Here is a 72,089-nt window from a genome sequence, read left to right as displayed (position 1 = left end):
TGATTATCAGTTTATTCCAAGTTATTTTTGCATGTACAGATCATCAAGAGTTTTGGTTTTATCTTAACCAGTAATTTGTCGGCTATTAGTTTAAATTTTCATAATATATAAGTGCAATTTTTATACTAAACAAAGTTCTTAACAATGCAATTTTGAAGTACAAAAAGAAAAAAAAATGTCTTATGTATGTTTATATGTAGTGAAACAAATGTATTTTAGAGTTTTAATAACTCTTAGTTGTTATGATTTTAAACTTTTATTAAATTAACTGGAAATATTTAAACTAAGTTCATTAGTAATGTAATGTTATGTATAAATATGTATGTCAAAAAAATGCATTGATCAATAAAATAGTAATTTTCTAAATTTTAATTTTTAATTCTATTATTGAGAATGTTATAGAAAATGTATAGCGTTGTTGAACCTCTAGACTGATTGACGCTATATAAAATACCATATTATTATTATTATTATTATTATTATTATTATTATTATATTATATTATTTTGTTGTTGTTGTTTGTTTGTTTGTTTGTTTTTCCTTTTCTTTATAATAATTTGTTGTGCTTTTTAATGTTCGTTTGAATGTATTATTCAAACTTTTCTTCTAATCGATTCAAGTAGAAAATTGTAAACTGCCTAGGTTATAGCGAGGTTTGCTGTTGTGTGTAAGAAAAAATAAAATAAAGTTTACATTATTATTACTATTATTATTACTATTATTATTATTATTTTACAGAAAATCGGATGTGAAAGTAGAGAATAGCAACCATTATATGTGTTCTGATGCAACAACTTTTTATCAAGCACATGTAATCAGAAGTTATGAACTTCTCACATGTAATATAATTTTTTTTATGAATAAGCGAATTTTTGATTTTCAAAGTCGGTTCTGTCCTGGTCCTGACATCGTCGGTAAAATACTCGTCTATCCCTGCATGGCTGGAACAGTTATACTGAAGCGACATTTCGATCGAATCTTACCTCATCTATTGAGTGGCCGCAAGGGAAAAGCAGTGTAAAAAGCAAGCAGAATTAGCTGAAACACAGCCAGAACCCGTCTTACCAAAATAATGAAATATCAGTTAACTGTTAACTACTAATTTAAGGTTATTTTCCCCCGTTAACTTATGTTTTTTAGACCAATTGCAGTTGACTGTCATATAAACCCCATCAATACCCTTTTTTAGGGTGTTTCGCAATTTTAGAACAATTTAGGTGTACAGTTAGGACGAACTGAAGAAGCGCGATGCCATTTCACGGTGCTTTTTGTTGTACTCGAGTTTTAGTTTTTGAATCTAGTCACATTTTCTTAAATTGGTTTTTGGTCTGAATTTTAAGAAAGATTGCCATTGTTTTCCCGCGTCCGCCATATTGAAAAACAGCGCCCAAATACCGTGATTTAGTGCGCGTTACATTATTCGCAAAGCTTTGCTAACTGATAGACACTAGGCATGATTTTTTTGAAATCCATTTTTATCAAGATCAAGATCAAGACTTTCTGTTAGCGTGGATGCTAAATATCAATCTTTATTATTCATTGATTCTAGACGTTATAGTACATGCTTTACATTTAATAACAGTAATTTTCTTCTTATCCTGTGCTGCATTACAGTATATTATTTGGGTTTCTTTCTCGATCTGCTCGAGCTCTAAGTTGCCTCAGTTTGTCAAGAATCGGGCCTTCTAGATCGTCTATGTCGTTTCCGTCCTGTTGCTCTTCTGCATGTGTTTGTTGTTGTTCTAATTCCTGGAATGCGCTGTCATTTTCGCCATTGATTTCGTCTCTCTTTCCATTCCTTCGTCGTCTTCGTCTTCGTCGCCATCCTTCGCTGTTGTGATAGATATATATATACTCTATTAATGTATACTACTAGATTGATTCCACACTGTGGTAGAGTATTAATTTGATTTAACCCGTGAAAGAATAAATGACTATTTAGTTAGTACTAGTTAATACAAAACAAAAGAAACGTACCTTTCACTTAATATGTCTTTTTTGAAACATAGCGGTTTTCATTGCTTAAGAGCCAGTTCTACTCCTTAAAACAAGTTAAATTTCGGCTACAAGTTAAATATAAACAGTTACAACCAACCTGTCATCAATGAACAGAGCAACTACAAGTAGGACAGCCATTCCAATGATGAGGATCTTCTTCATGATTGGTTCAGTTCTAAGATTGGAAAACATTCAAAAACATTTAAACAACTATTTGAAAAACATTTTGGTTCAAAATTAACTTAACGTGGATACGAAAAGATTGGAATCAAAACTAGAAAGTGTACTTGGTTCCTTGATCATTTCGGCCTTATACTAAAATGAGTTTTACTAAACAGAAAACTGACACTGACTGGTCTTACCTTGACAAGTGTATCTGTAGAGCTAGTGCTTGTGATAAGTGAACCTCACTGATGGATGATGATGATTGCGTGTGTTCCAGTAACCTCTATATATCTGGAAAACCAACAAAAAAGGTTACAAATAAAGCATTGAATGTAGCAATAGGCTGATAATGAGAGATATGATTTGGGCTGTTTGGTTCTCATAGTCACACGAAGCGAGGTGAGTAACTCGATCATTTACACTCTGATCAAATAATGATTGTAAAAACAACATATTATCAAGATGGAGAATGATTCAAGTACTAAAATGATCAATATTAATATAATTGGCAGCTTTATATTTCGTAATCTATAGAATGCTGATGAAACTAAATGACATTCCTATCTCAAATGTAATTCTCTTCGGTTTTTTGTTTGTTTGTTTGTTTGTTTGTGTGTGTGTCCCCCCCCCCCCCCCCCCCCCACGCATAATGATATATAAATTCCAATTGTCCTAATGAATAAATACGATATTTATTTCCCATATTTATATCACTATTAATTATCATTGTTTTCCTAGTGAAATCACTATATCAAAATCTTTATTTCTGTTGTCAGCCAGCTGGTCTCGTCACCCTAGAAGGTAGTCAGCAAGATATTCCCGTGTTCAGCAGGTGTTTAACATGGTCATTCTCTCAGTCAGTGAAAGAACTACTTAATCAACCTTTAGAAAACACATCTTATCTCTCTACATATGTCAAAATCAATTTATATCAAAATTCATTTAACAACCTTTTTTTAGTTACTCACATGGCCTCGGCATGTAAATTCTGTTTATTACTAATAAGTCTTTTCGTGTTTAGCTGATTTGAGGAATATAAAACGTGCGCGCGCGTGTCTCTGTACAGTAATATAAACACACATGGTGCTGTAGAGCGAGAGAGAAGCAAGCTTAGCGTAGTCTCGTAGTTCTCTTCATCTCCCAGAGTGTTTATATCACAATACAGAGAAAGCAGCCGTTTCATATTGCTCTTATAAAATATTTTTATGAAAATCGCCATGTCACGTTCAAAATTTATAAAAGCGGCCAAACGATATTTCACGAAAGAATCCTTTACCATCCTGTATGTATGATATATTGGTGTGACGTGGTGTATGCTAAGTTAGTGACGTCATATATAATCGATATTTAGGCCTATTTCGGGACTCCGACAGATGTAGTGGTAATGACATCAGTCAAGCAGAAAAGAAACCCAGCTGTTGAGACCAGGCAAGAGAATTCACATCCATGAGAACAATCAATAACAATGATTCGTACGAAAAAGTTCAGCCTTTTACTAATGAAGTATTGTAGTATAAGCGGACTGTTCGTTAATTATCGTCAGGAGGGGGGCGGTGTTTAACTTATGAAAAGTATCAATGAAAAATGTGCCCCCCTTAAATTTCAAAATTCAAAAAACGTACCCCCTAATGTGGCTTCCTTTGCAAAATATGTACTCCCCCCTCCGCCAACAAACTTGTCAACTGGGAACCAGGCAACTCTCCCGAGTAGCAAGGACGCCTGTTACTTTTTCATGATGAAAAACGAGCTCTTAAAATAGTTTCTTGTAACTTATCATAGTCAACATCGAATCTTGACTGCAACAGGACTGATCAAACTATTAAGTGATGGGATCCCTGTGATGCAAATACACAGGAAGCCCACATAACAGTATTAAAGACGAATACTGTACGATACATGTATTGTAAATTTATATGTGTATGATTGTAATGTATTAATAATTATTAGCATTAAGTCTTAAATATTTGTAACAGATATATAGACGCTAATAATGTAAATAAACTAAACTAAACATGAGCCATTTATTATATTATTTAAAAAACGAAACGTTTTCTATTTGATATTATTAAAATCTTCACGCAAAATATGGATTGAAAGCGAACTCCAAGAATTGTACCCCCCAATCGTTCTAACGAAAATAAAAATGTACTCTCCATTTCCAGTCTGTTTTGAAAAACGTATCCCCCCTATCTAAACACTACCCCCCCCCCCCCCTTCTAAGCACCGCCCCCCCCCCCCCCCTTACTCACCTCGCTTCGTGTGACTATGAGAACCAAGCATCCCGAATCATAATCTCTCATTATCAGCCTATTGCTACATTCAAACCTTCATTCGTAACCTTTTGTTTGGTTTTCCAGATATATAGAGGTTACTGGAACACACGCAATCATCATCATCCATCAGTGAGGTTCACTTATCACAAGCACTAGCTCTACAGATACACTTGTCAAGGTAAGACCAGTCAGTGTCAGTTTTCTGTTTAGTAAAACTCATTTTAATATAAGGCCGAAATGATCAAGGAACCAAGTACACTTTCTAGTTTTGACTCCAATCTTTTCGTATCCACGTTAAGTTAATGTTGAACCAAAATGTTTTTCAATTAGTTGTTTAAATGTTTTTGAATGTTTTCCAATCTTAGAACTGAACCAATCATGAAGAAGATCCTCATCATTGGACGAATGGCTGTCCTAGTTGTAGCTGCTCTGTTCATTGATGACAGGTTGGTTGTAACTGTTTATATTTAACTTGTAGCCGAAATTTAACTTGTTTTAAGGAGTAGAACTGGCTCTTAAGCAATGAAAACCGCTATGTTTCAAAAAAGACATATTAAGTGAAACGTACGTTTCTTTTGTTTTTGTTTTTGTTTTTTTTCTCTTTTTTTTGTTTTTTCTTTTTTTTTTTTTATCAACTAGTACGCATACTAACTAAATAGTCATTTATCAAATTAATACTCTACCACAGTGTGGAGTCAATCTAGTAGTATACATTAATAGAGTATATATATATATCTATCACAACAGCGAAGGATGGCGACGAAGACGAAGACGACGAAGGAATGGAAAGAGAGACGAAATCAATGGCGAAAACGACAGCGCATTCCAGGAATTAGAACAACAACAAACACATGCAGAAGAGCAACAGGACGGAAACGACATAGACGATCTAGAAGACCCGCTCCTTGACAAACTGAGGCAGCTTAGAGCTCGAGCAGATCGAGAAAGAAACCCTTAAATAATATACTGTAATCCAGCACAGGATAAGAAGAAACTGCTGTTAATAACTTATATGAATCAACGAATAATAAAGACTGATATTATATACATAAGTACCAAGCCTCTAAAGCCTCGCAATTAAGTTTAGATTTTAAGATATCGAACGTGGCCTCTAATCAGATTAAGACAATTTTTGCTGAACTTTTCAATTCCATTAAACTTAGAAAATTAGGGTAGGGAATTGTGTAAGGCCAATCTCAGCTTTTAAAAAAACGTATGGGAATAATGAGCCATTTTCGATTCGAACACTCGACACTTGATACCCGACCACAGTTTACTACTTGTTTAGTCTCCCTCGCAGCCGTTTTAGTCTCGTTCAATTCCCCTACGGTCCACCTCTCACCCCACAAACGACTGCTCAATGGAGATGAACATTCCTTTCCCATTGTTCTTTGATCCAATGAACTTATATTCCGTCATTATAAGTTTAGCCAATCACAACGTTCGTTAGGTTGGGGAGGGTTTGGCGCGAAAATACCAACGTTCCGACGTGCCTGAGTTCGCGCCAACAAGCTACGAGATGTCATACTCACGGTAGTCGATTGGTGTTTATATAAATGCAGCATTACAATACATAGCATGGACAATAAATATCAGTTCTATGGTGAATGGTTGTGACACCGAAAAAAATATATCTTCCCTACTGTCTGTTTAAATTACGATAAAAGGTTCATACATACACCTTTAGGGGTATGTCCCATATAAGACTCTCTCTACGCAATACATTCAACAAAACCCTATAAAACTATATATCTTCCTTAGGCCCCGTCCACACGTATCCGGAAATTTTTGAATCCGCAAAATTTTTTTGCGGATACCGGTTGCGTCCACACGTGTCCGGAAATTTTTGTATCCGTATCCGGAAATTTTCGAAAACGGTCTCCAAAATGGAAAATTTCGAATACGCTCCGAGTACGGATACGTGTGGACGGTCGTATCCGCAAATTTTTGAATACGCTGACGTAAACACGATTTTGCGCATGCTCAATAAGAAAAACTATCCGTCGAATGCACTAGGCTCTAGCGTGCATCAGGGCGGATCAAGAAGTTTCCGGATACGTGTGGACAGTAAAAACGATTCGAAAACGATTGGAATACGCTGCGTTTGGACGCGAACATTTTCGTATCCGCAAATTTTTGTATCCGCAAATTATTTTTTGCGGATACAAAAATGTTTGCGTCCACACGCAATCGTTTTCACCGTCCACACGTATCCGTTTTCGTAGAATTCGCACTCTATGATTGGCTGGCATGGCTACCGTGTTTATATCAAAGGAAAGAGACACGCTCGCGCAAAAATGTTGAAAGATATTCAAAGCAATACATAACGGCTGTTTCTGTCTCTGTATTGTGATATAAACACTCTGGGAGCAGTAGAGAACTACGAAACTACGCTAAACTTGCTTCTCTCTCGCTGTACAGCTCCCTGTGTGTTTATCTGTACAGAGACACGCGGGCGATTTATTCTTAAATAAATGTACATGTACAGCTAAACACGAAAAAACTCAGTAATAGAAAGATTTTACACATTGCAATCGATGCCAAAAATGTGACTAACTAATATAAGAATCTTAGCAATAGTAAAGACTTAGTAAAGACTTAGTAATAAACAGACGTCACATGCCGAAGAATGTGACTAACTAAAAATAGGTTGTTAAATTTTTTCTATAAATTGATTTTGACATATGTAGAGAGATAAGATGTGTTTTCTAAAGGTTGATTAAGTAGTTCTTTCACTGATTGAGAGAATGACCATGTTAAACACCTGCTGAACACGGGAATATCTTGCTGACTACCTTCTAGGGTGACGAGACCAGCTGGCTGACAACAGAAAATGAATATTTTGATATAGTGATTTCATTAGGAAAACAATGATAATTAATAGTGATATAAATATGTGAAATAAATATCGTATTTATTCATTAGGACAATTGGAGTTTATATATAAATATGCGGGGGACAAACAAACAAACAAACAAAAAAAGAAAAAAAACCAAGAGAATTACATATGAGATAGGAATGTCATTTTCATCAGTGTTCTATAGATTACGAAATATATAATAGCTGCCAATTATTTGAATATTGATCATTTTAGTACTTGAATCATTCTCCATCTTGATAATATGTTGTCTTTATAATCATTATTTGATCAGAGTGTAAATGATCGAGTTACTCACCTCGCTTCGTGTGACTATGAGAACCAACCAGCCCGAATCATATCTCTCATTATCAGCCTATTGCTACATTCAATGCTTTATTCGTAACCTTCTTTTGTTTGGTTTTCCAGATATATAGAGGTTACTGGAACACACGCAATCATCATCATCCATCAGTGAGGTTCACTTATCACAAGCACTAGCTCTACAGATACACTTGTCAAGGTAAGACCAGTCAGTGTCAGTTTTCTGTTTAGTAAAACTCATTTTAGTATAAGGCCGAAATGATCAAGGAACCAAGTACACTTTCTAGTTTTGATTCCAATCTTTTTGTATCCAAGGACCTTTTTCTTAGAATAAGGTTTTTCTTCAGTTAATGTTGAACCAAAATGTTTTTCAATTAGTTGTTTAAATGTTTTGGAATGTTTTCCAATCTTAGACTGAACCAATCATGAAGAAGATCCTCATCATTGGAATGGCTGTCCTACTTGTAGCTGCTCTGTTCATTGATGACAGGTTGGGTCTAACTGTTTATATTTAGCTTCTAGCAGATATTTTCCTTTTTTAAGGAGTAGAGCTGTCTCTTAGGCAATGAAAACCGCTATTCCTCAAAAAATGTTTTGAAAAGATTCATATCACAAAGTGTACACGGATCGAGTGTCCTTATAGTACAAAAAATGCAACTCGAATACTTTTCTAGGCTGATGTCAAACGGTGAAAAAATTGTCACACATAATATAATAGTTATTAGTCAGGCCTGGTTATTAGTAGTAGACTCTAAACCCACTGTTTTCTTTTATTTTTGTCCACTAGTACTAACTAAATAGTCATTAATTTTTTCACGGGTTAAATCAAATTAATACTCTACCACAGTATGGAATCAATCTAATAGTATACATTAATAGAGTATATATCTATCTATCACAACAGCGAAGGATGGCGACGAAGACGAAGACGACGAAGGAATGGAAAGAGAGACGAAATCAATGGCGAAAATGACAGCGCATTCCAGGAATTAGAACAACAACAAGCACATGCAGAAGAGCAACAGGACGGAAACGACATAGACGATCTAGAAGGCCCGATTCTTGACAAACTGAGGCAACTTAGAGCTCGAGCAGATCGAGAAAGAAACCCAAATAATATACTGTAATCCAGCACATGATCTATAAGAAGAAAACTACTGTTAACTGGGAATAAGCGTGCAATGACTTATAGAATAAATGAATAATAAAGATTGATATTTGCAGCCAGACAAGCAGTCTGTCTTGATCTTGATCGATCTATTGATGAAAAAAAAAAAAAAAGAAAAGAAAAAAAATCATGTGTTTCACTTAACGAACGTCTTTGCAAATGACGTAACGGGGACGCCGAGCTGAATCAACATAAATAGGGCGCCATGTTTTTCAATATCAAATAGAAATAATAAATAGTAAAAAAAATGTGATTTAGCAGTGGCTTCCACAGAGTGGCTCTTCATCCACTGTAAATCCAATTGGAATCGAGAAGTTGATTTTTGCGGAGGGAAGAAAGCCGGGGAACCCTGAAACCCACGAAGCACAGGAGAGAACCAACAAACAACTCTACTCACATACGACACCGAGCTCAGCGGGATTCGATCCCGGGTTGCAGTGGTGCGAGGCGAGCGCTCTCACTGCTACCCTACCCGTGCTTCCCGTGCATTCAATATACATCTATTTCGAAAATCGTTGTCGCACCAAAAGCCTCAAGCAACAAGCCAAGACCGCAGAGAACGACGGTACTTCCAGGCTCTTGGTGCGACAACGATTTTCGAAATAGGTGTATGCATGGCGGGCACGGGACTGAAAACTGGGCAAATTCTCTTTTAAAATACAGAACGAAAACCTAGTATATGTGGCTCGACTAGCCATTTACCAAAATTTCCTAGTTCAAGTTTATTGGGCAGGACTAGGTTATTTTAAAGTTAAAATAGGTTCAAATCCTATTCAAATCCCTAGGCTCAAATCCCGTGTTCAAGACTGAGTCTTTCAATTTGCAGCATAAGTTGACATATTTTAAGTTAGGAACGTGGTATCTTTTACTTAATTTCTACCAATAGACCCGTTACAGTGTTCCTAGTGGAAAGGTTATGGGGACAAATAAAATGGAATAAGAAAGGACTGCCTTTTGTTTTGTCCCACAGAACAATTCCTCTAGAAAAATAATACAAGGGGTCTATAGACGCCTAGTCTGTCAGAATGCAGTTTAATTTGGAGGAAATATAACAACAGGTTTCCAATAGTAGATATTATGGATGCATGCAAATGAGATGTAATATGAGACAACAAGCATTGTATCGACCCGATAACCTCACTTGTATGATTCTTTATAAAACAAAAGAATACATCTCATTGCGAGCAGGCGAGCTCAATTGTAATGACGTATACGTATATTCTTTTTTGTCCTCCAAATTTATTGATATCATGCCTTGACGTCACATGTACATGTTAAGGATCTATAAAGGCATTTAATGTTCCCCTTACGTGTTTGTACAATACATAAGTACTATGCTTGTAAAGCCTCGCAATCAAGTTAAGATTTTATAAAGATATCGAACATGTCCTCTAATCGGACTAAGACAATTTTTGCTGAACCTTTCAACTCTATTAAACAGGCGTCCTTGCTACTCGGGAAAGTAGCCTGGTACCCAGTTGACAAGTTTGTTCGCGGAGGGGGGGGGGGGGGGGGTACATGTTTTGCAAAGGAAGCCACACTAGGGGGTACGTTTTTTGAATTTTGAAATTTAAGGGGGGCACATTTTTCATTGATACTTTTCATAAGTTAAACACCGCCTCCCTCCTGACGATAACTAACGAACAGTCCCTTATACTACAATACTTCATTAGTAAAAGGCTGAACTTTTTCGTACGAATCATTGTTATTGATTGTTCTCATGGATGTGAATTCTCTTGCCTGGTCTCAACAGCTGGGTTTCTTTTCTGCTTGACTGATGTCATTACCACTACATCTGTCGGAGTCCCGAAATGGGCCTAAATATCGATTATATATGACGTCACTAACTTAGCATACACCACGTCACACCAATATATCATACATACAGAGTGGTAAAGGATTCTTTCGTGAAATATCGTTTGGCCGCTTTTATATATTTTGAACGTGACATGGCGATTTTCAAAAAATATTTTATAAGAGCAATATAACTGAAACGACTGCTTTCTCTGAATTGTGATATAAACACTCTGGGAGCTGTAAAAAACTACGAGGCTATACTAAGCTTGCTTCTCTCTCGCTTCTCTCTCGCGAGTTTCATATTCCTCAAATAAATACACCGCTAAGCACGAAAAAAACTGAGTAATAAACAGAATATACATGCCGAAGAATGTGACTAACTAAAAATAGGTTGTTAATTTTTTTATATAAATTGATCTTGACATATGTAGAGAGATAAGATGTGTTTTCTAAAGGTTGATTAAGTAGTTCTTTCACTGATTGACTGAGAATGACCATGTTAAACACCTGCTGAACACGGGAATATCTTGCTGACTACCTTCTAGGGTGACGAGAACAGCTGGCTGACAACAGAAAATAAAGATTTTGATATAGTGATTTCATTTGCAAAACAATGATAATTAATAGTGACATGATTATATGAAAAATATATATAGTATGTTATCATTAGGACAATTGGAATTATATATAAATATGCAAAAAACATTCAAAGAGAATTATATAATTACATAGGATAATATAGGAATGTCATTTTCATCAGTGTTCTATAGATAATAAAATATATAGCTGCCAATTATATGAATATTGATCATTTTAGTACTCGAATCATTCTCCATCTTGATAATATGTTGTTTTTGTAATCATTATTTGAGCACAGTGTAAATGATCGAGTTGCTCACCTCGCTTGGTGTGACTATGAGAACCAACCAGCCCGAATCATATCTCTCATTATCAGCCTATTGCTACATTCAATGCTTCATTCGTAACCTTCTTTTGTTTGGTTTTCCAGATATATAGAGGTCACTGGAACACACGCAATCATCATCATCCATCAGTGAGGTTCACTTATCACAAGCACTAGCTCTACAGATACACTTGTCAAGGTAAGACCAGTCAGTGTCAGTTTTCTGTTTAGTAAAACTCATTTTAGTGTAAGGCCAAAATGATAAAGGAACCAAGTACGCTTTCTAGTTTTGACTCCAATCTTTTCGTATCCACGTTAAGTTAATGTTGAACCAAAATGTTTTTCAATTAGTTGTTTAAATGTTTTTGAATGTTTTCCAATCTTAGAACTGAACCAATCATGAAGAAGATCCTCATTATTGGAATGGCTGTCCTACTTGTAGCTGCTCTGTTCATTGATAACAGGTTGGTTGTAACTGTTTATATTTAACTTGTAGCCGAAATTTAACTTGTTTTAAGGAGTAGAACTGGCTCTTAAGCAATGATAACCGCTATGTTTCAAAAAAGACATATTAAGTGAAACGTACGTTTCTTTTGTTTTCTATTAACTAGTACTAACTAATTAGTCATTTATTCTTTCACGGGTTATATCAAATTAATACTCTACCACAGTGTGGAATCAATCTAGTAGTATACATTAATAGAGTATATATCTATCACAACAGCGAAGGATGGCGACGAAGACGACGAAGGAATGGAAAGAGAGACGAAATCAATGGCGAAAATGACAGCGCATTCCAGGAATTAGAACAACAACAAGCACATGCAGAAGAGCAACAGGACGGAAACGACATAGACGATCTAGAAGGCCCGATTCTTGACAAACTGAGGCAACTTAGAGCTCTAGCAGATCGAGAAAGAAACCCAAATAATATACTGTAATCCAGCACAGGATAAGAAAAAAATGCTGTTAACTTGAAATAAGCGTGCAATGACTTATAGAATAAACAAATAATAAAGATTGATATTTGCAGCCAGACGAGCAGTTTGTCTTGATCTTGATTGATTATGAGCGAAAAAATATATATTTCAAAAAATCATGTCTTTCACTTATCAGCAAAGCTTTGCGAATGATGTACTGACGCGCGCGGAATCACAGTATTAGGGCATTATGTTTTTCAATATGGCGGACACGGGAAAACATTGGCAATCTCTTAAAATTCAGACTAAAACCAATTTAAATATATGTTACTCGATTCAAAAACTAAAACTCGAATACAACAAAAAACACCATGAAATGGCATCGCGCTTCTTCACCTGGTTCGACTTTGTGCCCCTACTTCGAAGACACCAATACAAAATAATGTTTTTTCCCTTTGATTCTAAGGGGTGCACCCCTCCCTGGGTGAACTTTGTGCGCAGCACCCCTCCTTGAACAAAATTCTGGATCTGCCCCAGCGTAATTGTTCAAAAATTGCGGTACACCCTAAAAAAGGGTATTGATGGGGTTTATATAACAGTCAACTGCAATTGGTCTAAAAATAAAAGTTAACGGGGGAAAATAACCTTAAAAATAACCTTATTTCATTATTTTGGTTGAAGTATTATGGTAAACGGATGTAAAAATATTGAGAGAGAACCCTTTTCGTATTCAAGCAGTGAGCGCCAAAAACTATTTTCTTGAAGAAAGGCTATTGTACAAGGCTAAAATCTTGTTATTCAGAAAGTACAACTTGTTTGGAAGTGGAGATGACCGATAAAAGTGGAATAAAAGTGTTAACCCAAAGCAAAAATTTATTATTTTGAAAATGAGGTTTAGGCCTTCATTTGCTTACTTAAGACCTTTAAACAGTTAGAAACTGATGTACTATGATAAGATGCCTGTTTGAAGCGGTATTTTCAATTGTACAAAGATGTTTTGTTGCATTTGTGTTAGAATGCTGCTTTGTCAGGCTTTTTTTATAGAAAATATATAGGAAATAAGAAAATGAAGGCCTAAACCTCATTTTCGAATAAAATTTTGTTTCAAACCAATATTGTAATATTTCTTGTTTTTTGTTTGTTTGTTTGTTTGTTTGTTTGTTGTTGTTGTTGTTTTTTTTTTTACAGCTTTATTGGGAAACTAATAATACAATGTGTTGAACAGAAAAAAACTAATAGTTACCCAGAAAGGAAAGTCACGAACGGGACACGAGACCTCATGAAATGATTAGTGAAATATATGCAAAAAATATAACATTGTACGTAAAAATAAAACATGAATAACAATGTATATATCATTTAATAATTTATATTGTACATCTATTTATGTATTATTTGGAGGGCCGTAAGTTAGTAATTGAGTTTCCCTCTTGAAATAAAATTATCGTATTCCGTTATCGTATTCCGTTATCGTATTGTATTACGGGACCCGTCGTGATCTACTTACACTGGGGTTCCTGTGTCAGAATCCGACACTTGGAAACGAGGTTCAAAATGGCTGCCAGAAAATTGTTTTGCTTCAAAAGAACGCTATTATTATTTTAAGATTTTCATTTTCGATTATTTTTTCTTGAATATACAACATGTTCCGACCTCTTTAGCTTTATTTTATCTGTATATCGTCTTCAATTCTTAAGGTAAGTTTTCGATGGATCGAAAATCAAAAGTATATTTGACAGAGATAAGAGCCTGAAGCTTGAATATTTTTCTGTGATTTCTGTTACTCAATATTAAAATATGGAATTTTATAGCATGTTTTCCATGTATTTATGATCTTTTTTACTTCTACTGTTGCTTAACCATCGATTATACACTTTATTATGCTAAGAAAACGTTAGTAAATCTTACTGAATCCAAGAGTTTGGACTTTAACTTTGACTTAATCAAGCTCCCATATCACAATGCAAATCTCGTAAAAAATACAGACTTGATTTTAGATTTTTTAACTTAAGATAAAATAAATAATAAGCTTTAGTTTATATCTCCCGAATCGATTTTCTGCCTCCATCGTTTTATAATTTTTGTACTTGTTTCAAAGACTGGGAAAATTTCAAAAAATCGAAGTTTGCCATATCATAGAATGTACTTGTTCAAATTGACATTTGTTTCTTTTTTAATATATAAGCTAATATGTATATTTTTGTGTGTGTGCTCTTGGTGATAGGCAAAAATGGAACAAGAGAAAATTTATGGTATTCTACAGGTAAAGATATACATATAAAACAATATAATATACTGTATATATATTTATAATTATATATTTCTGTACCGGAATTTCATGCTTTCTCTGAGTTAAAGGACGGTATAAATTATCAAAATGTATTTTGGCATGATTCCTTAAATTTGATTTTGTTGTTGTTGTTGATTTATATTTCTATCTTTGTGTTATGTGCCAAGTGATAGGTTAATCAGAATGTGTTTTTATCTTCAATGAAGATTATTATTTATAATCATTTATTGATTAATCAGCAGTGAGAGACATTGGTTACATGCAGTGCTACAGTAGTCTTACTGCTGTTTAGTTCATACCTTCTCTGGTTCAAATTCCAGTTGACCCATAAGTTTTTTCTGTAGAGACCACTACCAATCAAATAATTTATTTGATTGGGACTGGTAGGGGGAGGGGGGGGGTACTCCCATATATGGACTATACGGGGATGATCCGCTGAACAGGGTATGGTTTTTCGAGCTTCTTGTCATAAACAGGGTATGCAATTTCACTCAAGTTCCAAGTTCTCCCTGAGTTTCCTGTCATATTCAGGGATTCTATTTCGTATTAAACGAAACTGGTTATTATTGTCATAAAAAACGATACGCGAGATGACATGATAATTGAAACAGGAACTCAGTGCAATAAATTATATCTTTTGTTATAAACAGGGTCCACAAATTTGAGTTTTTTATCATAAACAGGGTACCCCTTTCAGAATCCCAGCAGAACACCCCTATCCAAATTCTGGCGGAGTACCCCCCCTGGGGGATTGGTCCACACAAAACAACAACAACATATAATTGCAACATACCTTTATGTAATCTAAGAACCTATTTGATTGACAGGAGCATACTCCTGGTCTGGATGAACATGTAGAAATGAAAATAGTGGCAGGCAAAATCAATTAATAGACCCATTATGAATTCCAAATTACCGCTGTGTTTCGTGATTACAGACTCATTTGCACAGGGTTAGCCTCAAGTTTGTGCAGAATATTCACGTGTTCCAGTCAAGGTCCGTCAAGTTTCAAAATGTTTGTTTTGTTGAAGTTGTGCATTCTTTACTTCTCTGTTGGTATTTGTAAATATTTAAACACTGATACGAGGCTAACCCTGTGCAAATGAGTCTGTAATCAAGGAACACAGCGGTAATTTGGAATTCGAAACTGGTCTATTAATGGAATTAAAATTCATTTTAGTTCCATTATAATTATTGATTTATTGAGCAAGCTATGTATTGATTTGTTTTTCTTAAATACTTTTGCCATTTGTAATTTAATTGCAGGACTGCAATAACCAGAACCCACAAGACATTGTCAAAAAAATGAAGAATGAAGAGGGTTTGATAAAAAGTATTATTGAAAATTTGTCATGTCATTATAAAAAACAGGTAAAACCTTTACTAAGCCCTGATTTTCACTTGGAAAAGCCGTGTTATTATAAAATTATTATTAATTAGTAAATATAAATTGAGTAGATAACGACTAGTTTTGGAACTAGCTCAGACTGTGTTGGTGTTTTTTAGTTGAAACAAATGTGTCGTAGTAGATAATTTTATCACCATAGGTATGAAAGATAGTAGACTGACGTTTCGGACGTTAGTCCTTCGTCGGGGTCAATCAATCAATCTGATGAAGGACTAACGTCCGAAACTGAATGGAACTGTAAAATGGACTATTGAAATTTACAGTGATGTGCATTAGGTTTTATGGAGGTAGAAAATAAATCAGAGAATGTGGAAAATAACCCTTCAGTCAAGGGAGAGACCTAACAAACTCTGCTCACATAGTGAGGTCAGCCATGTTTAAATGAGGAAATAAAATCTAGATGTAATACAGTCACATTTTGTTCAGGTCAGTCATCCTCTGTACAGTACACTCTTCCAATTGTATCGCAGTAATGAGAGGGAAGCGAGATGCTTTGTGTTGCAGTTTGTCCCTCCCCTTATATGGATATATTTGTCAGCCATGACTCGACGAGATAAACAGGTATTTATTCATACACTTTTGTCATATGCAATAGTTTCATTGAGTGTCAAAGACAATGTTAATATAAAGACTAATATTTCTTTTAGGGTTATGGTAAACTGGAAGCTATTTTCCTGGCTATTTTCAATACTGTAAGTATAAAGAACTTATACCTCTTTGTCATCGCCATCATTGCCATTATTATCATTGTTGTTGTTATCGTTTGTCATCATCATCATTTTTATTATTATTATATAATCATTTACAATATCCCGATATATCTCACCAATAGCATTATCATCATCATCACCATCACCATCAACTTCATCATCATCGTCATTAACTTCATCATCATCATCATCACCACCATCACTATCATTATCATCTTCTCAAACTCATTAATAATTCATGAGGTCAATGACCAATAGCTCTTTGCATTTTAGTCATGTGCACGCACCTTGATACTTGATCAAAAGTGGATCACAACACTGATCAAAACACTGATCACTTTATTAGTCTCAGGAGATTCAAGAACAAATGAATTATAATAAGACTTTTTAAAAAGTCAGTTAAAAAATGAGTGCTTTGTGTTTGATCAGGGCATCCAAACACCTATGGCCTAACAGCCTCATGTTTCATCATGTTTCTCAGTGTTTGGATGCCCTGATCAAACACGAAGCACTCGTTTTTGATCTATTACATCAAACACTAGCAGCATCATCACTATACTTTTTTGCTAATTATTTTGTATACAATTATCATCAATTATTGATTCAAGGAACAATAGAATGACGTAATTATATTTTACTAAAACGAAGGACTAGCGTCCGAAATGTCACAAGTTTTTAGCTAGTTATCTCTTCTGACGTAATTATATATATTTTGATATTAAGAATAAAAAGACATCTTAACTTTACTAATAGAATTAATACTAACATAATAGGAAGCTGAAAAAAATGCCGGACAACCCAACTCCAAGACATTCCGCTTGCCTTCGTTATCAAGGTCATCTATCTATCATGAGGTACTTGAGGTCTTTAAGTTAATGTAATGTGCTTAAGGATAAAAGTATTAATAATTATTATTACTCATTAGATTATTAACAATTTTCTTGGCCCAAAATCACCCCGGGGAGGGGGGAACTCTCATATATATTATATAAAGGGCACGATGCCACAGTACAAATATATATTTCATATATATTCTCATACACAGACTATGATTTCGTACCTCTTAGGGTGCCACAAGTCTAAAAGGACTAACAGAGTAAGCCGGTACCTCTTAGGGTGTTTGACAGGAAATAGATTAGATAATGACAGCCGGTATGACAGTTGAAATTCAGGATATTTATTCATTATCTGATTTCTGTCATTTAGAATTTGGACCATGGTTAAATGCGCTTATCTTATTGTTTTAGAGTGTATACTTTTTAGAGCAAACTCACAGGTCGAACCCTGAAATAATCTCTGGGCTGACAGAGTAAGGGCGTGGCTAACTCACAGATCGAATTGCAATTTGCATGTAATGTTTTGCAGAGAGAGGAAAACCGGAGAACCCGGAGAAACCCTCTAAGCACAGGAGAGAATCAACTAAAAACTCTGCCCACATACAATGCCGAGTCCATTAATCCAACCTGGTTCTCAGTAAGAAGCTGGAGCGCTCTCGCCGCTATGCCAACAGTGCTTATTACCAAGGGCAGATGAAACCAACCAATGTCTGCAACGTAGGATGCCGAGAGAAAATGAACTAAGAAAAGGAATCCTCGCAACCCGTCATGATGCTATTTTTAGAATATTTGATGCTATTTTTAGAATCATTCATTTTATCGTTTGTTTTTCTGCATGCACTTGACGTACTGCGTGCGCTTAACTTTTTTTGCTCGTTTTTTTTGGCGTTTTTTCAAAAAATGTGAGCAAACAGCTCGCGCATTATGCACACGTGTGCAGAAAAACAAACGAAGGAAAATTGATTCTAAAAATAGCATCAAACAGTGCCTATGATAGTTACAAGCATGATTTCCAGGCCGGGTTGTACGAAGCCGGGATAGCGTTATACGACGGATAAATCTTATCCAGTGGATAAGTTTATTTGAAAACAGCATCGACTTATCCACTGGATAAGGATTTATCCGCCGGATCTGAGTGCTATCCAGTCTTCGTACAACCGGGCCCAGAGATTCCTTCTCTTAGTTTATTTTCTCTTGAGGATGCCTTGTGTAATAGTATTGTTATATTATATTTATAGTCATCACTAGATGTTACATCCCAGTCAGCTTTGACTGAGAGTGCACTAAGCCGTCATGAGTTGAACGAGACCAACATACCAGGGCCAAAGAAACAGCTAAATAGAATAACAGCCTCAAACAGGTATGAACGGTAGATATCTATGGTATTGTAATGTTCATACATACACTGTCACTCTTAAACACGTACAAGGACTAAAGAAACAGTTGAATAGACGAAACAAAGTGTACGGTGGAGTTTGGAATTCACTTGGATCTCTTGGTTCCGTTTGATTTGTTTTAGCTGAATTGTCTGAAATTAGCGACTATTCTCAAATATGACAATAAGAACTGTGGCTTCTGAGGCAGGATAGAATAGGAGATAAATATAAGCAAAGCCCCCCGGGAACAGGGTTAGGGTTCAGAGGGCTCAGCGGCACATCCCTACCCTAAACGGGCAAGAGTACCCCCACGGGAGCAAAGCACAAAGTTGTCTGGTATCAGAAGTGTCATGTTCCCCTTCCATTCTGACTCACATAGATTGGTCTTTGATCTTAGGATGTCAGTTCTGCAAGTAGCTGTCAATCAGTACAACAAAAGTATCGCATTCATGGACAAGGCATCTCATAAAAGCTTCTGGTTAATGGCTTACAGGTAGGTAATATAAGCTGACTGAGTTTGTTTTCCCAAATATAAAGCGCGCGCGCATATGTCTCTGTTCTGAGATATAAACACGCTGGGAGATGAGAGCACGTTAGCAAGCAAACTTAGGAACACGAGGCATAAGTGTTCTCTTGCTTTTCGACTGCTCTATATATAACTCCCAGAGTGTTTACATCACAGTACACAGGCATAAGTAGCTGTTTTATATTGTTTTTGGAGGATTTCGCGCGAGCGCGTCTCTGTCCTCTGATATAAACACGGTAGCCAACCAATGAGCGCGCGCATTTTAAATATGTATAATCAAATTAAATTTGTTTGCTAGATACTAGTATTGCTTTCTAAGAACATATTGAACTTCAAAAATATTTTATTTAATTAAAATAATTCCGGTAGAACTTGATGAATGAACTTTATAAATGTATGCAAACCCCGAAACGAACGAACGAACGAACGAACGAACGAACGAACGAACGAACGAACGAACGAACGAACGAACGAACGAACGAACGAACGAACGAACGAACGAACGAACGAACGAACGAACGAACGAACGAACGAACGAACGAACGAACGAACGAACGAACGAACGAACGAACGAACGAACGAACGAACGAACGAACGAACGAACGAACAACGAACAACGAACAACGAACAACGAACGAAAGAAGAACGAACGAAAGAAAGAAAGAGATTTTAAGCTTTAATAGACCTAATCCACTGCTTTCCCATTTCAGACCACGTGTCATTCCCTAGAGTATTATTTCTTTGCTTGACGATTGCGCGTTTCAAAATACATGATTATGCATTCAACTCAAACAAAGAATCTTATTCTCAAGAGAGTGACGCGTGTTCTGAAATGGTCAAAACATTATGTCCAAGTGGATTTTGCCCATAATTTCTCGTTGCAACTTTTCACTGCAACCCACATTCAAATTGGAAGACATTTTCTGTAAATTCTGCATTCTGATTTGCCTGTCAATGCATTCATCATTCTAGTTTAAAAGTCGTAACCTGATATTTCACTTTGTTCGATTCGACTTTTTTCTCCTAGAATTGCGATATCCGGATTTCCAAATCAGTGTTCTCCAGAACCGGGTATGATGAATGTGTCTGCAGAATTTATTAGTAACGAAGAACAAGCTAAACTAACAAATCATCCAAGGATCCCTCTCAGTGCTGACTTAATCCAGGAGCTGATTCATGGCTTGTATTACCTGATGTAAGTATGTATGATGCTTTCAAAGCACTAAAGATGTATGGTATGCCCTGCCTCGTAAAGCCCCGTTTACACTGGCGATTTTTGCGGCGATTTTTGCTGCGATTTTTGCTGCGATATTTGCTGCGATTTTTGCTGCGATTTTTGCTGCGATTTTTGTGGTAATTTTCGGAAATATCAAATCTTTTGTCTCATCCTTCAAAAGAGACATTCGTCTAGGAAAATCTTTGTATCCTGAAAAAAACTTTACAAGTAAATTCTTTACCATTATTTATTATGGACAAAATCGCAAAAAAAAAAAAAATGGCAGCAAATTTCGCTAGTGTAAATGGGGCTTAAAGACCTCTTTTCCTTTTTCGTAATGTTTTGTCCAATCCAGACCACGTGCCATTCTCTTGAGAATAAGATTCTTTGTTTGAGTCATATATCATATCCATATTTGTGTGTCTTCTCATGTGCAACCGTTATCTGTTATAGGAGTCTGTGACTAAACATCGCTCCATACATTTTTTTGCAAATAACTTCTTGATTTTTAGTTTTATTTGTATGAAGTCAAAAGGTCGATTGAGGGAGTTAACGTGCTTGGAATCAGCATTGATTTTTTCCTTTTTTTTTTTTTCAATCCTGAGTATTAAACTGGCGGATATTTTGATCACAAAATTCAGAGAAAGTATAAGACGATGTCTATTGTTGAGTAGATGACGTCACTGACTCTTTTAAAGATTCGCAAAAAAATATAAATATTTCCCATTGGAATATCAAGAAAAACTTAAACCAGTCATTATTAGAACTATAAAGATTATTTTAATTAAGTTTCAATGTCTGAGTAGAATTAAGGTGCCGCCTTTACTCTAAAAATCTCTGCAAATGGTTAGACATTCTCCGTGGTTTGGATGACCACGTAAAATGGCATTCCCGTCTCATTCAGAGACGTTATAAATAGAGATTTAATCTATTTGTTTCGTCATATATTTACAGCAGTTGTAACGAAAATTTTGAGTAATTATGTGGAGGGAGGAACACCAGACGGATGTAAGACAAAATGAGAGAAAATCCCTTGAACATCCAAGAAAATCAGCAGTAAAATCTCCGCCTACTCGCACATTATACTTTTCCGTTTGTGTCTTGGAATACATATATGTGATTAATGATTCTTCCGGCTTTTTCAATTCTAGGTATAATGGATATGGTGTCGAAGCTACAGCAGCTGTGGAGAAGCTACACTACAGAGCAGCTCATAGTCTGCTGGCTCAAGCTCACGTTGTAAGTCCGTTTTTAATTTTTTTGTACAAAAATATGTAAAAAGGTTGACGGAAATCAAATGGACATTCAGTGGATATATTTGTTGGTTGCTTAATAAACCATACCGTTTGATCCCGACCCGGTTAATTCTGTTAGTTCGCTAGTTAGGCTTCTGCAATAGCAAGGCCGTAACCAGAGGTTTTGCCGGGTGGGTGCAGATGAAATTAAAATGGAATTTCATGTAGTGAACTAACATCCTTAAGAATTGTCATAAAATTCCAAAGATTTGCGGATGCAAAAAGGGGGGGGGGGGATGCACGTGCACCCAATGCACCACCCTTGGTTACCCCCCTGAAGAGGTCATGGGTCCAAATCCTATTAACCTTATCTGCTTCCTTACCAGTTAACTAATGCAGTCCACCATTCTTTGACTACTACTGGTGGTCTTCCTCACAATGGACCCCTTGGTTTACAAGTGAAAGTGTCAGATTCACACGCTGTCCCAGCCTCACCAGGTAATAAAACACTCGGCTTACCGGGGATATCCGATGCAGATTCCTATAACACATGTGAAGAAAATGGGAGCGTTCTAAGTGAGAACGATGAGTTTTGTGATACAGTAGAGATGCCATCACACGATGCTGATAGAAAGAAAGTAATGGATACTTGGCTGTGATCTTTATTATTAATATTATTGAATTATCAAGGTAGCTAATTGTCTCCCGGGTTATCCGGGAGTCTCAATGTCAATCTCCCGGATATTCGTCATCGTCGACGTTGAAGTTTGCTGTTGTTGTTGTGTTGTTCTTCTTCTTGTTCTTGTTCTTGTTGTTGTTTGTGCGTGTGTGTGTGTGTGTGTGTGGTGGGGGTTCGACAATCTTCGGATCTGAAAATTAAGAATTTTTATCACTAGACCTAAATAAAAAATATTTAATACCTCATATTGTATAATGAATAGCGCATTACCTTTAAGGTTATTAAGGCAAAAGTAAAAAGTAATATAAGATCAAATGTACTAGGAGGGTAAACAGAAAGAAACGTGTTTGGTGCGTAAACAAATATACGTCTAAACGTATATTCTTTCTTGTTAGTTACCGAGATGTAGTTTTCCTTTTTTCACATTTTGTTGAGCTACCTGTGGATTTGGCAAAAAATTTTGCGCCAAAACGCGTGTGGTCAGCCTCGCCCATCCAGCTCTGGTATTCTGGTACTCCCGCTACGCCACTGCTTAGGCTCAGGTCAAACGTCCAAATTAACATGAGCCGAACCTAATTGAAACAATGGATAACAAGGCGGTCTTTATTTATGGAATTAGGTTCGGCTCATGTGAAGTTCGACGTTTGACCTTGGCCTTACATTGCAAACCATATCCGTGAAATAGCACACAAACTAAATAGCACTAAACACATCTATATATTTTGTTTTCAATTGTTTCATTAGTGCTATTTTATATTAATTAGTTAGTTCTATTTCACGGACAAAGTAGTTTTCATAAACCCATGAAACTAAAGGTACTAATTACAGTGTAGTTGTCGGATAAACACAATAAAAAAACAAAAGAATTAGAGTGTAATAGTACTAAATATGGTAAATTGCATTTCATGGGTTTATGAAACCACTCTATTGATGGGTTGCAAGCATTCCCAAGAGAGTTAAAAGAAAAAAAACATGGCGGTCATTGTGGTGCCGTTAACAATGGATACTAATGAGAAATCTTTTGTTAAATGGTACCAACATGGCCGCGATGACATAACGTGCAAACGAAGAATATGGTCTACTTTTATTTTTTCTTCCTTTATTATTTATTATTTTTCTCTTTGTTTTCATTTTCTTTCTAATGCTCTTGCTGGATATATCTTAATAAATTTTGATTAAAGGATATAAAACTTTTTGCAATGTTTCAATATAATCTTAAACATGTTATAAAATGATAAATAAACTATACTGGGATTAACAAATATGTGCCTAAACGTTCTTTTTACCTTAAATCTACTATAACCATATGCATACAATCGCTTGCTTCATTATAAACCCATAAAAAAAATTTATTTAAAAAATTAAAATATATATATAAACAATTAAAAGCTAACTTAAACAAAACAAAACAAAACAAAACAAAAAAAAGATTGAGTTTTGACTAATTTAGAAAAATAAATAAATAGATCATATTTACTAGTTCTTTAAGGTGGCTGCCTACTTTTGAACGTTCGAATTGAGCCCACGATGAGCGCGCGCTCAAAAACCGCTGAAAAATCTACAAGATTTTATTGAAGAACCATACGCGTTTTGAGCTTCAACAGGGCAAAACCCTCACATTTTGCACGGGACTCTATATTTTTTGATAGCTCATTCGAAGAAACTCCTAAAAATCTAGGTTATATCAACATTTTAGGAAAAGTTTAAATCAGGAACACGTGAAAAAATAGATTTTTGTAGGGATTTTTGTTCTACTTTATGAGATTTTCTAAGAGCACCGAAACTACAAAATATGACAAATCAATGTATCTCTCTGTCTTTTTGTCGAAAATATCCATGTATTATTGTAGAATGATTGACTAGCCTTCATTTATGCAATCATATAGTCTGCAAATAACTATTATCTTATTCATCTTAATTTTTTTCTAATCACTTCTAGTGGCGCAATTTTTACTCCAAAAGCTCGTGCGTAGGCTTCCATTAAATGCTGATTATCTCGAAAACGAGCTCGGGACACCCTATTTTTCTTTCCAGATTTGGAATCAGCATTAAATTTCAATTCGGAAAATCGAAGTTTTAAAAAAAGCTTAAATCAATTTCCAAAAGTAGGCAGTCACCTTAAGTGTGCTCAAGTCTGCATGGTTGACATAAATGAACTATAGCGTTGGAATCTGAATCGCAATCGTAAAAGATGCTTATAAATGACTAGTGTGAACTAAAAATGGGAGTTCAAACCGAAATCGGAAGTAGAAGGGCAACGGGGTCGTGATCGGCAAGGTCAGGTTTTCTTTTTATTACGATTCCGATTCGATTATGACAGTCATTATCCTGTTTGAACCAAAGAATCAAAACCGGAATCGCATACGGATAATTTGACCAATCACAGAGCTCGTACCCATGCCAATTAGAGCAAACACTCGCGGGAAAACAACAAAGAAGCGAACGCCGAAGCGCTTACTGGAGTGAGTATAGACCTAATCTACGGTTTTCTCACTGTTTTCAGACTATTTGTCATTCCCTAGAGTATTATTTCTTTGTTTAATGGTTGCGCATCAGAAGATATATGAATATGGATACCACTCAAACAAAGGATCTTGTTCTCCAAAGAATGACACGTGATCTGAAATGGGAAATTTTGGAAAATGGGGACACGTAGGAAAATATTGGCACATGGGAAAATATTATGTCAATTATTCAAGAGTGACGGTTTATTAACAAAAAATGATTATCATCCGAATAATAAACGTTAAAAAGATAAAGTTAAGCCAGAACGTGTTCTTTAAAAAACCTTTATAATTCTCAAGAATAACACCCTAATTAATGCATAAACCTCTCGGTGAGGTTTTAGAGAAAGAAACTTAAAAATTAAACATGTTTATTTTCTTATCTTAATATAACAATAGTATTTTTGGTTTGAGTACAACCTCACGGCCGCCATATTAGATGGATACTTGATAAACGTTTCCCTAACATGGCGGCCATGCATGAGGTCATGTCTTTCGTCATTTTCTCCATTTTGCGATTATTTTTCTAACAAATGATTGTCATCTATTCAGATTTGAAATTTTTTTGTAAACATAGTTGTCGTTTATCTTTTTCCATGAGAATAAGAGGACAAAAGACGTAGCCGCTATGCTAATACAATAAATAGAATGACAATAGAACAAATGTAGGATATCTGTTTGGCACGACAGTAGAAACCAAGATGTCGGCTTTATATGATGTCACGCGAACCCTATGTTATTCTTGAAAAAACAAGAAGCCATTATAATTTTTTTATGATTCTCTTGAAAATAATTCTAAAACCATGAACATGTTGTCTTTTTTTCCAGATTTCAAAGAACCTCTCGTAGCATTAGCCACCAAAGGCATGAGTGTTGCTCCTCACGATTTAAAGAATCACTCGGACCGTAACGACGAAATCCCCCAGATCGACGGTGCTCCACACCCAGAGAAAATACTCAAAGATAAGGTGTTACGAACACATGTCAAGTCTAGCAGCACAGGCCACTGGAAGATGTCATTACACCCGTATAAAATAGAGTACGAGTTAGAAACCCTCCCTTCCAAGGACACGTTGAAAGAGGAAATTACTTCAGTCCAAAATATTGATCGAAAAACGACAGCAGTCGATGAGGGTAGTGATGATAAAGCTTGTTCCACAAAATTTTAGAAAATATTGGGAGAAGGGTATAACTGTTTTCACTCCGGTTTTTACTTGCCTATTTTTATGTTCCGACTTCAATAGCATTGGCTTTATTCCAATGTACATATGCCCCAAAATCAATGAGCGATTTAACACAATAGAGGATTTGCACCATCACGTGGTGCCGGCGCCCGTAATAAAGCTTGGACTGCCTGTGGTTAGATGGCAGAACAATAAAATCCCTTTGCTCTCGGGAATTGAATTCTTTCTCATGTAAAACAATTTTATTGTTCCTGCCGTCACTTGGTGGTGCAAAACCTGTATAAAAGGTAGACCTTTCTGAATGAAGTTTTTGAAAATCTAAAGTAAACAACACTTGGCACATTCGATAATGCCTGTATCTAGGTTGCTCTAAAATATAAAAACAGATAAAATTTATCACAAATTACATGGCTTGCGAACTTGCCAGGACAGAGGACCGTTAAGGTATGTCTCATTAAGGACAAAGAAAACAAAACTAAACACTTCGTAGGTCTTCATATCGTATCGCAAAAAATACCATATTTTTTCTCTTCTTGGCGAGTTAATAGCATAATTATGCAGCTTCTCATTAATCCCATATTGATGGTTTTCAACCATTCCCAAGAGAATTAAATAACAAAAGACATGGCGGCCATGTTGGAGGATATAACAAAAGAATTCATTGACAATTCTTTTGTTAAGTTCCTCCAACATGGCCGCCATGAAAACCATCAATAGGTAACTGTCCAATTATTTTCTTAATTGGACAGGTCTTGTTAATATGGGATTAATTAAGCAGCTATATAATTAATAGGTAATGGGATTTCATGCTGTCCAATCAAGAAATAATTAGACTTGAAAAATTCCTCTGACTGCCAACGGCCTACGGCCTCATACAATTTTGGAAGTCGGAATTTTCCTTGTCCAATTATTTCTTAATTGGACAGTCACCATGGAGTCCTATTACATATACAAAATCTACTTTATGTATCTACTAAATATATTTCTTGCCAAGAAAAAGGGATTTTTTTCGTTATTTAGTGCGGTATCTTTCCTTTTATTTACATTCTCGCCTGGCTAAAATCCTGTAGAATGCCAACCACAATGGCCGATTTGATCACGTGACCTCTTAGTGCAAGTCGCCTATTTCACAAGATTCAAGGGAATGTATAAAGTACTAGAACCCAGCTCCGTGCGGACAAGCATGGTGATTTTGGATGAAAATTTTAGATTTAGTGGTTTATAGCTCGTCTATTAGTACGATGACCCCCTATTTTTTTCTTTAAATATTAATCTTTCAGCGTGAGAAATAAAAATACTATGTCCACGCTGTGGATCACACCGAATTCTCGACATATTTATAACAAGGAACGTATTTTGAGGTGACGAATTGCGTACGATTTTGCTTCTAGAATTCAGTTTAAAGCTTATTTGCATCTCATTGAATAAATTTTATAACTTGAAATGCTAGATAAACTAAAGATCCGTCGTTTAGATCACTCTAGGCTTTTTGATCGCCCCCCCCCCCCCCCCCCCCCCCATTCTGCATTCATGCATGACTTCTTTCTGTCCGGTACTAATTATTTCTCAATTGACACGGTTTTCTTTGTTATTCACAAGGCTTTATTTTTGTTATAACCCTCATTATAAATGCGAGGTCAATATAGTAATGAACTTCGCATTTATAGCAACATCAGATAGAAAAACCTCAATTAATAAATAAAATACTTAATTACCTCAAACGTCGGCAACAAACCTCGGAATGTATATGGCTTATTCCCTCCGTTCTCGGTAATTAACTCTTACTTAATATGTTTAATGTTTAATGTTTAACTGATCTTGAAGCGAAGAACATATATCAAATCGTATTTCGCCTCCTACGTCACATGCCTTATTTGGACCACTAAATTAAAATAAAGATCACAGCATAGTTCACTAGTTCAGCATCAGACGGATCTTCGATTTGTGCCGCTCTCGTGTCTGCTGTAAGCCCGGAGTAAGGGAGCTTGCCCTTCAAGAATCCATCCAGCATAACAAAGGATCTGAAGACCAGATAAAATATGTCACTTCAGCTGCCTCAAAACACATTTCCAACCATTCCACTATGCGAGGTCACCGGCAACACTGCAACTAAAGGATCCCATGAAATCAAGCAACTAACTAGCCCCTGTGGTGAGATTCCTAAATATAACCTTCTACGGCCCGAAAAGATCGTAAAATAACTTCGACGTGGTGAGTACGTTGACCTTGGAGGACTATATTCTCTTCTAACATGTCATGAATTCGGCCGGGTCACACCATGATTCCATGGAATCTGATAGAGCAAACATTGACCTTACTACGTGACTCAGTCACGGCGACGCCATTTGCTCGACAATTTCGATGACTGGTTGTTAGTATGGAACAAATACGAATTTCAAACAATCCCAAACTGTATGACGAGTTAGTGCAATATCACAAAGCGATGCAGATTGCTAAACGGACGTTTTTGTGCGCCTCAGTTTACGTAAAGGGTTCGTTTTTCCATACAACTTGCATTTTAAAATATTTTAAAAAAATAACCAAGTCTACTCGGTTTTCAGTCAACGATTCAACTCAACTATCTTGGAAAATGGATGCCACTGCTTTCAAGAAAGATTCACGCTGTAAGTATTTCTCCCACGTTGTAAAAGACGGCTACAAATAACATTCAAAGTTCGAAATAAAGGTTGAAACGCTAGGGCGAGGGTTTATTGAAATTCAATAAATTTCATGAATGAATTGAATTTCAATGCAAATCTGAGCACGTGCGTTTTGACTGGTTTAAAAAACGACCGCAAGTTCGTTAATGTTTGATGGGGGGTTTGAATTTCGGTGGAAAACCTCTCTCGGATTTTGAATTCAGACCCGCGATCCCCTGTTAGTATCAATGAATAAATGTAGAGAGAATTAGATGATACACAACTTAAAAACATTATTTTATCAAATTTCAACTCGTGAAAATAGAATTTACAAAACTAAAAAATACTACTTTCAAGTTTACTTACGGCAATAATAAGAAGGAAAAAAGTCAATGTATTTCTCACAGTGTTCATAAAAAAATAATTAACAAGTGATTAGAATTTCGCTGTACTGTATGAGAGGTATAGAAATGTCAAAGTGTTGAATGGTGGATATGTATTAACACCAAACACGAACCACGGCTACTGAATGGCCTTATAAATTGACTTAATTTCTTGTGTTAATGGTCGAACACGGTGATTATGACCATAACAGACAAGAATCATGTCTGAATCATAAACAGCCAGTCCACATACAACATTCAACTGACAGTCTCTCTCTCCATTTTCTTGTACAAGAAAACTCCATTCGCATCAACAACACGAACATAATTTTGGTTAAAAGTTATGAAGTATTTCCCCAGCAAACATGATTTACCAAGGCTGTTCGTTATCAGGCATATCAAAGTTTATTGCTTATTGAACACCTTGATACTTGGTTTGATACCCAGTTTTTTTCCCTTACAGCATACTGCGATGTTCAAATCATCGCTAACGTACATTCTACGTGGTACAAACCATTGGTTAGCTAGGTCTGTAGATGGTTCTTACATAAGTACCGTTCAAGTCCAACTCTTGTGTCCTGTCTTTACCATCTGGACAATAAGTGACAATTATTATATCTTCATTAAACACCAATCCAAATGGACAATATAGTTGACCGTCGTCTCCTGTTCATTGGCTGCAAAAACTCTCTCAAATAGTTTCCATCAAGAATAATATCTGAATGATTACTCTACTCAGCAATGGCTTCATTATCACTTACTGCTATTGACCATGGATTATGCAACTGTCCTCCACCACTTCGTCCAAAGGTTTTTCACAGGTTTGAACATTCTGAGGCGAGTTCTTGATCATTTCTCCTCCAATATTTACCTTAATTTCTTGCCGTCTATTTTTGTGTGGCTTAAAACTCACGACGGTATTTTCCAGTTTGCTCTTGAGGCACTTTCTTTCCCACGTCGTTGCCCTCTAAATCTTTTATTCTAACATCGATAGACTCGATTCTTGTGGTACACACTTCTCATTCTGTATTCCTGGTGATTATCTTGCACTCGTTTATAAAACGAGGAAATTATTTTTTCAGTGACTCAATTGTGGATTGAGCAGGGCCCGTCGGGTTCTTCACGATCCTACCAGTGTTGTTATGCATTACTTGCGTGACGATTTCCTCTGTCACGGAGTATCGTATTGTCCAGTCACGTTGGATTGGCTGACGGTACAAGATTGAAGGAGCTTCTGATTGTTGTTGTTTCTCTCCTTCCTTCGGCTTCTCTTCCAATTCCTTGTGAATGGTTGGAAATGCGTCTTTCTTTAGAACTCTCTTGTTTCCAAACGGAGTTCCGATTATATGGACAAAATGATGCTCGAATTCGTCCTCTCTGAAGTGTTCAGAACACAACCGAGAGTTTTTGGTAGGTGACCATTTGGCACGTTTTGTTCGCACGAAGCTTACCCACTGCCTTCTTCGTTTTCTATCATTTTCTTCAGGAAATTGATGTAAACCTATATTTCTTTCAGAATCTGGAAAGTTGGAACAGCCTCCTGCTACGCATCTATAAGGTATTTCGCCTTCTAATCTCTAAGAAAAAGAACTATTGCACTAACTTTTTGCAGGATTGAAGCTTTCTATAGCAAAGTTTACATGTGTTTATAAAAATTCTGCGTCGCTCGACTTACTCCTGATACGTCATCAGTCCAGGACATCGTTCGATCTCTCTGCTTGGCCTAAATAAGACAGGAATCCCAAAACGGCTGTTTTCGGGCACTTTGAATGGCTCGAAAAAATTGAAAAAATAGGAATATCATAAAAAATTTTTGAAATTCGTATTTCTAGATGGTTGAACTTTTGCTCAAAAACATAAAAAAAATTGGTTTACTTGCACTTTAAGCTCTTGCTAAAACCATTTCCTTACTTTCCATTTCCTCATATGTTACGTGGCTCTCCAACGATGCTCGGCAATGTTGCACAAATTATTCTGAATCTTTTAATCCTGTTTTGATAGCCGTGTGCTCTTCATTTATGTTTGCTGTTGTTAGTTCTTAGAGCGTCTGGTTCAGTTCTTCCTTCATCGCCCTTCCGTGTGCTCTTTGGCCACATCACAAATAATTTTAACTACATCATCAACATTCCTCTTTGTCACGTAAATCTCTCTTCGAATTATTTACTTTAGAGAACTCCCATGAGGATTTACAGAACTTTATATATTCAAATTATTACTTTGCTTTACTTTCGCTCTTGAAAATGACGCCGGAGGGCGTCGAAACGTCGAGTATACTAGTCGTCAATTTTATTTTAAAAACTTGAAGAAACAAATACCTTATTCGTACTTTAGATTGTTCTAATTATTGTCTGTCCTTTTCTTTCCGTTGCTCTTCGATCAATTTTCTTGAATCCGGTCCAGCGTTTTCTAAGCTCTGCAGTTGGTGGTATTGAATGATGATCCAAAAAAAGTAAATTTTTGGCAAACGCTGTGTCTTCGCGTTTCCTCTGGACAATATTATTCAAGATTCTTTTTCTCGTGGACCTCAGTTGGAAACAGCATCTGGTTCTAAATGAAACTGTTTACGTTTTTCTCTTTAAATTTATTGAGCACTGTGGCTGGTGCTCATCTTCTATTTCTTTATATATGTTTCAAGTTTATTTTACAAAAGAATATCTATATTTACACAATTTATCACCCTCCCGCAAAAAGCACTAGACTAATCTAGGCGGGAGGCGATATATTACATTAATTAAATGTTTGAAGATTTACAAATAAATAAGAAGATAAATAACTGAAAAACTAACAGTTTAATTACAATATATCTTGTGGGTTTTATGGGCGTTGAAGCAAGCCTCACATATCAAGCCAATACACTGTGCACAAAATGCATTCAAGACTTGCGGTTGTTCACAGCTGACGCAATGTTGGTTGATTAGCGTCCTCCTCTTCGTCGCATGAAGCAAATGTAGAAGGGAATCAAAGTAAAATGAAGAAGGTAGCTTTGAAGGATCGCCGTCTGCCACAACTATGGTCGTCTTGCACATGGGACAGTCCATTCGATTGTTGCCTTGATCCCCGGCCCTTGGTCTGATACCATTGAGCGATACCACCTGTACGATAACTATGAAGACAGGCGAGAGTTTTGGGGTTGGTGAATACATCTAGACAAAGGAAGTACGTCAGTTGTCCTTCGAAGGTGTCTGTGATGTCTTTGAGCGATTTGAGTGCAGCCATTTTCGCAGTGACACCAAAAAGGATTGCTTTTTGTCAATTTTTTTCGAACTGGAATGTGATATTCAAAAAGTCACATGAAGACCCTGTGGAGAAACTTCTTGGCATTCTGCCTATGATGACATTAATCTTTATGACGCTTTTAGCGTGAATCTTCTTGCTATTTTGATTTATGATGATATTTCCATTGAATTATTCGGCATAAATATTTTCATATCTTTACTATAACAAAGCATTTGCCCGTTAAAATATGTAAATAATGCTACTGAGAATGACAATGTAATCTATTGAGTTTCGTGACAATTAGTGGATTTTCAATGTTATAGGCAATTTTATGTTGCAGCCTCTTTGTCATGCCCAGCAGGTCACGTGACTATATTCCTATGCATAAAGACAATTAACAATTTTATTCATTAAAAATGATAATCTACTCGAGTTTCGTGAGAATCAGTACATTATCAGGTCACGTGACTTAAACAGCGTGAGAAACACTGCATTTTCAATAAAGTTACAAGCAATTTTACATTACTGCCTCGTTTCCATGTTTGGTCCTACGTCACATTTTTGATCCCCTATAAATCCCGTCTGAGCATATTGCTAACTTGCCACCAAAACTTTTCTGATACAGAATACTAATAGTAGCACTATTATTTCCCTCCTCTTCTCAAAGACAGACTAAAAGGTTCCCGGAGTCAAAGAATTTAAAATGTTTTGTCAACTTCAAACAACACTAGATATCTCGTCACAAACCTCTGTGCTCTTGACAAAGTTTTTTAGACCCACCAAAAAAAAAAATTCGGAAAATTCGATTCCACTGTGCCATACCCCCGAGACATCCGTAGAAATGAGGCGGCGTATGGACTTCGGACCACCCTGCGAGCAGAGTCTCCTTTACCTACCCCGGAAGAGAGAAGGGACCTGACGGCGATTAAATCCTTCTGCCCTTGGGAGTATGAATTACGATCCTATTCCTGTCAACCTAAATCCGTCACGTGATTATGTCATGTGAAAACCACGAATTGCACAATTTTGGCGTTTTCTGACAGGAAAATAGGAAGACACAACGCATTTTTAGAACCCAGTAACAAGTTAGTCTCCTTTGCAGCAATTGTCCTGCAGTGACCAATCACTATTTAGGTTTATTTGTAGTTTTTATTCCGGTCAAGAAAAGGTATTTTCCTCGAAAATATTTTATGTGACAATAATAGCGATAAATAGTATAAAGCTTCTTTTTGTAAGTCGTCCGTCGTTTGCTGAAATCATTTGAAATCGGCGTATCAACAATCTGTCAATATTTCAACGCTGCGAGTTTTATATTTATCAGCATATTTTTTTCTACAAGCAATTACTGAAGCTCAATAACATACAAAAGGAGCTGAACAGTGTGAAGCGAACGTTGATAGAGACATTCAAAGTTCGAATCCTGAGCTTAATTACAATACGAGTCAAAAGTGCCACTGATCACCTGTCGTGAAATCGCTTCGCTTATCAAGCAAACTTTTCAAGAAGTTCTAAGAAGAACAGAAAGCTACATTTATTCTTCATACAAAGCGCTCACTCACGGCCCACCAAAGAGGATTGCAAATTCGAGTGCCTTTGACCTCAAGAATAGCCAATGTGCACCAGCACGAATCTCTAGCACAAAGCATGATGGGAAACCGAGTACTTACGGGATTTCAGCTCCTCTAAAAATTCCTCTGACGACTTTTTCCTTCGACATTTTCTATAAAACAGTATTTCGACACACGAAAATAAGAGTTTTTTCTTTTTTTGGTGATAATTCTATTGATTTCTTTTTCTAATTTTTATAGTACTCGGTTTTCTATCATGCTCTGTAGTAGAGATTCGTGCTCGTGCACATTCCCTATTCAAGGGCGGATCCAGGGTTTTTTGAAGGGGGGGGTCTCAGGGGTAAATTTTGTGGGCAAAGGAATCCCAGTCGCATTTTTACCACAGGAAGCCCATTTGACCTCAGGAATGACAGGGGGGTCGCGACCCCCCCCCCCCCCCCCCCGACCCTCCCCCTGGATCCGCCCTTGCTATTAAGAAGGTTCTTGGCCCTGTTTGTAGTGAAGCTTCCAAAGTGTTCAAGGAAATAACCCTCATTAATAAGACAAGAGAATCAGGCATTGTTACATTTCAGTTTCTAATTGCTTTTCGACGGAAATGCAAGACTTAAGGCGACGATTTCTTATGTGTTTTTAATGGCTGGCAGTTGGCTTTAAGAATACAACATGGATGGCTACTATTTTAGCCAATCAGGATTCATGTCTCAGATTATAGTAGGTTAACTGTGATTGGCCAGAGAATGGGAAAGGAATGTAGTGCTCCACTGACCAGACATTAGCGGGGAGGTTGGGAGGGAAGCATTCGGGCCGACACTAATCACGGCTGCAACGGAGACTAGTAATAAGGTAAAACAAAGCAAGCACAATAAACACTCCAAAAATACTTCGATAAATTCTTTCTTTCTCGATTTATTATTTTTATAAACCAATTCAAAAACACTCTATATTACTATCTTTTCTTTATTTAAAAATAAATTACAAATATAATCCATTAAAAAAATCTATTAATCACAACAAACTTTACAAGTTTGATTAATTCACTAAAAAATTACCAATACTCCATTTTACAGTTCCATTCAGTGACCACGAATAATAGTTCCAAGCCGAGGTTGGAGTTACCGCGCATGATAAAAAGCATAGTTTTGCTATGCGCGAAAACTCCAGCCTCGACTTGGAACTATTATTCGCGATCACTGAACTGAACTGTAAAAAGGAGTATTAACAATTGGTTTTCATAGTTGCTATATTGGTTAAATTAAACCGCACTTTTCAGCTATTTCACGGGTTTCATGGCTCTATCGCTCCAGTGCTTTTCGTCCTCCTACAACAAAGAAGCACTGGAACCCAGACAATTGCTATATCATCCGACATGACCTCTATTTGACATTAGAATTCTAATTTTTTTTAAATATAAATAAACTAGCCAGGAATTCCTTTGAAAAACCATTTTCAAAGACCAAAGGTCGAGGAAAAAACTGGGTCGAGTTGGTACTGCAGTGCATTTTGGGACTGTTTTAGGTGACATTTTCGAGACTAGATTCTGTCCAGTCAAACAGCCCACAATGCACTGCAATGCTAATTTGACCTTTTTTCTCTTAGCCTCAGAATGACTAATAAAAATGGCTTTAGACCAAGGTTAAACTGCAAAATAGATCATTCTCTAACTCATATAAATCGTCTTGGTTATTCAAGGCTCTTTGCCGCTCACGGACACGTGTCTGTACTGGAGAGCAAAATTTTTGTTTTAATTTTAAATTGGTGATTCTTTTTAGCTACTTGTAAAGAACTGAATGAAACGATGTTCAACCAGTGTGTTACGAAATGCAGTCTTATTACGATCTCTCAAAACAGGTTGTAGAAAGTGTTTGCTCTCCAGTAAATTTTACCCATGAGAATCAAAATGTTCATTCATTTGCTCTCGGTGAATTAATCAGCACGTGATTACTGAGCTGCAAAGGGCCAATCTAATGAAGCCAGACCTATCAAATAATTATATAAATGGCAAAATAAAAAAAGACAGATGCATTTGTTCTCATTTTCCCCACTCGCAAGTGATCTATTGCTAATTTGTTTACTGTAGTGTAGCCAATCAGATAACTTATAGACAACTAGTTTGTTTATATCAATTTTATACCTTTTTTTAGGCCATTGTCTGATCTATTGCTAGTAGAGTGCAAACAATTAATCCGTGAAACACTAATTACTAAATAGTACAAAATAGTGCTAATTAAGCAATAGAAAACAATAGAATTTGCATGAAATTGTGCTATTTAGTATTACTAAAGTTTCACGGTTATATTGTTTGCACTTTATAATATTCTTGTAAACTATATATAACTCTAAGTCTTCCGTCGGCCAAATATATTTACATTTCGAGAACGAAACAGAAGTGTGGGATTACGAGGCTTTTTGATTTCAAATATTCATTTATCTTGTAGCTGATCGGGCAAGTTTAATAGGGTGATCATCGTTATCAAAGTTCCCCATCCACGGTTACAGCAGGTTGGGTGCCCGGGAGCGGGAATCGGTACGGGACAAACCAGTTGCCAATAAGCCGTCGCAAGAAATCATTTATCTCTTCTGCTCATGATGCTTTTCTCCAAGTCCCTGAGTCCAAGTGTCACCTCTTCTCTTCATGCTTTTTTTTCCTGGTTAGGATCTCTTAGAAAAACCTAGTCCTAAGCACTACTCTCGTAAATTTTCTGCCCCTCTTTATTTTCTGTTTCTTCGTCAGGAATAAGAGGCGACTCTTCTGCCGCGTCCATGGCACACATGAACGACATAGGTCTCATTGATCCCATTCTTGGTTTCGCCGCAAACTCAGGCGGTGGCTTAATCACATTATCTTTTTTAATGTCAGTGGGGAACGCGTCCCGTTCTTCATCCTCGACAATATCCGGACTACGATTACATGGTGGGTTTGGACCTTCGAATATTCTACGTAATGAAGCAATATTATTGGAGCATGGGCGATCTTTGCTCGATGAACCAGACATCAAAGAGTAAGGCTTACTCATTCTGGGGACTTTAGGCGATTTTTGTAATAATGTGGGAGAATGTGAATCTGACAGTTTAATTCTGTTTGAATCTTCTTTCTTTGCGTTTACATTTGGACAACATTTTTCGGTGTTTGAAGTATTGTTTATCAAATTTTCATCACCTGGTTTGTTCGCATTTTCACTATCTCTAGTCAATGATGATGAATTTTCTCCAGATTTCACGTTGACGTCTTTTTTATCGGATTTTTTATTTTGGTTATTTTCAAGTCCTCCGCGGTCATCATTGGTCCGTGAGGACTGGACATTGTTAACCGCCATAATGTCTCGGTTTTTTGAAACACCTGTGCTTGGTGTATCTATTCCAGCATCATTGCTGACAGAGTTGTTGTCGTTGATGCTTGTATCCTTTGTTAAGGTTCTTTTTGTCTCTGCTGCAGTATCAGTTGCTGTCAATTTACTAGACTCTTTCACTGGGGCTGTTTCCGATTCCTTTACCACTAGGGAACTTTTCCCAGGGTTTGGTCCGTTTGCTGTCAAACTACCCAAGCCTTTTACCTTCAAGGACAATGGCTTCGTTTCCTGATCGTCTCGTACTTCGCTGGGTACATGCCCCGGTGAGGTACATAAATCCCTCGCAGTGTTTGAGGTTTTGGATTTTCCTTTGCCGTCCTTTACTTGGCTGTTTCCATTTACTGGTGAACTTGACAACCCTCCGGTGTTGTTAGGCAAGGATCTGGTTTTATCTTCTTGCTCTGCTGAAGGAGCTAGCATTCCAGGTGTAGATGTCGGCCATGATAAACGTAACTGTTCTGTATCTTTGGTAATTTTAGTACCAAGAGGAGAAGAGGTTCTAAGCGGACCTTCATCTTGGAAGTCCCCATCGTCCAGATCGATGTAGGATTTAAAAGTCTTGGACGTTGGCTTGGCTTTCATGACTTTTCTCTTGAGTTTTACACTGGCAGATTTCTTCAACATCGATTCTGCAGATGATGCAAAGCTCTTGAGTAATTCGTTGCCCGTGGTTGAGACTAGGTGACGCTTCTTTAGCTCGCTCCGGTCAGGTAAGGATTGTCTTCGGGGTTGTTTTTCGTCTAGTTCCTGTTTGTATTTGATCAAGCTGTCCTTGACTTTGGGGGAGTCCTTAGAGAAGGAACTCGTTAGCTCTGTAGTGTAGAGATAGGAATTGTCGCGACTTCGAGGCGGCCCGAGTATATCAAGATTTGTTACAGTGTCTGAAAACAAACGTTAAAAATAGTCAATAGACCCGTTGTATGTGACGTCAAAACAGCTCAATTTGTAGGGGGGAAAACAAAAGAATTTTAAATGTTCTGAGAATTGGAATTGTATTGTTTTGCCCTCGAAATTCAGTTGCATTCCGAAGTGCTGCAAGGGGTCTATATACTACTGAATCTAAAGGAAACTATAACTATTCTATATATGTAATATAAGAGCACTTCTAGTTCACCCCCAAACTCTAAGCCAGATACCTATAAATGATTTAGCAAAAAGAAAGGCAAAACAAAAGCAAAATTGTGAAACCTACCGGCAGGGAAGCAGGGAGGGGGTACTCACCACGGCTTTCTTCTCCTCATAGCCCCTGCACGTTTACCCCTTTAAACAGAACAAATGACAAAATACCTGAAATATTAGGAGGGTTGAGTCCCTCCGCAATTTATGATAGATGACTGGTGACTTACTCTTGTGCGTTACGAGTTCGTGCTCCTTTTGACTTAGTCTGTTGAACTCGTCCTCTTTATCCTCTAGTTCGCTCTGAAAAATGTCACATTTTAGAACATTAAATAATTAATTTTAAATAATTAATTTTGTAACATTAAATAAAGCTATGAATCCCTGAAAGTAGCTTTTGAATTTATATGGCACCGAGCCATGTCTAGTTTTGAATGAAATAGCAAAAGGGGTCCAAATAATATATTTTAGCGTTACCTTTAAGACTTTGATCTTCGTATTGAGATGCATTCTCCTGATTGCGTCCACGAAGACAACGACCATTCTGAGAAACAAATAAAGAAAGTCAACGCACAGTTATTCAAATTTGTGTCGATTGATCGAGCAATTGCAAGTTATTGGTGTTTAGTTGTGGTGCAGATGGAGCTGGAAAGGGTTGTAATTGAGGAAGTGGTAGTGGTGGTGGTGTTGGAAGAGGTGGAGAAGGGTTTGAACCAGCGTCATGGAGGAAGTAGTAGCGAGGGCGGTGCTGGTTATGGTTGTGGATAGGGCTGTAATGGTGTAAGTGGTGTTGGTGATGGAAGTGACAAAGGGGAAAGATGACATGGTGGTCTGGGAGATGGTGTCGGAGAAGAGTGGAGGCAGTGGAGTGAGAGCGGTTAGGTTTTAGTTTTTCTTAATGCTAATGGTAAAAGAAAGGTCACACTCTTTATATATCGATACAAGACAAAATTAAACAGGAAAATAAAAACAATATCTAGCATTTCTGGGAAGGATACATATTTTTACATTCTTCTCTTACCTTACTGTTGCTGGTGCTTTTTGGAGCAGCTCTATTATGGTTTTGTGATCCGCCTCCTCGGTATCTTGGCTTTCAATGACAATAATAATATCTCCTAATAATCAAATAGTCAAAATAAATCAAAAGAATAAAATGTCAAGCCAATACCGCACATCATGAAGGTCAGTAACAATCGAGAATAGCTTTTAGCCATTATAAGGTGGGTAAAAACTGGGTCGAATAAGCCTGACGCGAGATGACGTCTTACCCTCAATTCTTTCATATTAAAATTTTTGATTCCTTAGAGAACACAGGAACAATAGTCATAATTTAAGAACAAAAGCAGTGTGAAAAGGATTATGGTCTAGAAACGTCATCTCGCTTCAGGCTTATTAGCATTTCATTGCGGGGCTATTTTTGGGTACTAAAATACACGCCATCTTGGAAATGTCAGCTAAAACAGCCCCTAGATGCACGGTAATACCAACTCGTTCGAGATTTTCCCCTCAACCTCAGAATGGCTAATAAACAGCTAAGAACAACAAACCTAAATTAATGTTAACGCCAACTAATTATCGAACAATAAAATCGACTACTTCAGCATCCTGGGCAAAATCCAATATTATTATTTTTTATCCAATATTCATTTTTAGTATTTTAGAAAAAATAAGTGAAGAAAAAGGTTGATGGAATTGCGAGAGCCGTCCATATCGTTTTGAGCTTTAAAATGATTGAATTCACATCGCCCATGCTGTGCAAAATACTTTCACCAATCTTATTTTTTGTCTGGAATAGCTGTATATATTTGGAAATATTTCGTTGTCTAACTCACCAGGTCTCATCCCTGCCATGTAGGCTGGCCCATCTTCCTCCACCGCAAGAACAAATGTCATATATTCCACCTCCCCGTCCAGTTGCACGATGCCGTACGTCTGAGAGAACAAAGACGAATACCGAGTTTACACAAAGAGCCTTGATTTTTCAGTAGTAAACTGTTTCCCGATTAGGTATTATTACCTGCAACGTGAATCCAAAGCCTCCATTTTCGCTTCGTTGCATTTGGATCGTTCTTCGCTGGTTGAGAGGAGGAGCATTTTCCGGAGTTCTGTAATGAAAAAAGCAGCACGTTTTTATCAATAAGTTCTCAAGGGTCGTAGCAATAGTTGGTTTAGCATTAATCTGCTTTTCAAGGGGCTTTGGATTCAACCCTCTGAAGCATTTAAAACTTTTAAGTAACTGAGGGCAATGTGAAAGTCTAAGAAAATCACGACCCCAGAGAGAAGGCACCACACTAATGCTTAGATGAGTATGGTAATAGTCCTCCATCTCCTTCAATTGCGATTTAGGAGACACAACGGGACACAAGGCTTGGCCTAAGGCTTGGCCTTTAAACATATATACCCCTTGCAAGGATTCCAAGAGAAGTTCAGTTTAGGGGACACTACAATGAATTTTGATTGTCGAGAGAATAAAAAAGCCATATGCTTTTGCCCTCTCTATCCATCTGTACTGGAATTGAACTGCAAGGAGTGTATACCCACTCTTATGTGTTAAAGCTATGGTATACTTTTCTTCACTTTCAATCCTTTTCATAATTCCGACTCCCCTTTGTTATTCGTGGCTATGTCTAGCATAATTTACAATTCTCATCCCGGAAAAATGATTACATTGTTTCAATGGTTTACAGTCCGTGAAAAGACAGAAAATTGCCTCCTCGTAATCCTTGTAGTAGTCTTTAAATCAAATACCGTGTCAGTGGTTTGTGGGAAAAGATGTTAATTCCACTGGAAAAATGCTGCAATTCTCTACTTTCACATCCCCATAATACTTTGCGTATTTGGGGGTAGTAACCAGAGGGTAAAAACCCACTTATTTTGCTGATCAGACAAAGTTGACAATACCTTGTTTGGTATCCAAAAATAAAATGAAGAAGTAAAAAACAGGTAAATCTTAAACGTTTATACATTTTCTGTAAGACCAAAACTCTTCATGATCTGTACACGCGAAAACAACTTGGAATAAACTGATAATCAGTATTGTACCGATAAAAGCAGGTATAGTATAAATTCAATTAAAAAAACTTTTCGATTTGGGACAGTTTTTTGATTGGTTACCCCCCAAAGACGCAAGGCATTATGGGGATGTGAAAGTAGAGAATAGAGGTTTTGCACCATCACGTGACGACAGCCATGTTGGATGGCAGGAACAATACAATTGTTTTACATGAAAAAGAATTCAATTCCCGAGAGCACAGGGATTTATTGTTCTACCATATAACCACAGGAAGTCCAAGCTGGATTATGGCGCCGGCACGTGATGGTGAAAAATCTCTATGGTGATTGGTTCGCTATTGTCTAAGTCAGAACTTTAAATTCCCATTTCTATCATTCCTAATAGAATCATTTTTTTACAGGTTATCAACGTTATACCTGAATCTTCCCTTATTTTTCAAAGTCATACAGGTTTTACTTCGTGTTACGTTTGAAGAGGAATAGTCCCGGAGGAGTTCATCATTTGTAGTCGTACGAAGATTGGCAGTCTTTGAGCTGAGACGTTAAAGATTAATACAGTATCAGATGTTAGAAGGATGTCGTGATTGAAAATGAAATATATTAATATGATTAATATAAGAAGAATGTAAGATGAGAGCAGTTTAATGTGTAGCAATGCAAATATCCTTATTCTTCCGACTGAGGCCCTGTTTACATGAAGGTAGGGTGGCTCTGTTGCTAAGGACGCATAAAGTTCGACGATTTTTAAGGAGGGAGGAAAACCGCATAACTCGGTGAAAAACCTTCGCGGCATAGGAGAGAACAACCCATCAAACAATCGATTCCATTGCGCATGCGATTTATTCCGAATTCCTCACCTTCTTTTGTTTAATTCTGAACAAAAGAAGGCTTAGCCAAAAGAAGGTTAGAAATTCAGGGTAAAATCGCATGAGCACTGAAAAAGATTTTTAAAACTGCATTATTCACATGTGATGTCCGCATTCGCACCAACGGTCTGACCCGTTGGACGACGCATTAGCAGCGCGTACGCCACCCCGTTGTGATACAAAAGTGAGGTTGACGATCCGTTTGAGATGCAGGTGATTCCGAATCTAGGAGCGCAATGTAATTTTGGCTTTTTTCTTTTTTCTTTTCTTTTTTCTTCTTACTTTTGCGTTCAAAATTATCAAAAATCAAACATTTATCAATATTTGACGTTTAGTATTTTCGCCATCACCTTCAATCTTACCCAATGAGGCATTTAGAAAGGAGTGCGAAAAAAAAGCAGTTGCTGCATTCATAACTGCCTTGCTCCCCAATTATACAATAACAAATTCCTGAATTTAACGACCACAGAAGAAAATCAATAAACGTACGGTAAAGCAGTTATTACGTTCGCGAAGATTTTGACACTTTGTGACATTTTTTCATCGTAAGACAAACTAATATTCGTTATAACATGTAATTGTTTACACAAGAAAAAGTAATTTGAGGACATAGCGTTGTCTATTTTTTTGATTCATCCGTTTGATAAAACTATACCTCAGAGATAAGCGAACTGAAGTTCAGCTGAGCGGGAAATATTTGTATCGTGTAAAGAGATTACTTCGCGATAGAAGTATGGACGTTGGCGAATAAACTGGGTTTATAAGATTTTATCCAAAGGTGAAATTAAAATAAAATATTAAAAATACAACAATGATTTTAGGAATTAAATATAAGAGGATCTTTAAGGGGGAAAAAGATTTCAAGGATAGGAAAATAGTGAAAGAACTTCATGGTGTGATAAATAAATTATGTGGCGTTTTAGAACACGCGTTCAGTGGAAAACGTTTGATTAAATATTAGACAAAAGATCAGCTTAAAATGAAAGATTTCAGGAATGATTACCTTATTCCAAAGCCGATACTGGTGCTCTTCCTCGGGACGAAAGCTGAATAAGGACGAACAGTAGCTGTTGATAAACAATGAAAGCAAGAAAGCTGCATTAGGCGTCTGTTTGAGTGACCTATTAGCCTCGCTTGATCATCTACTACCAACACTTCGCTCATGGTGTATAGATATAAGTGTTTTGTTTTCACGGGAAAACGTAAACACGGTTCAGTTTTAAAATAGGTTTTCTGTATGAGCATTCAATGGAAAACACTAAAGAATTGTTTACTATCGATGTGACATTTGAATGACAAATTACTTCCAAGTGTTCAACGCTCAAATATTATTGAAATCTAAATTTTTCATAAGCCCCAAAATGAAATAATTCTTCTATTCACACGAAAGAGAAGAGCTCTTCGAATCGTAAACAAAAAAGCGGCAATTAAATATCTAGTTTATAGCAAAGGAAGCACAGAGAGAATTCATATAAATAAATTACGAGGTACAAATTAAATCTTGTTAGGAAAAACCAGCGATTACGAACCATAATGTTTTATCTACTAATGAAAATGTTCATATTGTCGCCATATTTCTAATTGAATAAAATTTTCATCAAATCCAGAGTATAGAATTGTGAATAATGGATATCATGTGTCAAATCTGTGTCAAACAAAATTAAAGGGATTTTTTGACGAAGTAGCCATAAAAAACATCGTAAGGTCAAAGACTTCCGATTGGCTATCTTTAAATTTGCTGCGTTGTCATAGGTTCTACAGGGCGAAAGCCATTTAAAAGTCGCAAATTCAGTTCTTCTTGTGCCTAAGAATTTTGAAAATCTTTGATTTTCGTAATTTCCTTGTTTTTGAAAAAGACGTTGAAAATAAAACACAAAAGCTTACAATATTGGTGAGTGCATACGCCTATTTACTATGGAAATGTTACTGTTTATGATTTTAAAAGCCACTTCGACCGATATTTCCGGTTTTTCAGAGTACCAACTCAAGTGGATGTATAATCATGGAAGTTTGCTTTCGAGACGCAGAAAGCAATGCAAACGGGGAACAATTGTAATTTATTAAAGAAATAAAACGAGGGGAAAAAAGGAAATGTTATTTAAGAGGAACTTTTTTTCAATAATGAGCAATAATGGCAAAAAGCGCCAAAAACTAGACTGTCGTATGAGTTTTGATCCCAATTTTCGTTTTGGGTTAACACTCAAAACCTTTTTTAAACAGTTAGAAATTGATGTACTATGATAAAATGTCTGTTAAATGCGGTATTTTCAATTGTACAAAGATGTTTTGTTGCATTTGTGTTAGAATGTTGCTTTGTCAGGCTTTTTTTTATAGAAAATATATGGGAAATAAGCAAATGAAGGCCTAAACCTCATTTTCGAATAAAATTTTTGCTTTGGGTTAACACTTTGATTCCACTTTCATCGGTCATCTCCACTTCCAAACAAGTTAAACTTTCTGAATAACAAGATTTTAGCCTTGTGCAACCGCCTTTCTTCAAGAAAATAGTTTTTGGCGCTCACTGCTTGAATACGAAAAGAATTCTCTCTTAATATAAAACCAACAAATTACTTTCTTATGATAATAAAAAACTATTCAGTTAGACTTTGAATTGTTTTGCATTTCATAAAAGAAAATAAGATATATAGTCCGAGATTTTTAAAAGAATCTTAGAATTGGACCGCGCTATTCTTGAATACAGCAATTGAACTCAAGACCTGCAGAAATGACGAATAAAGCCGGTTTTCGTGGAAACGTAATCTCCAAGAGACAGAAATCATGCAGTATAAAAGCCAAAGAAAACAAACACTCATAGCGTTGTATTTCTTTTCTATAAATAAAACAAATGAATGAAATGATGTGACGTTTTGATAACACTGCTACATTTGAAAGTCGCTAATTACTGTAAATAACTCTAATTATTACATACGTTGGGCGTCATTCGACAGTAAGTCAAACCAGTAAAATACACCGGTGAAGAAAATGGAAGCGTTATGCTTAAAAAGAAGTAGGTACAGAGAAAGGGAAGGAGAGAGAAAAGAAAACTGAGAGCGAGAGAACGGAAGAGAAAGAGCCAGAATTATAAAATATTTGAGATTTAACGCGCGCGCTGATTGACTGGCTACCGTGTTTATATCAGAGGACAGAGACACGGTCGTGCAAAATCATTCGAAAGTATTTTATAAAAGGGATATAAAACGGCTGCTTATGTCTTTGTACCGTATAAATATAAACACTCTGAGAGCAGGAAGAGCACTCGCAAAGCAAGAGAAATACTCGGCTGCGTCTCGTCGTTCCTAAGCTTGCTTCTCTCGTGCTCTACAGCTACCAGCATGTTTATACACCCTTCTCATAATGGCTGATGAACGCACGGAAACGAGGTCACCTAGTCATCTTGCGAGGTTGAGCCAAGTTGCTCATTCAAAATAAAGGCTGTTAGCGCTAATTCAGATCAAAACAAAGGTCATTTTTTTATGCTTTTCTTCTTTAAGGTCATTTCATGTAATTTTATATCTTTTATCGTGAAATAATTACTGGGTGATCTCGTTTTCGTGCACTTGTCAGCCATTATGAGAAGGGTGTATATTACAGTACAGAGACATGCGCACGCGCTTTCTATTTCTTAAAAAGAGAAATACTATACTGCTAAACAATTTTATAATAATTGTGAACTCAACTGAGGCAAATTTCTTATAATTTATAGCATACACGTAACATATAAATTTTATAATAGACTACCAAATTTACTAGAGTGTGTTTTTGTAAACTATTTCTTTACAACGTGTAATACTGCATATTTTATGGTTTTACATACCTTGGGCTGTATCATCTGCTGCAAATCTTTCGAATTCTTCATCTAGTTTCCTGATGCATTAAAGATAAGAAAAACATGACATATTGCACACGTCTAGTCAAGCAGCAAATGAGTTGTGAATAAAATGGAATAAACCTATTTCCGAGCTTACGGTTATTTTGGTTTCCGCAAAGAATTAAGACGAAAAATACGTTTGATGTTCGAAGAGACAGAGTTTCAGTTGATTTAGTTTGAACGTTTTGATTTGTTTGTAATTTTGTGCCATAGTTAATCCATAAATGAATTACTTTGAATCATTTCACTTGGCAGTGGCAAGGGCGGATCCAGCTAAAATTTTAGGGGGGGGGGGGGGGGGGGCTAATTGAGTTTCTTCCGTCAACACGATGGAAAACAATAAAAAAAGCATCTAATTCTTCAGTTTTTTTTGTTTTTTTTAAGCCCCCCTTTGCCAACCCCCCCACCCCCCCCTGGATCCGCCCTTGAGTGAGGTAGTCATTTATTATCGCTCAACGACCCAATTAACTTACCTTCTGGTCAGCTTTTTGCCTGTTGTAAGGAAAATATTATTATCAGTATACCTATAACGTCTACCTTTAGTAGACCCATTTCAGCAGGGTATCAAAAATAAAATAATAAAAATCTCCGCCGTGTGGCTCGCGTTAAGCTTATTGAATCTCGGGTTCCTCATACTCGTAATCAGATGTGAGCAGAGTTTGTTAGGTCTCTCCATTGGATTCCAAGGGTTTCTTTCCTCTCCAAAACCCAAGATTAATCCCAACTCGATCTGCGACTTGGTCCAGTGCGCTTCCAGAATTGTTTTCAGTTTTTAAAAGGCAAAAGTGCTATTGCTTTGTCATGTCAGTGGCAAATCTAAGGGGGGAATCTCAGTGAACCCCCCCCAAATCCCTTTTCAAAGTCCTAGATTCCTAACTATATTTGTTTTACGGCCACGGGTAAGTACTGCGGCTTTGTAATTCCATCGTCGGGATATCATCCTTATTCCTTTCGTATCTTTTGGGATACTCATGAATTTTTCGAATCGTAAAAACAAAAGAAAATGAATCCCCTGGAGGTTTGTCAGGCTTAATTGGGAAAACATTGTAACACCACAAATAAGGTATATTCACTCATGGTTGTAAGCTGCCAGCTGCTAAGAGCGCCTTAGCCCGTACAAGTCCTCGAGTCATAAATGTAAAGCGCATTGAGACAATGTGAAATGCACTATAAAAGCACCTTCCATTATTATCATTATCATCATCATCATCATCATCATTATCATTATCATTACTATTCATAATATTCTGCCGCTGCACTTACCTTTCTCCTCGTCTTCATCCTCGTCTGAAAAGTAAATAAGACATCATTAAACACCTTACATTCGAGCAGAGGAGTTCCAAGGAGACTCTGCTAGCAGGGTATAAACACCTTGGCCCGGTCGTACGAAGCCTGGATAGCGCTATCCAAGGAATAAATCTTATCCAGTGGATAAATTTATTGGAAAACAGCATCGACTTATCCACTGGATAAGAATTTATCCGCGGGATAGCGCTATCCAAGTTTCGTACAACCGTGCCCATACATTTTAAAAGAAGCATAGGTCTTCTGAATGCAATTAAATTCTTAAACATTGAAGGAAAACATGGTACACGGTAAAACGGGTGGTTTTGGCATTACGGTTTTGAATTAACGGATATACGGGATTACGGGTTTTGAATTACCGAATACGGGATTACGGGTTTTGAATTACCGGAGATATGCAACTCTACTCAATTAATTAGGGATCCATTCGAAACCAGGATAAGGATAAGGCAGCAAAAGGGAAGTATTAGTAGTATACACTAATCGTGCTCCCCTATCCCCCACCCAAGGTGAAAGTACTTACCTTCAGAGCTCGACGAACCAACTATCAGGCTGATTCCTCTTTGGCGAAGTTTCTTTGTCACGAGAAATGAGTAGTTTTTTTGAGATGCAAACGCTTCTTCGTCTAAGGACGATAACATCATGAAAATACTTTATTCATTATCCAAATTCAAAACTCGCACCGATGTGAGGCTTCGTGACTTTTGAATCACGCCAGAATGCTTTGAATCACGCAAGATCCCTTTGTTCACAACTTAAGCCTCACATCGGTGCGAGTTTTGAATTTGGTCTATTATCCACCAAGAATAATCGAAAAATTGATTAATTAGAATTTTTCTTAATAGACGGTTTTCTCAAGGTTGCGCGCGCATCCGAATTTAAGGGACTTGACGGGCCACGATATATATAACAGGAGCTTATAATGAGAATTATCATACATGTCTATGAATTTTTTTAAGGATTCATTAAATTAATTATTCTCCTCTTTAAATATAAAACTGGCTTCTCGGTTTTACTAAATTTGCGTTTTTCATTTTTGTGGCCCGTGAAGTAGGATGCGCACGCCGAAAACGGTCTATAGCCACTAAAAGATCTCTTTAACTCGGGCGTAATGTTTTTTTATTTGAGACCACTGTTATTCCCTAGAGTATCATTTCTTTGTTTAACGGTTGCACATGAGAACACACATGGATATGGGATATGACTCAAACGAAGAATCTTATTCTCGAGGGAATGGTGAACACGTGGTCTGAAATGGGAAAACATTACGCCCGAGTCGAGGAAGTCTATTCATGTGTCTTCTCATGCGCAACCAATAAATAAATAAAATATACTCTAGGGAATAACAGTAAAACATTACGCCTAAGCTAAAAAGGGATATTGAGGGGAGGATCTAAGAAGCTTTACTTGATGCCTTCGCCCCTCCTGTGCAGGATTGCTAAAAAATATAGGAAATAGGATTTCTACACTGAGCAAATCAACCTAGATCTGTCCCTAATTTTTTTTTTTTTTTTTTTTTTTTTTTTTTTACATCAGCTAAACAAATATTCTTGGCAAGCAAAAAACAACGTATCAAACAAATTCAGTTTACACGAGACACCTGAGCAGAAAGTAAACCTACAAAGACACCTACAAACCCTTAGAAATATAATGAAGGGCAGACATCTTACTGCTAAGCCACCTACTACTAAGGCACGTATAATTTATCTTACCTTTTAACCTCATAACAGCACTATGCTGTACCGTGTCACTGCTGTTATTAGGAAAACGTTCATCTTGATCAACGATAGTAACAGGAACATCATCAGACATTAACCCATCCTTCTCTCCTTCCGAACTGTCCACGTTTTCCAACGACTGTGAAGGCGACAGTGAGGGTGTGCTGGAACTAGAAGTGACAGGCGTGGAGGGAGGGGAAGGTAGAATAAATTGCTCCCAAGCATCGACATCTGAGAGATCCATACTAGGTACAAAACGCTGAAGATTGGTTGGTGATCGCCGCTGGAAACTTTCAAAATTCTCTTTACTATCGTTCGGAGTCTCTTTGTATTTATGCGTTGAGTATGGCGACAACGGAGGGGAAGGAAGCGGCGATGGGTTGGGAGTGACATCTGGGGTACCAAGTACGACCAGGTTTTCCTCCGTGAACGGGACTGTTAACATCTCGCTTAAATCCACCAACAAACTCGTCGGTACACTCCCTATCAGTCTCTCCGTCTCTTCTGCAGCCTGCCCATTATTTTCAAACGACAGCAAAGAACCGCCATTTTCACACGATGGCGTGCTACTGCGGGAATCACTGAGACTAGAGACATCAGATTCGGTAGACGCTGATTGGGTTGTTTGGGTGGATGTTTTGGGTAGATCGACATAGCATCTCCATCGTTTATTAGGCAGTTGACCAAGTATATTGATTTGGGTGTTTTGGGGGATCAAGGATGAGGTGTAGCCAGGAATGAGGTAATAATCCATCTTGGTTCTAGATTTGAACTCGGAAACTTCGATCACTGAAAGATATAATATCATCTGTAAGGAATACAAAACATCTCAATAATGCGCCGCCTCTCACTAATGCGACCCGAGTTCGAGTCCTGCCGATCTTGATGTCGTATGTGAGTAGAGTTGTTTGTTGGTTCTCTCTTGTGTAGTATGTGAGTAGAGTTGTTTGTTGGTTCTCCTGTGCTGTGAGGGTTTTTCCTCCGGGTTCTCCGCTTTTTCCTCCCTCCACAAAAATCAACTTCTAAATTCTAATTCAATCTATCGGTTGCCTTATCAATTAGGTCGCAAGGCCTGTTAGGCATTACGCCGTCCACCCAGGAGTGGTAAACGCATTAGAGAGTTTAAGCATCAAGTTTAATGGCAACGTGAAACGTTAGTTGACAAGCAAACGATATTCAGAATTAGTTAAGAAAATCAAAAAAATCTCCAAGTAGTAGATAACTAAATTAATATTTTTCTTTGGTGAGAAGGTTTGCAAAAGGTAAAGTGAAATACAGGGAAACGATAACCAAAAATGTCCATATCTGCCGTTTGCGAGAAGAAAAATCATGACGCTTATACTCTGTCTATTGCCATTATAAATCCTGTATGATGGTAAGCAAACTGTACTTACTTTCACCAGATTCCCCGTTACCAATGAATGCTCTTTCGCCCTCTTCGAGAATTTTTAGTAACTCTTGCTTAATTTTTAGTGTTTTCTATAAAAAAAAAATCTATATCAAAAATAACACATCCACACAAACCCGCCGAGGGCGATTTTTTCCAGTCCCCTGGAGAATAATGTCAACGTGTAAACGATCGCTGTCGTACTAACTTGTACGATTGCAAAATACTCAGAAACAAAAGACCCAAGCACATAAGGATTAAAGTGGTTTGATGCCGCCTCGTCCATTTTAAATCACCCCTCCTTACATGGTCTCATGGTCTCAGAGACTTACAATCCAAGACGGAGGGCCACCTAGAATTTTCATTGGAATCTTTGGAATTCCTGACAACTTATAGGTTCCCAGCAAAAGGATAACAAGAACGCACAGAATATTACTAGAACAACTTTATCATGGTGATCTTTCTTACCAACAATTTTTCTAGTCGCGGGTCTGGGGGAGGTTTCTCTGGGACTTCGTAACTCTCTTCGTCTCCTGTAAGACAGATGGGTATGTCATGGTGTCATAATGATAACACTAAGATAACGCAAGGCATGAATATGACGCAACACATGAAATAAGGCAAGGTTACAGCAGCGGTCACTGCACGGTAACGCAAGTTATGGATTGTGGCTAGGCACCGCATTGTCACGGAACGGTAACTCAAGGTAAGGATTATGGCATGGTATCGCAGCGGTCAGTGCACGGTAACGCAAGGTATGGTTTATGGCAAGAAACCGCAGCGGTCAGCGCACGGTAACGCAAGGTATGGATTATGGCAAGGTACTGTAACGCAAAGTATGGATAATGGCAAGGTACCGCGGCGGTCACCGCACTGTAACGCAAGGTATGTATTATGGCAAGGTACCGCGGCGATCACGGAACGATAACGCAAGGTATGGATTATGGCAAGGTACCGTAGCGGTCAGCGCACGGTAACGCAAGGTATGGATTATGGCAAGGTACCGTAGCGGTCAGCGCACGGTAACGCAAGGTATGGATTATGGCAAGGTACCGATAGGGGAAAACTGTGCCCTCGATCTTGAAAACGTACCGCGACCGTTTATATATTCAAGATCTAGTACACAGTTTTATGAGGATCTCCTGCTCAATAAATGATAACATATATATATACGAGCTGTCTCACCTTCCATCCCGGAATCTGTATCATCCTTAACATCTGAATATTTCCTGACAAATATTAAAACATCATTATTTTAAAATCTTATTTGTGGAAATCCGGAGGGTCTATCCACGGAAGATCGAGTCTCCAAACATCAATCAATAAGCCACTCCACGCTTTCGTCAGCCATTATGAATTAGAGCAAACACGGCAAAATATATAGAAATTTTTTTACTTTCCGTAACTCCGCTCAATTTCGATCTATATGGTTGGCATAGTAATGACAATAGCTTACGTCACAGCAATTAGCGCTATTACCAAACATTTAGGGGAGCAAGTGCTCCCTTGCCCCACCCCCTTTCTACGCCAATGAAAAGAGCATTTGATAGCAGGCTGTTGTGACGTATGGTTTTTGGAACATTTTGTAGCACAATAAAATTATTACTGCGGGTTTCGATATTCTGCATACTCAGACATTTAAACAGCTTGTTGTGAAATTGTTTTCTTTTTATACTGCCGTCAGTCATGAATACAAAAGGTACCGACTGATTATTTTTCAGCGTGCAGCTCGCAACTACCATGTTACGCAGTAAAAGAACCTATACTTACAGTTCTGGAGCCACAGTCTGGTACCGTCTTGATTCAATTGCTAACAGCTTCGCTTCTTGTAGTTTTTTGTCTAGATGAAAACAGAGTGAACAAAAAATAAATAAAGGAACCCCGCAAGTGAAGTTCTGAAATGCATAAACTTAGCAGAATTACTTTGTATTTTTCTAATTTTTTTCTTCTCTGGGCTTTCTGTCTCAAGCAAAGATAGAGGGGAAACTGAGCAGAGTTAGCTTTCGATAAGTCAGTAGGCTCTAACGCACGCCTCTTGGCCAAAATTACAGCGACATAGCGGAGAGAATGTTACACCCGCCCGTTGGAGATTCTAAGAATCACTGAGACGTCACAGCTCTATCAACAAGCTGAAAGTACATTCTAGAGCTCTCAGAGAGCTCTGGCGTATTGCCATGAATTATCGTTCAGCACGGTCTCTACATCTTTATCTAATTCAGTATTTCTTTATTTCACAATTTTCTCCAATTATACTTTCTACACATTTTACACGACTACACACAATTAACAGATACATAATAAGTACGCTCAACTGATAACATTTTTTTCGTGTACTTTTTTAATTGCGTGTATGATGTATCGTGTTTAAAAATACAAAACTGTGAATTGAATATATTTAAGCCGATTACGTATGGATTCCAGCCAACATCACAAGACTGTTAGTGAATGGCAAAACGGACTTCCCTTATTCAAAATCAGTTTTATACGTCATATACAAAACCTTTTTCCAAAAATGCTATTTTTTACTTTGTAACATGCTTTGGTTTCAAGATACGAAGCATTTGTTTGCTATTCAGCGGAGCCTTAGCGATACATCAGCACGTGACTGTTTGATGCAAATGGCCTATAAGGGACTGTTTTTACGAACATTGGGGGCCGATGGAGGGGGCCACGTAAACAAATATGGCATTTAATTTGTGGGGGGAGGGGGGAAGGGAACATCACAAAAATAATTAGGTAAATAAATAAAATTATTTCAAAAATTATCCTGCTTCAATGGGGTGCCACTCAAAAAAATTAAGATGGCTGCCTACTTTTAAACGTTCGACTTCAGCCCACGATGTGCGCGCGCTCAAATTGAGACCGCTGAAAAATCTACAAGATGTTATTGAAGAATCATACGTGTTTTGAGCTTCAACAGGGCAAAATCCTCGAATTTTGCACAGGACTCTATTTTCTAATAGCTCATTCGAAAAAACTCCTAAGAATCTAGGTTATATCAACATTTTAGAAAAAGTTCAAACACATTACAAACCCATGAAAAAATAGGTTTTTTTAGGGATTATTGTTCGACTTTATGCGATTTTTAAAAGCACCGGAACAATAAAATATGACAAATCAATGTATTTCTTTGTCTTTTTGTCGAAAGTATCTATGTATTATTGTATAATGATTGACTAGCCTTCATTCGTGCAATCATATAGTCTGCAAATAATTATTATCTTATAAATCTTAATTTTTTTCTAATCACTTCCGGTGGCGCAAGTTTTGCTCCAAAAGCTCGTGCGTTGGCTTCCACTAAATGCTGATAATCTCGAAAACAAGCTCGGGACACCCAAGTTTTCTTTCCAGACTTGGAATCAGCATTAAATTTCAATTCGGAAAATCGACGTTTTAAAAAAGGTTTAAATCGTTTTCCAAAAGTAGGCAGTCACCTTAAGGTTGAGAAGGGGTCATTTTTACTTACAATTCACAAAATCCCACCAGACCCCCACCCCAATGCCCGTAAAAAATAAACGGTCCTTAAGTCGAACCTGGTACATGTCACCTTGACAGATGTTCTAAACAAAATATCTTTGAAGTAACTTATGAAACTTACCGGAGTTAGAGTTATTCTGAAAGGAAAAAAAATGGAGCACAAAGTTAGTAACCATAACATGTTAGAGGGGGAGAAAGATTTACATTGCTCAATTCCGAGGGAAAAAAAACAAAAACAAACAAAAACAAACAAAAACAAAAAAAACAAAAAAAAAAAACGCAAAAGAATCTCAATCTTTTGAGAATTGCTAGCTTATTGTTATGTTCTCCAAATTGAGATGCATTCTGACATGCTGCAAGGGGTCTATTATAGTGGCCTACTCACCTCTGGTGTCTTGGGATCTAATCCTAGACTCAGTAGCTAGGACCTGGTTGGCATCAGGTGAGCCTAATGTTCGGGGTTTTCCCTTGAGGTTTTTTTCCAACCTTAACTAGTCCCGTTACTCCGACGAATGACTAGCGTCCGAAACGTCAGTAAGTTTTTTCATCTTTTCACGGTGTATAATTTACCTTTTCATCATTACTGTTTCATTAGAAACACCGACGCAGCTCACACTAGTTTTTAGCTAGTTATATCTTTTTAGTCCTGTTATATAATGTCTAAGTCCACATCCAACCATTCCCTTGACTATTAGGCTTTGTTCTATCTCATTAAAGACCCATTTCCACTTACCGTGATGCACCGCGGTCACAGATGAATTTCGTGGTCCACGAAATTCAAAGATTCATATATTGAATAATAACGTCATATTAAACTCTTATCCGACATAGCACTAAGGCACAATAATGATTCTTTTACATTCTTTTACGGCTTTAGGGACTATCTAAGAGTTTATTCAAAAGGTTGGAATTGGTTTTTCAGTGGTGACACGATTCAAAATATAAACAAATTGTGATGCATCACGGTAAGTGGCAATGGGTCTTTCATGCATCTTTATGACAGTACCTGTGGGTTATTAGCCATATCAATGCCTTCTTCTATCTTGCTTATCCTAAAAGAAAATAATAAGCCATGAAATTAAAATTCCAAAAGATATCTTGTACCCCTCTACAGCTTCTTGATATCATTACCCCTCCTTAGTCCAATAAAAAAGATTAAATTCCCTTTTGATCTGATGTCACATCCTTTAGCACTGAGGATTGTGCTAGACAACTTATGTCATACAGTATATCGCCTACGACTCCTGCTTCTCCTTACACTTCTTTTGTGCTTACTCCACTTCCTGCGTGCTTTATTACTGAATGTAGCACAGAAAAAGCTGTTTTATTCCTTTTATTACATAGCTACAAATGTTTTTCAGTATTTAATTTATTTATGCAAAAAGAAAGATGGTCACAGGATCAGAAGCACTTTTCACTCGTGGATGGTGTCAGCACTGCGCTCCATTCAGTAATAAAGCACGGCTTTCAACTAATCAGTATTATCCTGACTATATAATAATTTCTTATAAGGAGACTACTTAGTATTTAATTTGCCTTATTTTCTACATCATATCTTATTCCATTTAAAATCTATTTCTTCATATATTGATTATTGGATACTGTAAAATCTTGCTTCATTGGTGAGTGTTGATTGTGGGGGAGGGATGGGGGGAACTTACAACAGGAAGGTTGAAACAACTGAAACTGAAGGAAAATGAGTTTTGGATGATAAGGAAATTTTCGTAATCATAGTTATCTATACAAAGCAAATTATCAATCACTTGGCCTGTACAGATATATTTCAGATGTAACCTTCCACAAGCTAATCTCTTTACGTGTGTAAAACTACTTTTATTTATAATAAAAAAATCAAACTGCTATCTTAAATCTTGTCTGATCTCCTTCGACACAAACCCATGGTGGGTTAACAATAAGGGGTGAGAGGCTTTTAATCGTAGGGTACATGTGTTAAGCTAACAGGCTAGTGGGCTTATAATCTGGGGTGCAGAAGGGTGCTTATAACCAGGATTTACTCTATGAGTAATGGTACATACCATCTGTACATGCTTCCCTTAGAAGGTGCTTCAAACAGGTACACTGGTGAGTCAATACAGTTAACAACTTGTAGCTTGAAAACATTATATTTTGGAGGCTCACTCTTTCTACTTTTCTTCTTGGTTTTCACCTGAAGAAAAACAACCAGAAATTTATTACTTCATGATAACAGCCGGCTTTTATCATCATCATCATCAGTCCTTACAGTGTCATGGGTTGCATAAGCTCATTACAGTTTCTATAGTATTTTTTATGGGAGTGTGTGATATTAGCCCTCTGCCCAACCACCAACCTATATATGTATGCCATCAATCACATACACAAGGCCTTACGGTTCCAGTAATATTTTTTTTAAGGGAGTGGGTGATATTAGCCCTCTGCCCAATCACCAGCCTATGCCATGAGTCACATTTAAGGCCTTAGGGCTCCAGTGGTGAGTATGAACCACCAACCTATTATCACAACAGGCGGTATACCAACCAATTAATATCCATACTATGCCATCAAAAAAACATCAATTATTCAGAATACAGGGAAGCTGTTGTACTGTATACATTAGACAATGTGCTCTGAATGTTATCCATCAAGTTGACTCATAATTTTGTTTAAAAATGTAGAAAGATTGTCACAGAATCATAATGGCTCTACTTGCTATGCAGCTACTATTTTCCCTTATAGGCCTTCATTACCATCTATTTGTGCTACATGTGTAATTATATAGAACACATACTGCACGAATCCTAAAAATTCCTCCTCCTCCTCCTCCTCCTCCTCCTCCTCCTCCTCCTCCTCCTCCTCCTCCTCCTCCTCCTAAACCTGTACACCCCTTATTGGGTATAGGCCATCAACAACATCTGAATGCCACAGAGCCCTGTCCTTTGCTTTGTCCTCTAGCTGTTTCCAGGTATGCCCCAGCCTAACCCTAAAAAATGAGGCTTCTTTATTTTTACCTTGGTACTATCCCATATGCTGATGGAAGCACCCTTCTTCAAAACCAGGAAGGCTTCTTTCTTTTCATTCTATGAAATATGTAATGACGAATGACATTCTTAACAGAGTGGTCATAACAAGAGATACAGACAGACAGTTAGACACAGAAAGAAACAAAAAAGAACAAACAAGGAAAGGAAGGTAGGAAGAAAGAAAGTCAGGGACTGTGGGAGGAACAGCTTTTGTTGTGTATTAGATAAGCATATGAAATTGAAAAAGCTACGATCTTTAAATGGAATTTCTGTGCACAACTTACTTCAGCTGTTGGTCCAATTACTTTAGATGGAGGTGGGCTTGAAGCTAACTCTGGACTGAGACTTAGATCCTAGAAAAAAATGATATTTATGCAGAGGTTACAAATAACTGAATCAAAGATAGATTTCAAGACCTTAAATATTGTAATATGCACATCATTCTATGCAACAAAACCTACCCTATATAGCCTTAGTGTTGATCCACAAAGATCCACCCAATAAGTTTTCCAAGTTAACTCCTGGAAAGAAAAGGGCTTTTTTTAAAATTGTAAGTAAGCTTTTTAAGCTGTAAGTATTTAAGTAGCTTTTCCCTCCTACAACTTTGAGATTTTGCATACTAAACTCCTTCCACACTGGAATTAGGATTTTTACTTGAAAAAACTTTGTCATTCTTGATTGACAGCAGTTAAAAACACAACAGAAAACAAGAAAAAAAAGCATCTAATTCTTCAGTTTTGTTTTGTTTTTTTTTTACTGCTGAAGGGGGGCTTCAGCCCCCTTTTGCCCCCCCCCCCCCCCCCCCCCCCTGGATCCAGTGTTATTCTCTCCCTAGCCACAAAAGTTTTTCTTTAGTATTCCTTCCTCCATAAAATTGTGACTTCCGAGTCAGGGTTCGAAATAGCAGCCTGCCAGTGGCCAAATAACAGGCCAAATTTCAGGTTTGGCAGGGCGAAAATAACAGTGCACTGTCAAATCAAAAATAGAATGGCATGCACAATTTACTGGAATGACCTCCTTTTACCATGCTCCTAAAACTACTATGGCAGGTTACAATTCTTTTTTTTATTTCAAGCCCTGTTACAAGTAGTGTGTGAAAGTGAAAATGAACCAAATTGGAAACCATTCATTCTGAATTTGTGGTCTGCTATTAATATTAAAACTATAATAGAAAAATAAAACTAAGGATCATATCATGTACTAGTTAATAAAAGACCGAACAAAACTACTCACCTTGACTTTTTTGGTTTTGTCAGGTACTAATGCACTATTAAGGTATCCCCACTACAAATAAGCACACAATTTTATAAAATCATCGTTTCGCTGATAAAAAATTAAATTCAAAATTATTCATCTGAACTGTAAAATTAATACATTATATCCACAAATATTTACTTGGATAATAGTAAAATTATTATCTATCTTGGCTCCCTGCATCTTGAATCCCAAAACATGAAAGATAAGTATGTACAATCCCTTCTGATTCTAAAGACAAACCATAAAGCCTTCAAAACATTGACTTTGTTTGAGTACTTACATGAATACATGAAAGATCAATGGACGGTGCTGACACTGATGCTGAAGCTGTTGGCTTTGACTGCTGAAAATACGTAATGAAAAACACATTACAACGTTTTACTCCCTTTGGCAATTTCCCAATACAAGATTTCCGATGACGAGCACATTCATAAATATTAATGGCGCAGACAGAAAAATGGCACATCTTAGGGCAGTGTTCAACTTCAAAGAAACAACAACATTTTGTATGAAGTGAGCTATATTTTTTCAACAAGATATAATCCAGCTTCTGAACTTAAAGAAACTTCAAAGTATTCCTTCATTTACATAATTTCAAAGTATGTGTTTTCCATAGCTTGTAAGATCTTGCCCAAAAATGCCTTGTTTTTGAATCTGAGCAAGTGTTACTTTTTACAGTGCTTGCGAATGTTGGAAAAGATAAATTCAAATAGAGGGCTGACTATGCCAAATAAACTCTCCTCAGTCCTCCTCTTTCCTCATTTGCCCTAGGGTCCCCAGAGAAGAATAATATTACATCTTATAATACCCCTAAAAGATACTGTTAAAGTTTTAAACCCACACAACCACACAATAACCATAAATTTTAATAGCTGTCGAAATGCTTGCCTGAGTATTATAAATTTCTTATCATATACCATAAAATGTGTCATAAAATATAAAAACACTCCTAAACTCATTTCGAAACTTTTTTGCCCTTTTATTTTCTAATTAAAATTTTTGTGTGTTATTTCAATAACTATTGTGCTGGATTGACTAGCCTCGTGGTCATGTGGAAACATAAAAACATTTTCAGATTACATATGAGAGGTTAGTCAGTCCAGAACAATAGCTATTCAAATTAGTTGCCATATTTTGATTCAGCGTACAGTACGCAAAAGCAAAAATGAAAGTTAGGTACATAGGAGTTCATGCATTGAAATATAACGTTAGAAAATTTCTCATTTTGTTTTCGTTTCAAATGTTTGGACAAGTACCAGCAGCTGTACAATAAACCACTTCATCCTGAAGTAACCCAAGACAAGTATATTTATCCATAATTGCATGAAAATTATGACGAGTGACATGCTCAAACAGTTCAATACTAAGATCAAAAATAAATAAATTGAATACATGATCTAGAGGAAGGATATTTTGTTATTTCATTAACCACTTTAGCCTCTATACAGTCAGCTCATCCTTAAGAAGTCTTCCTTCCTGTGGTTACAGTTGAACCACATCATTAATAATTAATCTCAATGGCAATCATGCACATATATATGACAGAGCTACATTCTAACTAACAAACCAATGTTTTGACTATCTTCCCATAGCTGGACTTTGTAGTAACAAGTAAGACACAGAGTAGAGTAAATTAGGCCTGGTTCTTGGGCAATAAGGCTATAATAAGTCTTAGTAGTATTCGTTTTACATCGTATAAAGCCATAAATAATAGTCCAAAAGACGTCATGTCTTCTTGCATATCGGCTTATATGGTATCCTACATTAATATGACAAATAGGTGTCTTTTCTGAGTCTATAAATACTTTGATGTACTATATTTGTCAAAGGTATGAAGATAATGACTTGAAAATATTTAAAGCAAAAACACGCAAATGAAGACTATATGGTTTGTAAGGTAAAGGATAAATGGTAAAGTCAAAATGTTAACACTACTAATACTACTAGACATCACAACTTTTGGCTAATTCCCTTACAACAATTCTAAACGAGCCAAGCTTCTGGGAATGATTATTATCCTTAGTCTTTAGTAAGCTATTTCATAGCCAAGAAGGAATAATAAAGAAGGAAGTGGAAACAGAAACAGCAATCCGTATCTGAAAGCAACATTTTCATCTTAACAACAAGAACAAGAACGACAAATTCTTGGAAGCGTTAGCCACGCTATATTAATAAGGCTATATTAGTACGCCTTTTACATCACAGAGCTAGCCGTCATAAAAGAATTTCGCGTGTCTTATTAAGCGCGAATAGTAAACAAAGAAGCTCAATAGAAATTGAAATATCAGACGGACTGGCATGGATCATTAAAGGAATTTTCAAGTCCCTCACACACTCTGACAAAACAATTGCCTTTTACAACAACACGATGAATAAATCTGATAAAACAACTACCCTGGGTTCTTCGATATTATCTTAATCAAATTGTTGCACTATCAATAAGATAATATGATGTGTGGAAAGAGTATATATACCTCGTATAAATCGGACGATAATTCTCTGTTGTCGACAGCCGCCATATTTACATAAAAACTACGATAAATCACATGATAAATGAAGGGTTTCCTCCAGGCGTTCCCCGTTGAAAAGCGATAGACTGGAACGGGGTGTTACTTCCGGGAATGGGAAGGTCGCGCTTGACTCAAACAAACGGGATGTATGGTGACAAAATCGTTTTAGAAACAGGATTCTGTAGAGACTATATGATGTAAATAAACTAACAAAACGCGACACTTGTTATATTTTTTTCTTCTTTTTTCCCGTACATATTCTTTCTTGTGTATGTGTGTTAATCTTTATCTTTTCTTCTAGGCTTCTCTTTCTTCTTCTCTGTCTTCTATTCGTCCTCCCAGTTTTAATGTATATTTTATTTCGTACCTTTACTTTGATTTTGCCGGCTTTTGTTTCTTGTTTTTCTTTCTGTTTTTTTTTTTTTTTTTTTTTTTTTTTTTTTTTTTTTTTTTTTTTTTTTTTTTTTTTTTTTTTTTTTGTTTTTTTCACTTCTGTTTTATCTTTCATGCCTTCTTTCTCCACCTGTTTATTCCATGACATCATTATCTTTATCTGCGCTTTCCTTTCAAATCACGATCAAAAACCTGCAGATTTGTTTTGATGATGCCGGAGACACAACTTGAATAGTAATAACTGTGGTGACGGACTTTGATCAATAATACCATCCATACAGTCTTCGATTAATGAATTGTTCATTATAGAATCAATAATAAGAAAATAATAATAAGTCGCCCGCTTGTCAGATCACATGAAAAACAAATAGCATATTTCATACATGTACATGTTTCGCTGCATTACAAAATTGATGTCATCCTTAATTTACATTTTGTTATGGCAACTATACATCGTTTATTCTATCCTGTTTTCTGTTGTTCTTGTCTACAATATAGCAAGAAACTCGCTCGTTATTTACATCACCATCAATGAACGAGTAATGAAAACATCCACAAACTATCTGTTGTTAAACTTGACTGTAGCAGATCTTTTACTTGGTGTTTTTATTTATTTATTTATTTATTTATTTTCCCCTCCTCAAATCATATTCCTGCCACTGATATACTTGATATGTTTGGGATATTTAAATGAAGAACATCATTTACTAACATTTAAAACTACATAAGAGAAAATGAACTTGCGCCCCATCATAAGCACTCTTTGATGCTATTTTCTTAGAATCTTTGACGCTATTTTTAAAACCATTCATCTTGACTGTCGTTACGTTTTCTACGCGCGCATTCTACCCTGTCCATGTTTTCTTGTGTGTGTGTGTGTGTTCTTTTTTAACTCTGAAAAGAGAGAGAGAGAGAGAGAGAGAGAGAGAGAGAGAGAGAGAGAGAGAGAGAGAGAGAGAGAGAGAGAGAGCAAACAGCGTTGAGCGCGCAGATGTACTTGTGCAGGAAAACACTGAAACGATGGCAAATGTGATTCTAAAAATAGCATCAAATGGGGTGCCTAGTATAGTTACAAGCATGAACACCATAGATTCTTTCTCTTTGTTCATTTTCCCTTGGCCTTCACTGATTAAAAAATCTAAGCAGGGAACATGTTCAATACGTTAACTTTCTCCATGGCCGTATAGCTTGATTGAGAAAGAGACGGTCCAGGGGTACCACAGCAGTCTACCACATTACTGTGATTGCGGCTTCATTATTATAATGATCAATCTTTATTCAGGAATGATGCCTAAGTCACAAGCGTGTTTTACATTAGAGTCCTGTAAAAGTATAGGCTATCAGCCTTCAGCAAGGTGAGTTTTGAAGCAAATTGTTGAGTCAAACATTTCATTGTTATATCTTCATCCTAACTCCCATACTTTCGCTTATAAACCATACACAATAATTTTGTTTGGGCTGCCTGTGCTTCAGGGTTATCTCTTGAATCTCCGATACCCCCTTCCTCTACGAAAATCAACATTTTAATCTCAATTGGTTGTCAAACCCTTCAACAAGAGGCTGTTTCAATTATTGCTAAGGAAAAAGAACAATCATGATCAATATCTTCTAATATTTACAAAAAATAGACATTGATCGGTCTTAATAACTTGAAAACCAATATTTGCAGAAGCATAACTTATTAATTAATCTCTAGCTACAATATTAATCCAATGAAAAAGGATTTAATTAAAGTGAAAGTATATTAATGTTTTACCCAACATATGAAATAAAAACAATAATCTTACTCATATGAACTTATAAACCTGTCTTGACGGTCGCCAGGTGGAGTGTAATAGTGCAATGAGAACAACACAGCAACAGGGAAGACATCCTGATTACTAAAGAAAGCAGTTCATATCTCGAAAAGCATTCAAGCCCTCGTACTTTTCGATCCCTTACATCCTAAAAAAGGCCATAATGCCAGATACAGAAGAAGTTATATTTGTCGTTCTGTTTTCTGTTGTTCTTGTCTTCAATATAGCAGGAAACTCCCTCGTTATTTACATCATCACCAATGAACGAGGAATGAAAACATCCACAAACTATCTGTTGTTAAACTTGGCTGTAGCAGATCTTTTATTTGGCATTTTTTTTGCTCCTGAATACATATTCCTGCCTTTCTTTCGTCATTCCGTGCCAGATGGAATTCTTGGTGAGTGGTGGTGTAAACTACTTTTAGAAAGTAGCATCGCTTGGATGGCCTCCAAAGCTTCTATTTTCACCATGATTTGTTTATCAGTTGAACGATACTTTGCTGTTTGTCGTCCTCACACCTTCAGTCAGCGTTTCTCGCCAAAGATCGTCAAAGTACTCGTTATAGTGTCCTGGATATATGCTGTTGTTGTAATGTCAACAATTTTTGTTCATACTTACTTGAGCAAAAATTGTTTATACTGCTCCGTTAGCGTTTTGCTAGAAATAACTTGTTCCTTGTCTCTGATGATATTTTTTACTGTGAAAATATTCCTTTCCCTGTGGTGCAAGCAGACAGTCGAACCTACAGGAGAACGAGAGATCACCGAGAGAAAGAAGAAAAAGAAAGTCACTTATTGCGTTCTTGCTGTAGTTGTCACTTATGTGGTGTGCTGGATTCCCATAAGTATTAACTACTTACTACTTAGATTATCAGCCAGTTCTGACATAACCCTAACAATATTAATATTGGTTGCTTCTCTTAACGCTGCTCTGGACCCGTATCTGTTTAGTTTTCAAAGTTCGAAATTTAAGGCTTTGGTGAAAAAGGTTCTATGCTGTAGAAAAGAGTCCTCGCAATAAGGCAAGGCAAGGCAAGGCAAGGCAAGGCAAGGCAAGGCAAGGCAAGGCAAGGCAAGGCAAGGCATTAACTTTTGCACTGTGTTTTCTGTATTTTCTACATTTAAGGCGAACGTCACAATATAAACTCAAATGCCAAACTTTTCCTTCAGCCATCGTTTTGTTGGAAGAACTGAAAATTCTTAGCTCTGGAAAAAAATGATTATTTTCGTCCGATGCAAGCAGACAGCTATATTTGTTTACTTAATGCTGCACTGAATCCTTTTTCGCAGAGCCGTTAAAGAACTAAAAGGCGGTATGAAAATGTTGAAGAAATCAATGTATTTGTCGATGCACAAAACTGTTCCAATTGTGCTCCTTTTTTTCAAAGTTTGCAAAGTTTAATCTGGACATGTTCGGCTGTCCTACAACCATTGATTAAGTTGGTTAAAATCGTATCTAAGCGATTAGAACACAGCATGGCTATACAAATCAACATGGCTATACAAATCATCAGCTGTCTGGTCCTCGACCTATAACATGCGGAGTTCCTCACGGATCAATACTTGGTCCTCTGCTCTTTTTAATATACATAAGTGATTTACCGAATTGTCTTACACAAGGTATAACTAGAATGATGACACAAATATTAGCTATGCAGCCTAAACAATGAGTAATCTTGAAACTCAAATTAATTTAGAACTTCAAAGTTTTAACATTTGGCTTAGAGCTAATAAATGAAGCTTAAATATTTCTAAAACCGAATTCATGATTATTGGCTCACGCCAAAAGCTACAAAATCAGATAGTACCATCACCTTACAAGTAGATAATGAACAAATAAAAAAGGTTGAAAATACTAAGTCTCTTGGGGTGTACATAGACGACACCTTGTCATCCATATTTGTGAAATCTCAAAAAAGATTTCCTCGGGAATTGGTGCACTGAAGCGAGTCAAAACGTTTATTAGTCAACACACTGCAATAACAATATACAAGGCTTTAATTGAGCCACACTTTGATTATTGTAGTTCTGTTTGGGATGGACTATCTCAGCAATTTAGTGATAATTTGCAAAAACTACAAAATCGTGCAGTCAGAGCTATCACTTGCTCGGGCTATGATACTAGTTCAGAATTATTGCTCAAAAGACTCGAATTAGATAAATAACATATTAGTAGAAGCTGTCATGATGTACAAGTCTCTGAAAGGTCTCACGCCCAGCTACTTACGAGATTTGTTCACCATGAAAAATACTCCTTATCAATTTAGAGAATCCGACAACAAGGTTAATGTTCCTAACCCTAGAACTGACTACTGTAAGCGTAGCTTCAGCTACAGTGGCTCTGTGTTATGGAATGGATTGTCAGTTGACTTGAGAAAGTCAAAGTCTCTCAATCATTTTAAAAAAGGACTTGACAAATTTTATTCGTTATCAGACTCCCACACGGCAAACATGTAAACAAGTTTTAATTTTAACTTATTTGTATTAAGAATGTAACTGATGTTTTTACCGTCTATAAATAAAGTTTTCTGTCTGTCTGTCTGCCTGTCATAGTCAGTGGTAAAAATTACAATAGCGTGGCCAGCACTGATTTCCAGCGTAAAACTAATGTTTGACTAATGATTGAACGCCATTGTGTGCGCTCGATCTAGAAACAGATATCAAGAACCTGAGACACCGTGTTAAAGATCATTAGTTACATTAGCGCTTAATTTCCGTGCGTTAAACAAAGAATGCCTCATTCCATGGGAAATGAGTTATCACGTATTGCAAGAGACCATGATCTCTTGGTATTGTTAATAAACACGCCATATAAAGGGCTTCATTGCACAATAACATTATGTTACTAACATTGAAAACTATATTTTTATTTGCATTTCTACGGCTAGTTTCATTGTAATAAATTTATGGATGAGTGTTTCATGAGTGCCATGGCAAAAATCTCTAGATTTTGAGATTTTTCAACTAATGTTTTAACAGATGTTTCGGGGCCGGGTATGGGACAATGGGATCGATTATTTTTCTGTCGTTTAGTTCAAACCCCACCATAGCCAGATAATTAAGATTGTCGATTTTTAAAAGCACTTGAATTTTGCATTGTTATTTACTCATATCCATTTTGCTCATATTCAACCTTCAAAGCACCATGAACTGAGAAGCGTGAAAAACACCATTTCAAAACGCATGATTAATGAGCCTTTGAACCAATAGGCACCTTGCCAAAATGGTGACCGGAAATTGAAATGCTTTAAATTAAAAAAAAAAAAAAAAAAAAAAAACACTAGAAAGAGCGAAAGAGCACCTTTGCTTTAGTGACCCTACAAAGATTCATTATTATGTCAATTGTTTTATCGGCCAAGAAAACTTAAGTTGAAAATTGGTAAATTTACAGACATTTGTATAATTATGTCTGAGGGTATACGCTTCCAGTGCTGGTGATGGTTGTTCTCTCAGTATGATTTCAACTCAACCGAATTCGCGGCCGCCATTTTGGCAAATGGTCTATTCTTGGTTTGCAATCAATCCCAAGAGAGCACAATAACTAAAGGGATGTCCGCCATGTTGGAAGATATAACAAAAGACGAAACCAGGAGAGCAAGCGATAGATGGAACACACCCACCCATCCCAAAGATCTGTGTTCGATGATCACATCACGCTAACGACTCTCCGTGTTGCCCCTGGCTTCAGCAGAGGGTTGCCCCCATATCTTAAATCAACGATAATGACGGCAAGTACTATTTTATTTATTTAGCCACAAGTAAATAAAGAAACCTGACCAGTCTTTCTAAATGGTGGCTATACAGCCCTGAAACGTGAATCATCTTTGCAAATCGATAATAAAAGCTTGCTCTTTTTCAATCTTAGGGATGGAAGCCTTACGTCTAGTTAGACTAGCCCTCCCTCGGCCGGGCTCGTTGTCGTATGTGAGCAGAGTCGGTTGTTTGATGGCAGTTCTCTCCTGTGCTTCGAGGAATTTTCTTCGAGTTCGCCTGATTTCCTCCTTCAACAAAAAAGTCAACATTCCTTTTCGATCACGTACAGTTCAATCTTAGAAAATATTCTTCTCATGAAATTGCACTTGGTAAAATTGTACCATAAAGTTTCACGACATGTTACGAATGTGAACAAGTTTCCAAGTTTCAGTGCAACGTTGCTCGAAATCAGTGTGTCTCAGTGACATTCTCACCATGCAAAAAAAAGAAGAAGAAGAAAAAAACAAAACAAGGAAAACAAAATGCTAGTCGGAAAGTTATAAAATTCCTTGATTTATCATACAAGTAATTGCCACACGTGACATCCCTCAAAAACTCTGCCGTAAAACAAGTTAGCATCAGTGTGAGTTTGTAGTTTGTATCACGTGATCCATCCTTTTCCCACCGTTTTTTTTTTGTTGTTGTTGTTGTTTTGTTTTTTTTTTGTTTTTTTTTTTTGTTTTTTTTTTTCTTTTTCAAGGCGGTATATTCTGATTCGTGTTATCGTGATATTCACTGGGATTTGGAATTGTACGTACGCTCGAGCTGCAAAAGATCTTTCTCTTGAAGAAATTTTTAAAGCTAGAAAAATGGTACAACAGCGGGTTCAGGGCTGCATTTACATTCATCATCAGTATCGATGCTCTATAATTAAATGCAAAATTTATATGAAGTTCATAGGAGAATACACGTAGTAAATAAACAATGTAACTAGGAACCCAACAGAACAGAAAAACAACAACTACAGCAAGAACACACAATGTAATTCTCTTTTTCTTCTTCCTCTCGGTTATCTCTCGCTGTCCCGTAGGCTCAACTGTCTGCTTGAACCAGAGGGAAATGCAAATTCTTATCGAGAAAAAAGCCAACAATAAAACCGAAAGACATATTTCTGTGCCAACAAATATGCCGTGCAACTGGTTTGTTAGCAACGAATGCTTGCAAACTACTTTGTTGGAAACATCGCGCTTTTCTAAAATTATAGTCGGTAAAGACCACAAAAAAGAGTAAACCCAGCATATCATAATCAAGATTTTGATATTTCGTAGAGAAAATCGTTGACGGAAGGAGTGAGGACGGCAAACAGCAAAGTATCGTTCCACTGATAAAGTCAAGATGGTGAAGAGAGATGCGTCGGCGGCTATCCAAGAAATGTTACTAGACAAAACTAGTTTACACAACCAGTCACCAAGAGCTCCATCTGGAATGGATACTCGATCCAAGAAAGGCAGGAATATGAATTCAGGAGCAAGAAAAAGACCAAATAAAAGGTCTGCTACAACCAAGTTGAACAGCAGATAGTTTGTGGATGTTTTCATTCCTCGTTCATTCCTGATGATGTAAATAACGAGGGAGTTTCCTACTATAGTGAAGACAAGAACAACAGAAAACAGAACGGAATAAACAATATCTTGATTCATTTTTCACGTCGATTTGAGTCCAAAATACGCTTTAGTTTTGGATCAGCTTTAAGGTGTTGAGATTCGCACTTAAAAATTAATCATTGCAGCAAACGATGCCGATTTGTTTCAGCGAATCAAATTATGCACAAAATGTTATATCTTACAGTGAAATGATTGGATGAAAAGTTATATAAACCTATTAGCTAGCAAATAACTTGATTCATTCAAGTAAATAATACTTACCTGCTAGCAGAGCCCCTCTCGTGGAACGTTCTTGGCAGAGAAAACATTTCTGCCAAGAATCGCCAACCAGGGATTCTCTGCTAGCAGGGAAAGTAATTACACCACCAGCTGCCAATGATTTTCACGCTGCTTTCACAGATCGCAATTGAAATCATTGGCGCCTTTTAAATCGTGAATTTTAATAGTCTAATTTCTTACAAAAACATCTAATCATTTTCAAATTTTACACTAAGCTAGAGTACTCGCAAAAAGAAAAAAATGTCTTCACTTTAGTTTTATTACCAGTTAATTTTTGTCGGCAAAATGACGTCACCAATTTAGTGAATTAAAGTCGAAACTGAGAAATATATGGCAAGTGAATTCAGAATAAACGCGTTTGAAAGGCTCATTAAGATACTTGCAAAACCGAAGAGCCGCATTAACGTTTGAAGCTGAAAGATATTTTTTTCTTTAAAAAAAAAAAAAAAATAGGCGTAACCTGTTAAAGGGCCACTTGGACGAAAATCGCTCCAAAATTAAAACTCTTTCATTCGAGCTGGAACTTTGCTGAAATAATCTAGAATACAGTAAGAACCTCTCACTGAAATATCTTTCTAATATTCGAAAGGGAAGGGCCAAAATTTTACGATTTATTTTCGTCCGCCATTAATTTCTTTGAATCACAGAATTCGACTCAAGAAGACTGGCACGAGTACTTATGACGTCATTTACTCAACCCAAACCAAAACATTGGTGGGTAATGTATGTGCCATGTTCGTAAAACTCGGTTTATTTGGTTTATTCAGAAAATATATAATGTTTCATTCGGTTTCCTAACTACTATATGACCAAATAATGTCTAGGCGCTGAAATTTTTCAGTTTCAATAATACTGACGATCATAATTCGAAAATTTCAATACATCTCGGCACGCCAAGAATCACAACAAAGTAGGACGCATGGACGAGATTCTAGCGGTTCCATCGCGCGAAGTGACTGAGATATTCGGGATTTATTCGAATCATTTTAAGGATAACAATTTTTCAAGGCATATTTACATACGAGGGCAAAGAGCAACCCCACAATTTGTGTCCGCGAGACATCCGAAACAAAGAAAGAAAAATCTACGAGCTGAGTGACAGACGCCGCTGTCGCGCGAGTAATAAATAAGAAACCTTTGACATGTTCTATTACAAAGATGATATTAGATAATCGTATGTTTGTACCTATTCAATGCATAATAAACATTTTGAAGCAAATAATAACCGTTCTGTAGTAAATCAGCTAGGAGAATTACGAGCTCACATTCTAAATTATTCGGCACGTAGATCTAAGTATATTGTCACAAATCTTTATATCACAACGCAGAATTCAAAAGGCAATCGGTTGTTTTCATAACATCAATCACTATTAGATTACATTGAAACTTCAAATTTAAGATCTTTATATCATGGACAGTACGTAGCAAATACAAATAATGAAATGAACGTAAGGAATTTTTATGAAAACCTCTTCCCAAGCATTGCTTCTTCTTCTAGTTCGGCTTCATCTTCATACATTATAACTTATGGTTCTAACTCTTCAGGATTGACAAAGCGAGCGTCCAAAGGAGTTTCCATCATATTTGAAGAGGTATCAAAGGTTTTAAAAAAGTCTGTTTAGAGATTCTTTTCACGATAACGCGTTTAAAACATCAAATAAACTTCAGGTAATCTAACAAGAAATGTATAGTCAAAACGACGCTAACATGACGGTGTTGAGTAAATGACGTCACAGCGTAAAACTGCTGTACATAATGACTCGTTGGCCGTGACACAAAGAAATTAATGGCGGACGAAAATAAATCGTAAAATTTTGGCCCTTCCCTTTCGAATATTAGAAAGATATTTCAGTGAGAGGTTCTTAATGTGTTCAAGATTATTTCAGCAAAGTTCCAGCTCGAATGAAAGAGTTTTAATTTTGGAACGATTTTCGTCCAAGTGGCCCTTTAATTGATAATTGAAACCTAGAGATTATAGTAAATGTAGGCAATTAAACTGAGAAAAGGTGACCAATTAAACTAAAAGAAAATTAAAAATATCTTATTTAGATTTAGATGTTTTAGACTTGGAAGTTGTTGATTTTTCCATACGATTGGCCAAATAAACTAGCTTGCCTGAATTACTTTTAATTCTCTCTTTTAAGTTATTTGAAGGAGGAGGTCTATTAAGTATACTGTATTCTCGCCTTCGGAAGTTTATCATGCACGTCTTATACAAAACATTTCACACGGCAACTCGCACATGCCTGTTAGAAATAATTGCCTTTGTCCTGTCTATTGTTTTCCAGGAGTTGCGATGCATCAATGATTTTCTTCTGATATCCGCACACAATGCAAGAGTCTATAATGTTTATAACAAGCTAAATAAGCTGATTAGATGGTGTGAAAAATACTTAAAGCACTTATAAATGACGAGCATAAAAGGTGCGTGTAAAAACTTGACAGTTTATTGACTTCGGCCATAAACTGTCAGACGACGAAGCAGTGCAGTTTCGTAGAGCTGGTAACTTGCGCTTTTGAAGTCCCTTCTACCAAAATAAAACGACCAGTTCGCTTCGAAAATGAACCATACATTAACACAAAAAGGTACGTATTTTCTTAGATTCGTAATATTACTTCTTAAATTCATGACTATGAATTGCTTTTTTAAAGCTTTCACGTTTGCTCAACTTTCATTTTTGACTCGTCATGCATTGATTATTGCAATCCTAAGTCTTAAGTTTTAAAGCTAACTGTTGCCTTTTTCTTAATATCTTTTTTTTAAAAGTCAAAGTAAAGCGAACGTACAGGCCAGTATCGTATAACGGTTCTCGTGGCAAAACTCTTATACCCAACCAAAGGCAGATTCACAGAAGCTCAGAAAGAAAGGCTTTTGGCTTTCTTCAACACGAACTGCTGTCCGAACAATACAGAAAAACAGGAGCTTGCAAGTGAACTAGATATGGAAGTGCAAAAAGTAGCGGTACGTATATTGATTTTTAAGTTTTATATCCAGATTCAGCTTCAAACAATATTATGAACCTATTTATTCCAAAAACCCTTGTGGGTCTGATCGAGATGCGCTGTCTGCTGAGACTAAACGGAATTTTTGTGCTTTCGTGTGTTTTTTTTTTTTTTCCGTTGCGTAAAATAGGATTCACATTCCTAACTCAAAGACCTTGCTTCTTGGCCTTCGAATTCCAATCTACAATTTTTTTTTGCGTAAAATAGGATTCACATTCAACTC

General features: G+C 36.8%; 3 protein-coding genes and 1 long non-coding RNA gene across 5 annotated transcripts; 2 read left to right on the top strand and 2 right to left on the bottom strand.

Moving 5' to 3' along the window:
* The first annotated feature begins 13,953 nt into the window (after window positions 1-13,953).
* Window positions 13,954-27,695, top strand: LOC116296999 (hyccin 2). The gene is made up of 12 exons (XM_031705130.2): window positions 13,954-14,103; window positions 14,631-14,669; window positions 15,963-16,067; window positions 16,531-16,665; window positions 16,752-16,796; window positions 17,588-17,668; window positions 18,889-19,010; window positions 19,424-19,519; window positions 20,580-20,747; window positions 21,920-22,007; window positions 22,390-22,501; window positions 26,015-27,695. The coding sequence occupies exons 2-12, from the start codon at window positions 14,637-14,639 to the stop codon at window positions 26,353-26,355; spliced, it is 1,326 nt and encodes a 441-aa protein (XP_031560990.1). The 5' UTR covers window positions 13,954-14,103; window positions 14,631-14,636; the 3' UTR covers window positions 26,356-27,695.
* A 581-nt stretch (window positions 27,696-28,276) lies between these two features.
* Window positions 28,277-42,280, top strand: LOC116296992 (uncharacterized). 2 transcript variants are annotated; one of them, XR_004197181.2, is made up of 5 exons: window positions 28,277-28,581; window positions 28,932-28,994; window positions 29,856-30,802; window positions 30,909-30,950; window positions 42,053-42,280. It is a non-coding gene; the product is annotated as an uncharacterized LOC116296992 (long non-coding RNA). The 2 variants fall into 2 exon arrangements; XR_004197180.2 differs by having other exon boundaries at window positions 28,277-28,994.
* Window positions 35,058-61,048, bottom strand: LOC116296990 (uncharacterized). The gene is made up of 26 exons (XM_031705121.2): window positions 61,003-61,048; window positions 58,809-58,871; window positions 58,505-58,555; window positions 57,733-57,792; window positions 57,556-57,624; window positions 57,260-57,328; window positions 56,309-56,439; window positions 55,279-55,324; window positions 54,394-54,409; window positions 52,566-52,635; window positions 51,981-52,024; window positions 51,264-51,328; window positions 50,803-50,887; window positions 49,403-50,197; window positions 48,214-48,315; window positions 47,649-47,672; window positions 46,859-46,877; window positions 46,332-46,381; window positions 43,521-43,584; window positions 42,069-42,185; window positions 40,657-40,744; window positions 40,472-40,571; window positions 39,661-39,754; window positions 39,117-39,183; window positions 38,870-38,942; window positions 35,058-38,404 (listed from the first exon to the last, which is right to left on the bottom strand). Exons 1-26 carry the CDS (start codon window positions 61,045-61,047, stop codon window positions 36,852-36,854), a joined length of 3,960 nt encoding a protein of 1,319 aa, XP_031560981.1. The 5' UTR covers window position 61,048; the 3' UTR covers window positions 35,058-36,851.
* Window positions 61,049-67,675: 6,627 nt separating this feature from the next.
* On the bottom strand, window positions 67,676-68,620 carry LOC148907144 (somatostatin receptor type 1-like). Its single transcript, XM_089036803.1, has one exon. It carries the CDS (start codon window positions 68,618-68,620, stop codon window positions 67,676-67,678), a length of 945 nt encoding a protein of 314 aa, XP_088892929.1.
* Window positions 68,621-72,089: the final 3,469 nt, after the last annotated feature.

The sequence above is a fragment of the Actinia tenebrosa genome, unplaced genomic scaffold (assembly GCF_029948245.1).
Source record: "Actinia tenebrosa isolate PJP-AT-01 unplaced genomic scaffold, QUT_ActTen_1.0 PGA_scaffold4__44_contigs__length_22323623, whole genome shotgun sequence".
Lineage (NCBI taxonomy): Eukaryota > Metazoa > Cnidaria > Anthozoa > Actiniaria > Actiniidae > Actinia > Actinia tenebrosa.
Note: the sequence above shows the minus strand (reverse complement) of the source record. Positions and strands in the feature narration are given on the sequence as shown.

What these genes read in the sequence shown, in the direction of transcription:
- LOC116296999 (XM_031705130.2), top strand. Translation starts at nt 14,637, where the DNA reads ATGGAACAAGAGAAAATTTATGGTATTCTACAG. An exon ending in AAATTTATGGTATTCTACAG is followed by an intron (nt 14,670 to 15,962) that starts GTAAAGATATAC and finishes ATTTAATTGCAG; the next exon opens with GACTGCAATAACCAGAACCC. An exon ending in TGCTGGCTCAAGCTCACGTT is followed by an intron (nt 22,008 to 22,389) that starts GTAAGTCCGTTT and finishes CTTCCTTACCAG; the next exon opens with TTAACTAATGCAGTCCACCA.
- LOC116296990 (XM_031705121.2), bottom strand. Translation starts at nt 61,047, where the DNA reads ATGGCGGCTGTCGACAACAGAGAATTATCGTCCGATTTATACGAG. An exon ending in CGCGACTAGAAAAATTGTTG is followed by an intron (nt 50,888 to 51,263) that starts GTAAGAAAGATC and finishes TTTTTTTTATAG; the next exon opens with AAAACACTAAAAATTAAGCA. An exon ending in CATGGCAGGGATGAGACCTG is followed by an intron (nt 39,755 to 40,471) that starts GTGAGTTAGACA and finishes TTTGATTATTAG; the next exon opens with GAGATATTATTATTGTCATT.
- LOC148907144 (XM_089036803.1), bottom strand. Translation starts at nt 68,620, where the DNA reads ATGAATCAAGATATTGTTTATTCCGTTCTGTTTTCTGTTGTTCTTGTC.